This window comes from Anoplolepis gracilipes, chromosome 7 (genome assembly GCF_047496725.1).
Source record: "Anoplolepis gracilipes chromosome 7, ASM4749672v1, whole genome shotgun sequence".
Lineage (NCBI taxonomy): Eukaryota > Metazoa > Arthropoda > Insecta > Hymenoptera > Formicidae > Anoplolepis > Anoplolepis gracilipes.
Genome location: NC_132976.1, coordinates 3,503,369 through 3,574,483, shown reverse-complemented (window position 1 = coordinate 3,574,483; position 71,115 = coordinate 3,503,369). Strand labels below are relative to the sequence as shown.

General features: G+C 33.1%; 2 protein-coding genes across 3 annotated transcripts; one reads left to right on the top strand and one right to left on the bottom strand.

Annotated features, from left to right (window-relative positions):
- Window positions 1–2,628: 2,628 nt before the first annotated feature.
- On the top strand, window positions 2,629–6,577 carry LOC140667753 (uncharacterized). Its single transcript, XM_072895967.1, has 8 exons — window positions 2,629–2,965; window positions 3,763–4,077; window positions 4,213–4,690; window positions 4,799–4,938; window positions 5,045–5,150; window positions 5,340–5,432; window positions 5,861–6,191; window positions 6,282–6,577. Exons 1-8 carry the CDS (start codon window positions 2,802–2,804, stop codon window positions 6,437–6,439), a joined length of 1,785 nt encoding a protein of 594 aa, XP_072752068.1. The 5' UTR covers window positions 2,629–2,801; the 3' UTR covers window positions 6,440–6,577.
- A 3,905-nt stretch (window positions 6,578–10,482) lies between these two features.
- On the bottom strand, window positions 10,483–49,393 carry Tup (LIM1_Isl and LIM2_Isl domain-containing protein tup). 2 transcript variants are annotated; one of them, XM_072895854.1, is made up of 6 exons: window positions 47,818–49,393; window positions 25,933–26,119; window positions 19,527–19,831; window positions 12,900–13,201; window positions 12,445–12,666; window positions 10,483–11,836 (listed from the first exon to the last, which is right to left on the bottom strand). In XM_072895854.1, the coding sequence occupies exons 1-6, from the start codon at window positions 47,930–47,932 to the stop codon at window positions 11,606–11,608; spliced, it is 1,362 nt and encodes a 453-aa protein (XP_072751955.1). In that variant the 5' UTR covers window positions 47,933–49,393; the 3' UTR covers window positions 10,483–11,605. The 2 variants fall into 2 exon arrangements, with proteins under 2 accessions (XP_072751955.1, XP_072751956.1); XM_072895855.1 differs by having other exon boundaries at window positions 12,445–12,651; window positions 47,818–49,386.
- Between the last annotated feature and the right edge of the window lie 21,722 nt (window positions 49,394–71,115).

Below are 71,115 nucleotides of genomic sequence, written 5' to 3'. Positions count from 1 at the left end.
TATATATTATTATAATATATATATATATATATATATATATATATATATATATATATATATATTATATATATATATTAATATATATATATATATATATATATTTAATTTATATTTAATGTTTACTCATTAAGCGATGATAACAGCAAACTCGAATCAACGCAGTAGCCAACATATGCATGAAAGAAGTCCAAGATATCTGGCAGCGGTTGTTCGCGTATCATCATTCTTAAAAATCGCGAAAATTGACGAGAACTCGCGCGATGGAATTTAATCAAGATTGTCTGGCCCTGAGAGCGACAAATATCGGCCTGAGGCCCACGTACTAAGCAACCGTGCAAACAGTCTAAATACTTCAACACTCTAATCACACAATTAATAAGGAGATTGTGTGCGGTCGGTTTGCCTTTTTCATCGTGTCCTGTTGATTTAATCTCATTGGCGAATCCTGTTTCTTTCCCGTTTCCGATTTATTATCGATTCCTGTACCCGATCCTAATATAAAAATTATAATGTTTAACAGTGAATGCTTTGCATGGGTCTTTAATTTTACTTTTGTTATAAAATAATAATTAAACAATTTAATTTTTCTTGTCTTAAAGAATGCGAAATAACATATTATTTAAAAAATGCAAAATACACAGAGCAGTTCTTACCATATAATATAATATACTTTATGTTTTAAATAATATAATTATTTGAATAGTTTGATTTTATTGCCTGCGTTACTGCCGGCTTTCTCCCGAAGACAATGCTTCATCACTCCCATGTCTATTAAAAGCTCCATTAAATTCAACATAATTTCGCAGACCCGTGGCGTACAAGAGGCATTATCTCGCAAGGCAACAGAGTGTATTGCCTAAACAATAAAATGTGTTACCAAAACGATACAAAATTAAGAAAATTTATTATAATTCATTATAATATACATATAAAACATTAATTACATATTAATATTAATTAATAAACTTGTTGTCTTTTGGCAAAGATATTAATTAATGAAACAAGCTTTGAAGGTAAAAAGAATTATACAATTTCTTATTTTCTTGTTCATAATTAGGGCTGTGTTTAGATGTTAAATATTTTTTACAGCTATGCTTAATATTTTATGGACTGATATGGAATTGTAAACATACTCAAAACCTTTCACTGTTATACACTAATGAAATTAACACTTTTAAAAAGGTATGTTAATATTATATGTGTCGCATATTATGTATTATATAATAATATGTTATTATATAATAATAGCAGAAACAAATTTCTCTGAGATTTTTTTCTGATAAGACATACGATTATCTGTAGTTTAATTTGGTAAAGAAGTATGTTCAAGGAATCACTTAACAAGAATTATTATATAAAGTCTGATCTTTCTTTCCAGCACAAATTTTATGTTAATAAAACATTGCAGTCAAGGCCACAAAATGTAAAATTTGCAGTCGGTATGATTGTAACATTTGGTAATAAACCTAAAGATAATTTTATGGGCGTAATAATTGGATGGCATCGATATGTAGACCGTAATAATGTTAAGTTGTCCGAAACAATTGAAGATACGCACTCAATTTTACCCTTGAAATTATGTAGTAAACCTTTATGTCGTTTTAAATTCGAGACATTCAAGCGAAATACCTTGTCTGATTGTATAAAACAACAAACACATTATATAATTCTTTCGGAAAATAATGAAATGTGTTACGTGGAAGAAGGTAGAAATTTTTTATTCTTTTTATTTATTATTTAGTTTATCTTATAATTAATTATAAATAATTAATTTTTGTTTGCATTTTTTATTTTAGACGCTATATCCTTAGCAACACCCAAATGCATCGATAATTCTGAAATAGGACGCTATTTTTGTAAATTCGAAGGCACGCATTATGTACCAAACGAAATGCTGGCAGGACTTTACCCGCACGACGCCGCTGTAACAGCCAGAATAATGTCTAAGAATTAATAATCTAAATTACATTATTACAATATTTCAAATATACAAAATTTATATTAAATATTATATTATAAATAATATTTACTAAGTATTGTAAAATTAAATATTATTTTATAAATTAAATGGAATGTATTATATGCAATTATTAATTTGCAAAATAAAAATTATGACTGAAAATATTATTACAATAATATATATACAATTTTACATAAATGTATAGATGGAAAATGCGTGAAACGCGCGCGCGGTTATTTCACAGACAAAGGTATCATTATATGTATTTATCATATTAAAAATTTTGGAACAAAATTTTCACAAAACAATTACGATAAATAACTACGATAAAATGATTAAATATGTAATATAAGAATTTTAGAAAATCCATGTTTTAGACTCTTTTAAATATGAATTTTCTGAATATCTATGTATCCTTTTACATCATAAACATATGTAATAAACAAAAGGTAAGTATGCATGCGATTTTTTTCAAAGAATTTTTACCTGTTCGGAAAGAATAAAACTTTTATACATAAAAACACAAAGAATTTCTCGCATAAATACGCATCAACCGAAACATTCTGTCTTTCAAAGAAATTTTTTTTTGTACGCATTGTCACGTGACAAATGTATAGTGGGAGAAACTTTACTAGGTTTACAGAATATCCGAAAGGCTAGACTGAATGTGAGAAATATATAGTGTACATAAGACACGTGCTCTCTACAAGAGACAGACGAGAATAAATTTGCAGTTGAAATTTTGTGTGTTTAATAATACGCCAGATTAATAATATCCAAATAGTATATTCTGATCTTCTCAAATTACAATATTTTTGTGTTTTACTTAATTATTTTTATTATGGCTACGATAATGTGCTTACCTCAAGAGGTTATAGACAAAATTCTTGGCTACAATGATATTAGCATTGAAGATATCATTAACTTCAGATTCGTGTGCAAGCAATTCCGATGGGCAGCCAAAAACAAAAAATATTGCTTTTTTAAAAAAAAGTTTTTCCAAAGGTAATTTTTCATTCGTAAAATTTTTGTAATTCTAATTCCATTGACCTATCTTACAATGTGTTACTTTTGCAAAAATATATTTTTTTAAATGAAATACAAAATATAATGAAACAAACACAGATGAAAAGATTCAATTGAATAATATAAAAACGGGTAAGAAAACGTATTAATAAAAGCAAAAAAGAGAACACAAGAAATTATTTTCAAAAATTTAAAAAATTTTTTTGAAATATTAAAACTTTATTCATTTTATTATACATTTAATTAATTTAATTATTTTATTTTCTTTCAAAATTAAAGACGTTTCTTAAGAGTATGCTGGAGTACTGATCGAGATTTAATCTAACATAACAATATATTTGCTTAATATAAAAAGTTGCAATTTATACACATAAAGTAAAACTCACAGAAATGTAAAAATAATGGTAAGCTTTCGAAAATAAAGCGTTTAAGCTTTAAAACTCTTTTTTTTAATTTTGTTCATTTTTAAGGAAGTAACAGCTGGTTAAATTTTGTCTATTTTTTAAGAAAATTCAAATATTCCTCTAATTGTTGTGAGGAATTTATATTATTGTTACAGTGTGTAAAATTTAATTATAATTTACAATTTTAAGAATTATTACTTACGCATTCTTTTTTGCGTTAACAAAAAGATTAATATTCTGAATATTATGAATTTTAAAAAATTTATTCCTTTAAAAATTTATTATTGATGTAATAACAATTTTTATTATAATTAATTTTTTATTTAATATTTTTAATAAATGTTTATAAAAATATTTTTGTTTCAATTTCAGATGGCCTAATGCGAAAAGACATTATGACAGGCAGTTCAAAGACAAGGTGCAATCTGAAAAGAACAAACAAAATAATAAAAGAGATATAACATTTATTAAAACAGGCATAAATTGTGCAAGACAATCACGGAATTACGTGTTTCAAATGATTAAAAGAATTTATTTTAATAATAAATCAATTGATAATTTAATAAGTGAATTTCATTATAATATATTTTTTTCCGATTTATTTCATTTAAAAAATAAATTTAAAGATGACCTAAAAATTAGTTTTCTCGTGGATGAAATTGAAAATTTGCTCGCTCAATCTCCACGGTAAGATTTATTTAATTTAGTAAAATTATTTAATATTAGATTGTAAGACAATTGGTATAAATTTGTAGTTATATAAAGTTCAACTAATCTCTAAAATAATGTAGTTATTGTACATTCAATATGTAAATTTTTCAGAAGAGGTTGCGATCTAACGGAAAGATATTGCAATACACAACTTTGTATATTTCTTCACCTTAAGCGGGTATACACAAGATTGCACAGATTTTATTTTAAACAATCTGACAGAGAGCAGCTTTTGGAACTACTTGCTACCATTTTCGCAAGAAAATTTCAACTCCAGGAATCATCTTATTCATGCGTAAAAATGTCATTAGATAACATTGCACAAGAGATACTAAATTGCCTCAGACAAAAATATCCCGACCATTCGATATTCTCGATGTTCGCTGAAAATTTTTCCTATTGGAAAAACAACAATATCTACGAGAGTTATTGGAACAAAGCGGAAGGAACAAAAATTCTGGATACACTCGAGGAATATCTATTTGGCAAATTAAACTTTCGAGCATGCAGCTTGGAACAATTGAGATGTACTGTAGCCGATGACCCAACCAATTTGAAAGAATTCAAACGTTATATGTGTATAGATTATGTAAGTTATTATGAATTTTAATACACTAATATTATGTTGTAAACCATATGTTCGTTATATCTTAAAAATATGTATTCATTAACTTCTCTATTATAATTTCTGGTATAGGTCTTAGAAAATAAATATGGCCATGAATTAATAGTATTAATAATATATAACAGTGTGGCCAGAAGACTTGGTCTACATTGCGATATAATAGAGCCAAAATCGCTTTGTTTTGGTATGTGCGTATATTGGAAACCAAATTAGTAAGTATAGTATTACATTTGATATTCTCTGAATCTTTCAGTATTTTTAAGTTACTCTCATCATACATGTACATATATATTTATCTATAATATTTTACTATTATAGCTCTACGGATAATTCAAGAAATGTAAGATGTTTTACCATAAAGTCTGGCACAAATGATTTAATACAACAGTCTTCTGACAATTTTCATGTATTAAATACTGAAATGGTTAGCGTTGCAATTATTATATGTATAATTATATGTATAATTACTATTAATTTTAATACTAATTAATAAACTTGCTTCTAACAAATATATTAATTATAAAAGCTCTATATATGCAAAATGGATTATACAATTTCTGATTTTCTCATTTGTACTTGAAACGCTGTTTAAATGTTATTTTTTTTTCTACAGATAGAACAGAAATTTACAAGACTATTTTGCTATTATAACGAATTCTATAATGCTGCGCTGATTTGCATGAACGGATCAAACACGTTCAAACAGGTATGTTAATACAATATTTGTCGCACATTTATAATACTAACAAAAAGAAATATCTCTGAAGTTTCTTTCTGATAACACTATTACATAATATATAATAATTATAATTATTGTTGGGTCTCTGGGATAATCAAGATGTTACAACATACACTCAGCACTTGCAAGTATCTTTAAACTCGTCTATTCATTCATTGTCAATGAAATCAGTCGCACAAAGGTATAACAATCAGAGAGCAGTTCTCTCGACGTAATAATCGTCGTGGCTACGCGCTACGCGACCCGTGCGCCAGCGCACGCCTGCGCGCGAGTGAGGTGCATTCAACATGTCCCAACAATTGCCTATAATTTAGTTGTAATTTAATTTGCTAAACAAGTCTATTTAGGAATCATTTGACAAGAAATATTATTTAAAGTCTGATATTTCTTTTTAGCTCAAACTTTACGTTGATAAAACGTCGCAGTCAAGACCACAAGATGTAGAATTTGCAGTTGGAATGATTGTAACATTTGGTATTGAATCTGCACATCGTTTTGTCGGCGTGATAATTGGATGGCATCGATATGTAGACCGTAATAATGTTAAGTTGTCCGAAATACCTTGCGAAGATACGCGCTTAATTTTACCCTTGAAAATATGTAGTGAACCTTTATGTCGTTTTAAATTCGAGACATTCAAGCAAAATACCTTGTCTGATTGTATAAAACAACAAACACATTATATAATTCTTTCGGAAAATAATGAAATGTGTTACGTGGAAGAAGGTAGAAATTTTTTATTCTTTTTATTTATTATTTAGTTTATCTTATAATTAATTATAAATAATTAATTTTTGTTTGCGTTTTTTATTTTAGACGCTATATCCTTAGCAACGCCCAAATGCATCGATAATACTGTAATAGGACGCTATTTCTGTAGATTCGAAGGCACGCATTATCTACCAAACGAAATGCTGGCAGGACTTTACCCGCACGACGCCGCTGTAACAGCCAGAATAATGTCTAAGAATTAATAATCTAAATTACATTATTACAATATTTCAAATATACAAAATTTATATTAAATATTACATTATAAATAATATTTACTAAGTATTGTAAAATTAAATATTATTTTATAAATTAAATGGAATGTATTATATGCAATTAATAATTTGCAAAATAAAAATTATAACTGTAAAATATTATTACAATAATATATATACAATTTTACATAAATGTATAGATGAAAAATGCGTGAAACGCGCGCGCGGTTATTTCACAGACAAAAGTATCATTATATGTATTTATCATATTAAAAATTTTATCACAAAATTTTCACAAAATAATTACGATAAATAACTACAATAAAATGATTAAATATGTAATATAAGAATTTTAGAAAATCCATGTTTTAGACTCTTTTAAATATGAATTTTCTGAATATCTATGTATCCTTTTACATCATAAACATATGTAATAAACAAAAGGCAAGTATGCATTCATTTTCTTTTCAAAGAATTTTTACCTGTTCGGAAAGAATAAAACTTTTTATACATAAAAACACGAAGATTTTCTCGCATAAATACGCATCACCCGAACCATACTGTCTTTCAAAAAATTTTCTTTTGTGCGCATTGTCACGTGATAAATGTGTAGTGGAAGAAACTTTAGGTTTACAAAATATTCGAAAGGCTAGACTGAATGTGAGAAATATATAGTGTACATAAGACACGTTCTCTCTGCAAGAGACAGACGAGAATAATTTTGCAGTTGAAATTTTGTGTGCTTAATATTACGCGAGATTAATAATACCTAAATAGTTTGTTTTGATCTTCTCAAATTATATTATTTTTGTGTTTTACTTAATTATTTTTATTATGGCTACGATAATGTGCTTACCTCAAGAGTTATAGAAGATATCATTAACTTCAGATGCGTGTGCAAGCAATTCCGATAGGCAGCTAAAACCGAAAAATATTGCTTTTTTAAAAAGAAGTTTTTCCACATTTATTTATATTATTTTTTTATATTATTAATATAAATATAATTAAAATTATTTAATTTATATAAAGGACATTAGTGCATATATAGTGCAAAAATAATATCATATTTCATGAAAATATATTTCGTGTGCAATATAATTTTGATGTGCAATATTATTGTTTCACAAAAGTGAATAATTTTTATAATGTTATTATTTGTGAAATTAATATAATATTTAAATTTAAGGTTATTAGATTAAAATCCCTAGTACTTGATTAAAAGCCAACAGTATAATTAAAACCACCAAACTAGCTAAAAATTCTTTATTTAATAACATGACGTTTCGACCATCTGATTGTGGTCCTTTTCAAGTGTCAAAAAAACAATAGTTACAAATGAATACAAAATTAATAATAAATTAAATGCAGACAATAAAATGTAATAAAATCGATTAAATACAAAATTAATTAGTACGTACATTCAAATAAAATAAATTTTGTTAGTGACACTTGAAAAGGACCACAATCAGATGGTCGAAACGTCGTGTTATCGAATAAAAAATTTTTAGCTAGTTTGGTCGTTTTAATTATACTGTTGGCTTTTAATATAATATTGTTACGTTCACGGGAACGATATTAATCGAACGCGACGCGACGCGACGCAACTATGTAACACTCGCGGACCGCACTCATAAATAAGAATACACTTTTAAATTAATAGCAATAAACTTTAATGGTAAACACAAACTCTAGAAACACAAATATCAGTTATCACTAATATCGATAAAAGACCGTTCAGCTTGTCACTGCGTATTCTTCGGCCTTTCTCTACTCAAAGATGCGTTGCGGCTCGCATTGTTTTTCGTGCAACTGTTGCTGCTGACGGCCCAGCAACTTCCAAATTTTCCATTCCTTCTCCGGATGTCATCATTCATAAAATTACGTTCTCCGTCCGCAAGATTTGATCCAGACTGTTCCGAACGAGCCCCCAAAATTTTTATCGTAAAAATTTCATTAATGCATTAAAATTACTTTCAAACCAATAAATTGCGCAATAAAAAATTTTATTTTCTATAGCAAAATGATATAAGTATTATCGACAATTTCAGTTCCTCTTAGATGAGGGCACTAACTCGTCGGAGTTCGGCCGTCAGTCCAGCAGTCCAGCATCCCCTCATCATATGAAACTTATTGTTAGTGTCGTTATAATAAAATTTATTATGAATTCTCGTCAAATTTTAAATGCAAGCAATTATATTATTTTATCCAAATACATTAATATTAAAGTAACATCAAAGAATTAGATCAACGTTTTACAAGATAAATTATTATTACAAATTATTTTTAATTTTTTTATTATTATTGGGATAAATGGGAAAATGTCTTCGAAAATTCTTAAATGTCATTTAAAACATATGACAAATAAACCTTATTAAAATGATTATTTGCTCATTAAACTTTTTGTTTGACAATTTATTACATACATTGTGCCAGTATAGAAATATCATACAAATCCGAAGATGCTTGAACGAATTACGAAATGTTAGATCTACGTATATTTTTTTTTTAATCATGTATACAAGAGAGCGGTGTGTAGGTTTTACACAAACACCCAAAAAGGCTAAATCGTGCGTACGTCTGTAGGCGGTTTTTATATCGTTGATTTTCTTTCTTTTTTCATGAAGTGAATAGCTGAAAAGTATTATATACGATTCGATAGACTCGCCAACACTCGTTAAATTTTGCACATTTTTTTAATTAAAAATACGCGACACATTTCTGAAAATTTTGTATAACGATTTTGAAATGCAACACAAACAAAAATTGCAAACATAATCGCAATATGCATTAACCAACGTTTAAATTTTTATTAACTTTTAAAACATTTAATTCTGGAAGATGATCATTTTATTCGAAATTGGAAATATACATGTAATAAAAGATACAATATTTTTGAAAAATTTAATAAGTTTAAAAAAGTACACACAAAGAGTCTAAAATATTTTTCGACACAATATTTGATTGAAATATACTTTGTGATAAAAGTTTTAAATTAAATTTTTTAAAGTTGAATTAGCGCCATCGACTTTTTAAAAAACAAAATTTTTCAGCGAAGAAAATATTCACTAAACGAAATAGTTGAGACATATAGCATAAGTATATTATGGTAATATAATATTTAATGTTTAAACGACTTTAAGACAAACACGGAATAAAGGTAAATTTAAAATTGAATACAATAATTCACTTCGTATATTTTTTCATAAATTCCATTGTAAGCCCTTAAAATCAGCCATTGATACTTTGCAATATTTGCTTTTATTTCTCTATTAAAATTTAATTATATTTCTTCTCTCCAATGTATTAGAGAATTGCTAATTTTATAACATAATGATCGGATGTGAGATAAAAATATATATTTTTTTAATAGAAATTAATTCGAAATTTAATTTCTGATAATATAATTTTTTATTCCTCCGATTGCAGCTCATAAAATACATTTGATTAAAATAAGTAGATAGAAATCGGGAGGAAAAAAAGAGAAATTAACAATTATAAAGCTGAATAAATCTTGCCTAAATGATTAAAGAAATTCATAATTTTACATTATATAATTAATTAAATTTTTTATCATTTAATTAGCCTGCTTCTCACAAGGCGACTTCAATTGCACGGTTCGTCAAAATGTAGCTTGCTGAATGTTATATCAAAGGAGCACCGCTCCCTTGTGCTTTTTCGGTAATTAAGCGTAATCATCCATCTTTTAAACCGAGACGTGTGTATCATATAAATACAGAGAATCGCCTTTCGTTTAAGCGTACAAACTTGAAAGATAATACACAATAATATATCGACGACGCGGCAACTTTCTCATCGAGGATGGATAAATAAATCGCGTCGCATGACAATACTTTCGCAAGCATATCTTTGCCATTGTGAAACTTAACATAACTGGAATAATGCGCAATCGTTAATATAAATTTACATATAACATATGTGCCTATATATATATATATATATATATATATATATTTATACATACATATATATATATACACATATATATATATATATATATATATATATATATATATATATATTGTATATATTCCACTATTCATATTCTACGCTACAACTTGCGCCTGAGTACATCATGGTTTAACATTGCTTAGATTTACAGCAATTAGCAACTATGTACAATGAATTATTCCAGTATTGGATGTCAGGATCACTTCTCTTTTCCTTATATACACGCAGTTAACGACATGTGTTAAAAACCGTTTTTCGGCAAAAGTTATTCGGCAAAATTAATGTTGTAATTTTAGTAATACCTATCGCGGCGAACTTTTTTTTATCGTGCTACTTAATCGGTATAAACGATAGATGTAATATATTATGTAGTAAAACAATGACAGGAATCGAAATAACTTAACAATTAGTCTGACGTGATAATTATCAATTTTATGCCAATCAAGCTGGACCATAGGATGTTTCTTTTACATTTAAACTTATATTAATTATATAAAATCATACATGGCCATGTATGATTTTATGTTAATTTTGTCTTGGGTAGTGATATATTAATTTCCTTCACACATTAAAATTGTTACAACTGAGAAGAAAATATTAGATATAATATTATGTGCGTAGATGTCAATTCGCGCGGTGGAATAACGTCTCAGATAACGATCACTATAAAAAAATGACTGTATGAACTGTCAGAAAGAATTGCCTAAGAATTTAAACACATTTTTGTTTAAATTTTCATATCTGGATGTCTGAAAATAATTTCAGACAATCTGTCATCAGAGTGGTTTTTCTAAAAATTCAGACAGTGTGTCTGAAGTTTCAGTCAATCATTTTTTACAGTGATATCATTATCTTTTTACGCTCATTTCCATATGTTTGAATCATGTCGTTTGCGAAGCATCTTTCTCTAAATCCCGACATGTCCCCTCCCGTCTCCGAGCCTGTTTGATTATCGTCGAAGAGTCGACGAGAGACACGAGGGAGTCCTTTGGTATCTGAAATTTGTCGCTGCAAGTATGATGTGCGTAAGTCGAGCGCGTTTCCGGTTCTATATCAGATCCGCCGCCGTTGCAAGCATCTCGCTGTTACGACGAGCATCACGACGAGGGTCGCTACGAAGGCGAAGGACGGCGAAGGGGTTGTTGTTGTTGTTGTTACTGCTTTGCATCCGTGACGCGCACGACACTATGGACTTCCCGTATCGTGGTGAAACGAGTCACTGTCACTCTCCACGTAAGTCACGAAGCTGTCGGTGCTATCGGGATGCTGGCCCATATCCGGTCCACCGCCGCCACCGGGATGATGAGGCCCTGGCGGCGGTAACGATCCACCCCCACCGTCACTCATCGGTCCCCCGAGCATTCCTGGGGGCGGTAATTGCGGCGGCGGGCCCCCGTGCAAGTCGTAGCCGTGCATCTACAATTATTACGTAACAATATTAGTTTCTCCGTTTTTCCTTTTTTTTTTTTTTTTTTCAAGTAAATTAAAAATATTTATGTACACTGTAAGAACATGAAATGAAATTTCAGACAAAGTATTTCAAGTTTTCTTATAGACACACTGACAGAATTTGCAGAAGAGTGTTTAAATTTTCAGAAGATTGTCTAAATTTATTTGACAGAATTTTCAGATCTGGGTGTCTGAAAAATAACTTTAAACAATCTGTTTGAATCATCAGAGTTATTTTTCTAAAAGTTCGAAAAAGTATCTGAATTTTCTGAATCTTCTAAAAAACTTAGATACTCTTTTTTTCTTTCAGAACTTTAAAAACAAAATAACTCTGATTAAAAAATAGATTGTCTGAAATTGCTTTCATACAATACCCAGATCTAAAAATTCAGAAAGAAATGTGTCTGAATTCTTAGTCAATTTCTTACAGTATTTTTTCTGAATCTAAATGTGAAAGTCTCTCGTATTTATTTTTAGGACATTTTTCTTTATCACTTTATCCGAACAGCGTTATCTTATGGTATTTCACTGGTTTCGATATTTTCACATATTTCGGCGATATATATGTATTTTACCTGGGACACCAAATGGTGGAAAGACGGCGCGTTGGGATCCAGTCGCTCCAAGTCCGTATGAAGGGCAAATTCCGAGAGCGCCTTCCACGGTGGCTGATAAGCCTGAACTTCCAACGGTGTTACGCCGATAGGACTTTCGTGTCTGACGGGGCTGCTGGCAACCATAGGAATGCCATGCATGCCAACGAAACCCAACTTACGTCCGTCCTGAAATAAAAAGTGCTTGGATCCATTAGATCATTTCGTCTCGTCATGTGCACTCGCTTATCCTATTTCATAACTTTTAAATGTGCCTCTCTCTCTTTTCATCTTCATAAAAATAAATTTCCAAATAATCTCATATTCTGCTGCAAAAAATAGTATATATTTAATTCGTCGAGCATCTAAGCTCCGGGATTTTATTCGCACCGACGTAATCCCTTTTCTGTCGCTATCGATATCATATAAATCTTTACCTTCTCTTGCATTTGCTGCTTCATAGCGATTGTCTTCTTCTTGTCTTTGCACCTCTTGTTCTGGAACCATACCCTGATAACGCGCGGACTCAGCCCGGTCATCTCGACAAGCTGCTCCTTCATGAGGGCGTCCGGACGCGGATTCGCGGCGTAGCAGGTCCTCAGGGTGTGCAGCTGCTTCTCGTTAAGGACGGTGCGTACCCGGGTCGGCTTGCCGTCGGACCCGCCACCGCTCTTGTGGCCACTCGAACCGCGAACGCCACCGACACCTGCCTTGTGCGATCCGCTCTCCGATCCGGAATCTGCAAACGCCAAGAGTTTATCATTTAATCCACTTTGATTTTAAACTTGAGCAAAATAACTCTTATATTTTTTATAAAATGTGTTTTTGGTATATGTGTCGAGATGTGTCATTTTCTATCTAAATTTTATCTCCTGCTATTTATACACTCGCGCACATTTCCACCAGCATCTTTCATTTAAAATATCCTCTCTTTCGAGTATTAATATAACAATTCATATTTGAAATACATAGCGTTTTGCTATGAGATTTCATTCTTTCATGATGTATTGCTAAATTTAAAACATTTTGAGATCTTGCACAAAATAATATTCTCGAAGAACTACAACACTTACAAAATATATTAAATATATTATAAAAAAAACAAGCTGTATTTAAGATACCGAGCCACCTACAGAAATATTCCCGCCAAACTAATTAGTTAATCTAATGGGTAGACTCGATGAAGAGATGCTGTCATTTTTATGATGGTGATAAACTGACGCGCAAATTACTCTGACTGCGAAATCATCAACTTAGAAATGATCGACAGAACTTTTTCACAAGTATTTCCACATCCTACACGGCAGGAGTAAATCGGGCATGCTTTTCCAAATGCTTCGTTAACGCTTTTTTCCGTCTATTCGGCAAAAGGCCCGAGCCTCCCATTTCGTCGACATTTATTCGTAAAAAAAAAAAAAAAAAAAAAAAATAAAGTCCGCGAAGTAGAAATATTTCGGACACGAGGATACGAAAGAAGGATATACGATTCCAGCTCATCCGCGGGACCACCTTCCCAACCGGTCTTGCAAAACGGCCGAGAGCATATGCGGCTAATGGGAGATCCGGATACTGGTCCAGCATGGCGGACGAGGAACGTGCAAAAGGTACCGACACTCGAATAACACACAACAGTCGAAAAGACAATATTTTCCACGAGCAAACGCGGATCCGTCGTGATTTCTCGATCGTCAAGCGACCTTGCGGGATCGCGGGAACGTCGCGAAACGTGAAATCGCGGCGATTGATTCGCAGTCGACGTAACGTTTTATTTATAAAACGTGGAAGCGGGTTTCGCGTATTTCCCCCCCCCCCCCCCCCGAAAAATATCGCGTTGTTTAATTTGTCCGTCTGGCTCACACTTTCTTTCAAATATATAATATGTAAAGATCTGTATAAAAAAAAAAAAAAAAAACACAGATGTTTCATCTTTGCTAATATAAAATATACACAAAAGGAAAATATTTTTATATAATTAATTAATTAATATTCTAAACTAGAAAAACATATTATTTTCTCTGTTTTCTCAATTTTTGATTATTATATTATCTCAAAATCATATACATTTTTACGAAATCTTTCTTAAATATCTTCATAAATAGTTTAAACTTTTTACCGTTGTATTTAATAACTTAACGATACGAGATATATCAAAGGCGAAATTTAAGACGGAAATAAAATAATTTCGCACGATTCAGTAAAATATATAGTTGCTTATCCTACACTACTTTTTAACCGAATCGACTCTATTGGGGTATCTTATTGTTGGACTACACCGGGATATTTAGACATCACGTGGTTCGAAATCTAGTAGGTCCGCTAGCAGGAAGACGCGGAAAGTCAAGAGCACACTACAGGAGAGAACAAACGAAATCCCAGTATTTCTGCGTCCTAACCAAATAGCGGTCGCAGTTGGCACAAGAAGGAACGAAACCCGCCGTTGACACAGCGGCATGGACGATAAGAAGAGCGAGAGTAAAAATGACTCTCTGGATTTTCGAAAAAAAACGATCGCATAGATCATATGACTATCGTATCGCGTGGATTTTTTCTCTCCATATGTGAAATGTGAGAGACGTGAAAGAGTGCCTTCACTCTAAGAAATTACTTAAAAATTCCGACATATTTTTCATACTAGATCTGTCAGTTTTAGAACTATGAAAAAATAATTTCAGACAATCTTAATCATCATGATTTTTCTGCATTCTTTCGAAGATGCTGTCTGAAAATCCGGACAGACACTCTGTGTCTGTAAGAAAACTTCAGATACTTCGTCTGCAGTTAATTTATTTATAATACAAAAATTTAGACATATTTTTGTCTGATTTTCAGATCTGGGTGTCTGAAAATATAAGTTCAGATAATCTATCTTAATCGTCAGTCATGTTTCTGAAAATTCGTATAGTCTGTAAGAAAACTTTGTTTTTGCAGTTATTTTATTATAAAATTAATCATGAGAGCAATTTTGAAAAAAAAAAAAAAAAAAAAAACTCGAAGTTGAGTTTCGTGCAGATTTTTAACTATCGCGCGAATTTTTTCTTATTCTTGAAAATGCGAAGATTGACTTTTGAGCTTATTAAAAAACATTTTAATGCAATATTAAAATACAATCGTGTTAAACTGCTTTTCTTATAATACAATCCGTATTTTAATAATCTTTTTTTAACGTTTCATATATAAATCGTGAAACATAATTTAAACAAAAATATCCATTGAAAGGCATAATAAATTTATATCGCTAGTAATTTTAATAGACAAAGTTCTAAAAAAAAATGCTATAAATAAATTATAAATCCTTTTTTCTATTCCGACGCTATAAAATAAAAATCTCACGATATCAGGAGGATTGCTAATTTTCACCGGTTGGAAGCAAATAGTTTATTAGGGTTTATTAATTATTCGAGGTTATACACACACGCAATATCTACCGAGTTATTAATAATTCGGTGACACACACACACACATATATACGATCGTCCCGCGGGATATCCGGCGCGCTAATAAAGAAGATAAGAATAAGAGGGAACAGATCGTGCGTAGTTATACGCGACAGTAGTTGGCAGGGTGGTGTTACATTTGACACCTCGGCAGCGTTCTAAAGACATATCGTCGGTCCACACTACCGTCGGCACGAGATGGTCCAATCTTTTTCGTGCGTATAAGGAACGAGATGTTTGCGCGCGCGCGCGAGACAATCTCATGACGAATCACAATGACAAATAGGACGCGCGCTGCTGCCCGCACACGAGTTATTTGTAGAAGGAATTAGTATATCGGGTAATTATATGCCGACACGTTTGTCGTTTGCATTTTGAAAGGCAGAGAGGTGAAGGGAAAGAGGGGGACATGAGAAAAAACGGTAGCCGATCATCACATGTACAATATGTACATGCCATGGTTTCTCTTTCCGTCTCTTGATTATTACATCATGTTAAAAAGCTTGCTTATCTTTTTTGCCTACACGATTATTTACAATTACAATTACAATTTACAATTAATAAAAAGGTTAAGCGAAAATTTGTCGATTCCGAATTAAAGATAATTAAAAAATTTGTGGAGAATTTCGATAATTTTATAATTTATCATTTTTAATTATTTATTTTTATATTTTATATTGTTTATGTAATTTAACCAAGCTGAAATTACAAAAACGAAGAAGATTGAAGATTAAGACTATTGTTCTTAGACACTTTTATTACAATGGAATAAAGTTGTTAAAACATTGTGAAAAGGATCAAAAGTTTTAATAAAAAAAAGTGTATGAGTCTAATAAAAGAATTTGCACAATAATTCTGTTTATATTTATTCACATATTAGTACTTTTATTTCTAGGCATAATTCTAGGTATATATGTATTTTTGACAAATTATTGCTATTTCAGTCCTGTTTTATATCAAAATATTCAAATTTTCAGATTTCTCTTACAATTAATGTAATAACAAAATTTATTATCATGAACAATGTACTGTCTTACCAAATGCGAACTTATTTTTAAATACTTATATATTTATACGATTTTCACTTCCTTTTGTATATAAAATAAAAATTAAAATATTTATTCCAATTTTTGAAGCATTAACACTAATCACATAAAAGAATTTATATAGAAATTGTAGAGAAATTATATTATCTTTATTTCTTGAAACCTATTGTCCTTAAATTATAACTCTCGCTTTTTTAAGTAATTATCATTATCTGTCAAGATTGCGTTTTTAACACCACAATACACAATTATGCTTTACAATGTAAAGTATTATATAATTTAAAATATCTCAGAACTCGAATAAATATCAACAGGTATGAATTATTAAATACCTGTTGACGTTCACTCGAATTCTAAGATATCGAAAGAGAAAGAATATCAATTTCGATCATTCACCGATTTTATTCACCGAGTCAAAACATATCTTGCGTTTTTTTTCGCGTTGTTTAGATTTAGTATTTGAATTTCCAACTCCTTGTGTGTTCGGTCGAGTTAATTCGCGCGACGGCAATTCAACCGGTCGGTCGGACATACGGATATTACACATGCCAGAGTTACAGGACATTAAGCCCGCGTAATCCTGATATAGCGTAGCGCGAGGGTAGTGGTCAAGCCCTTACCGGTCTTAAGGGCTTCAATTATCAACACCTAATTATACTTCTCCTGATCCTAACACAACATCACTGTTAGGAGAGTCCTTTGAGCTTATACCCTCGAGCGTGCACCCTTTTGCAAATTTGGTCTTTGTACACGGATATAGTGCTATGCCTCTCTGATAATCCACAGATATATCCCGACATGTTCATCAAAGTCGGAGACTGAATACAATTCTCGATAATATCATACCATTATCAAATCTTAATGGCAATCTTCAATTAAAGATAACACAATTCAAAAATAAGAAAGGGAATATTTGGAAGAGTGAATAACGCAATATATAATAAAGAAACGAGATGAAAGCAGAATATCTTCTTGAAATCTCACAAATTCTAAATTCAGAGCGTCTCTGCAGTACTTTTCGTCACTTTTCGTCACTTTTCGTCAAATTCAAATTCTCGAACTCTTCGAGAAAATTTACGAATATATATTTTTTTTCCAACTACACGATACTTTCATCGAGAGGCCCGTCCTAGAAAAAAGAGAATCTACAGGGTGTCCTGTAAGAAGTTGCTGAAACTAATCTAAGTCAGCTGTCATTTTTTAAACGAATATAGGGAGCAAGAAAAGTAAAATATCTTCTAATGGAGGATATTTAGCAGTTTTACATATGGACTAAAGAAAATCGGAGATATTTTTATCATTTAATAAATTTGTAATTTAATGAAATTTAATAAAATCGTTTATAAAAATGCCAAAACGACAATCTTATATATATATATTTTAAATGCGTACCATCAAAATTGAAGAAATCAAGTTTCTTTCGGAAAATATTTACGTAACAACTCTTTTGAGATTCATCACTCAAAAAAATGATCTTGCAACTTCAACAAAAATTTTCTAGGTGTAAAAAAGTCACTGAAACGGATAAATTATTAGCAAATACTGTGATACTGTATATATTTTGCACTTAATCAATTTAAATGACAGAGACAGAATTTATATCTGTATACTATTAGTGTAGTTTAGACAGAAAATTTTTCTGCGATGCCTATCTTTAAGGCCTATTGTCAAGGACAATTATATTTGTCATTAATATTTGGCAATGGGATCTAAATTTTCTAGAGGTATTGCTAGACTATTGCTGCCATAAATTCTAGACGTGACAAACAATATTCTAACAGATAGAAAAAGTAGCGATAAATTTTAATCGAAACATCTAGAAATCCATCTATATTAGGAAAATATTTTTTGAGTGATTGCTTTTCTCACAGCTCTGGTTAATTTTCTTATTATTTTGGATTGTCCAAAAATATAAATCATTAAAATTGCTGATATTTAGCATCTTTTATAAATGTTTATTAAACGATAAGAGCCCTAATACATGAACAAAAGTAGTATTTTTATTTGCATAATTATTATAAACAAATAAATAGTCAAAATTTGTGCAATTTTATGAAAACAATTCATTTTCTACTAAACTATTATTAATCTCGAAACGGCATTCAGATTCTTAGTCAGGACTTAAAATTTTTTAGAATTTTTTTGTTACATTATTTTTTTATAATCATTGAAATATATTAATATTGCCTAATGTGAATCCAACTAAATAGTTTGAATGTCTTTTATAATATATTATGATCTAGGATTGTTTGGAGTCACTAAATTTAAATCTAAGATCAAAATTTTTAAATTTCAAAATGATTAAGTTAGACTAAATGGCCATGGACTAAAATTTCAAAAACTTTTCTTCTGGATCTTAAAAATCTGATTTCACAGTCATTCGTCATCGACGATCTATAAAATCTTTAGGTATAAGGTTCGAAAAAAATTTCTAACACCAAAATTCTCAACTCTCAAAGAGTTAAAAGATATTTTATTTCTCCTGTTTCCTATATGTGGCATTTAAAAATGACAGCTGATTAATTTCGACAACTTCCCACGAGACACCTGAGATATCTTTTCCGAGAGAAAATGGCATCCTCACCTGACATTGAGCCGTCATTCGGGTGCAGATGATGATTGTTGTTCGTGAGGGAGGCGTTGTTGTTGTTCTCGCTTCCGGGTATACCGGCGGCCCCGGTGCAATGTTTCCCGCCTTCGAGGACGTCGTGATCGTGTCGACAGAAGAGACCGTCCTGTCTCAAAGCGAACTCGTCACCGGTCTCGAGCCGCCTCAAGCAAGCGCAGCATCGAAAACAGTCCACGTGAAAGATCTTGGTCTTCGCTCTCATCACGTAATCATTTTTGGTAAAACACTGGCTGCACTTGTCGCATTTCGTGCCGAATAACCTGCAATCAAAAATCAAATAGGGAGTTTAGCTTGCTATCGCGACACGAGTCCATGCGAGAGAGAAGAAGAGAGATTGCGAATTGTTTTTCAACCTCTCTTGAGAAATTTCATTAAAGAATCTAATACACTATTTTATTGAAGAATCTTAATACAACGATTGAGAATATTCACAGCGATATCAATCTATTACATAAACTCCGACATTAATTCTTCCATTATTTATTTCATTTTAGTATTTTTATGCTCTCTCTTTCTATTCATCTTCTGTCTCGCAAGGCTATAAATATATTCGGTTAGCAAAATAAAAAACCTTGTTCTAAATTCGATAGATACAAAATGGGCAAACATAAATCGGGACCGAAGTGACTTTTATTGTCGCGTCGTGTATTTATTTCTGCGTACAATAACATTGTGCGCGCGCGCATTTTTTTTTTTTAATAAATAAAAATGGAATAAATAAACTTACATATATACAGTATATGTGTACGAACGCGCGTTTGTATGCGCGACGCGAGGTACGTATAATGAAATGTCCGATATACATACATCGCTGGAATTGGAAAAGTACAGCGCTACTGTTCGCGGCTACCGTAATGCGAGCGAAATTGATGGCGTTGTAACGCGCTGGGATTAATGGTCCGCCGGTGCGCGGAATTAATTGACGACGATCCGCGCGGTGATGTAATAGACATTTCTATTGTTATCGTTGTCGCGCCGCTTATTTTTCAAAGTCGATAATCGAAACTTTCTCTCCACGTGCGTACTGTCTATTCTTACGAGTCTAACGTAATGGAAACGAAACTTTTGTCGTCGGAACGGAAGATAATTAAATTGACTGTTTACACAATAGATCGATATATGTAATAGATATAATTGATATGGGCGTTTCGGACGTGAACAACTCGTAAAAAAAACTACATCTTCAAAGTGTCTATTCCCTGGAAAAATATGGAAAACTTCTCAGAAATTTTTTGTACTTATTGTTAGAAAAATCAGGGAACTCTCGTGGAATTTTATTCGGGTTCAAAGAATTTTTTTAATTCTCTTTTTGACAAGTTTGCTCTTATGTTGTGAACAGCAAGCCAAGCAAATATGCGTTTAAAATGCATTATAAATACATGTAAATTTAATTCATTTTAACAAAATATTGAATATGCAATACATATTCTTTGTAATTTTTATGAGAAAAAAATAAAAGTTATTCAGAGCTTTTTCAGTATATTTACAAATCTAGCACTTGAAACTATATTTTTCCTTCGTATTAATGAAAAATATAAAAAACGCACGCAATAAAATTTTAAAAAGTTTTAGAAAGTTATATCAAAAATCTTTAAAATATTCTCTTTACCAGGAAATTTTTAAAGAATTTTTTCAAGATTAAGTTTAGACGAGATTTAAGTAGACATTCTGAATCTCACAAAAGATTCAAAATCTGTTCGACATAAACTTTGATAACAGTTCAACAAAAAGTAACACAAAAAAAATAAAATATATTGAAATAACTATTTTTGTCAGATTTTTCAAAATACTGAAATAAATTGGAATAATTTAGAAGAAGTCATATTCAGCATAAAAATAGAAAGTGATTGTTATCTTTCTTGTGTGTGTGTGTTTTTTTTAATTGTGTAAGGATTTAGTGTTGAAGTTTGCAAAAAACAAAAGTATTCAGTAGCCCTCATTAAATAATGTAATTTTAATTGACTATTGATTAATTCGTTAATTGAATCTCTTCTCTCTAATAAAATATATAAAATAAATTAAAAAATAACTGAAATTGATCAATTTTTCAATAAAGTCAACGTTAATTAAATCGACGATTAATTCGAAAACGTTAAACGTACACAGGCAATTGAAGCAATATATCACAAGTAACATTCAGTCTTTGAATAGTAATTATAATGCTGGAAATTATTTATTAAAAAGGTTTATAATATTAAAAAAAAAAAAAACAAAACTCTAGGTGATTAATCTAGAATAAATATATTGTTTGTTTAAAAATAAGTAAAGTTTTTATATGAGTTTTTCAGAAGGACGTTTAATTTAAATCGTTGAATTACTCGCGAGTAATTATGCTTTCAAATTCGTAATTCTACTGTAAAGATTTAGTTTTCGCTCGACTTTACATCGTCGTGTCTAGATGTCTTTCACACCGGCATCGTCGGAAATGAACGCATTCGCGAAGAAAAAGAGCTCATTAATCAAATATTAAGATCCCTGATATGTTCTGCGAACACATTTTAATTTAGAAACATATCGCACTGTAATAAAAAAACAATCTTAATATTTGACTACGCGTACATGCGTAATTGCTAATATATTTGTAAAAAACGGACACGCTATTCTCGCGCGCGCGAGTCGGAGATGGTTGATGGGAACACCCAGCGGGACGCATGCGAGGAGGAAGTTACTTTGGTAATTTGGACTTTTAAACGAAAGCGCGACAGCGAAATAACAAACGGCCGTCATCGAGCTGTCGCTCGAATCCGCGGGCCGGATGTGTCAGTCTTTCTCTTCGAGTACGGTGACGTCCTGACGTTCGACGGATCGGCGCAAATAAACCGGCTGCCCCGGCGGAGAAAAATATTTGGTCCAGATCTCTCGGATTCGTGCCGATGGGTTATTCGGCGGCATTAACATCGTAAACGAAAAAAGAAAGATCTCCACGCGCGCGCGAGAAATATTGCGTCTTTTCATTTTTCCAGTGCTCCACCCCGTCGTACAAAAGTAACGTAATAGCCAGATGGGTGCATTAGCTTTAATGAACTTAACAGCATCGATACTCTGTACAACGTATATAAACTTCATTTAATTAACGATCTTAAATATAGATATTAAATGCAGGCAATTGTGAGGGAATATATCATAAGTAACATTCAACCTCTGAATTGTAATCACAATGCTGGAAATTATTTATTGAGAAAGCTTATAATATTTAAAAAACGAAATTCTAGATAATTTGAAATAAATATATTGTTTCTTCTGTTTAAAAATAAGTAAAATTATTATACAATATTTTCTGACAAAATGATTTACAGATTAAATATATATTATCTATACGATATCTTTTCTTCGGAAATATATAGATATTTTTAAAGAATATATCATATAGATAATATATATTTAATCACTGAACCTTTTTGTCAAAATATTTTATAAAAACTTTATTTATTTTTAAATAAAAGAAATATATTTATTTCAGATTAATAATCTAGAATTTTATGTTTTTTAATTATAATATTATCTTTCTCAATAAATAATTTCCAGCATTGTGATTGCAATTAAGTAGGTACGTTTAATATTTCCTAAATTGTCAATTTAATCAATGTTTACTTTATTGGAAATGGATTAATTTCAGTCATTTTTAAATGTTATTTATTTTATATATATCTTGCTTAAAAATTCAATCAGCGATTGAAGTTGATTAATAGTCTCATATTAACTTATACTTTCATATTAATTTAATTTAATATTAATTTAATAATATATAACATCTACATCTATACTTTAAACAATTTATATTTTTCTTTCCATCATAACTCAAAATTATATTAATAACGGCTTTTATAATCCCTCATTCCACAAATATAGAATAAAAGATAGCGTTGCCAGTAATATAAGAGTTGTAGAATCGATTTCGATAATTGATTCAATCGTAAGCTCGTTATATCAAGGTATTTTTGTCGTATCAATCGGAAAGAATAGAAAGTCAATAATTGAATAGATTATTGCCATTATCAAACAAATCGTTAATTTGATCTCTAGAAAACAAGTCTGGAGAATTTCGCGATACAAACGTAAGCATTATTTTGAAAATAAAGAAAAGATAGAGCAAATGACAGTTTAACAAATAGAAAATTCCGTTATTTATTTATAGTCGCAGGAAAATTCTGTCTAATCTTCTCTCGACATACAATATACATAACTCCGTATTAAAGCGACGACATCATTTATATTCTTTAAATTTTATCCGCGCTATCTTCGCGATGGATTTTAAAAGAACATGGAGTTTTGGAGTTTTCTCTTTAGGTCGATGCAATTATCGCGAACGGTTCAACCGTTTTGATCGCGGAACGTCAATAAATAACGTCAGCGGCCGAGTCGCGGAGGTCGGAGAGACGTCGATCAATGCTTGTCACGAATCGCTTGCGGCCTCGTCGCGTTACTCTCGCGAGCTTAAATCGAGTTTTTCGCTTGTGCGAATTGCGTGCGCGCGCCTTTTTTTTCTTTTATTTTTTTTATTTTTTTTTTTTTGCACGCGCCAGCGCACGCAACGCAATGTGACAGTGACGGTTGCGTACAGTAGTGCGTGTATTGTATATCGCACATATCTCTCTCTCTCTCTCTCTCTCTCCGTCTCTCTTCTACGTCGTACACCTCGGATAAAAATACTTCTTTCCCGACCTCGCGTCGCCGCCCAATCTGCCACTCGGCCCTTTTTTTTTCTCCTCCCTTTTCTTTTCACTCGCCTCGTGATCCCGTGCGTTCGCAAATGCGTATCGGAAAGAGCGTATCGCGTGTCGCCCGGGAATGTAGCGGCCGCGCTGACAAGAGGCACGGTTTTGCATTAATTACCATATTGCACCGCGATCGCGCCGAGACCTTCCTTCTCTCTCTCTTTCGAGTACCTCTTGTTTCGTACCTCGTCGAGGAATTCGTTCGTTAAGGAGCGACACTTAACCCTTGGACGGTACTCGTTTGACGTTTCTACGTCTCAGGAGCGGGTTTCGGCCTCGTACACAGAAAACAAAAATTAATATCAAGTTGAAACTTATATACTTCAATTAACGCGATATGTAAGCAACAATGTATAAGCTTTTTCTACAAAGATTTGATTAATTTAATTTTAAATTTCGACAACATTATAATTTTATTTTAATATTATAGTAGTATGTTACACGGTAAAAAAGATTTTGTATTTTTGTTGAAATTTTCTTGTGTAGAAATTTTTGTGTCAAATTTTTAACATACTCTTATGTTAATATAACATACTGTCGTTATATTATTTTAACTTTTCTGTATTGAGTTAATATTCACCGTTTCTAAGAGTTAAAACAACGCAATTAACGAGTAAATCTTACACTAATTCACATTTTTGTGTTAATTTTTTACATATTATTTGTGTTATTTGTTTACATATTTGCCTTCTGTTAAATTAACATTGAAATTAGAGTGGATAAATTGGGACACGAGAAATGTGTTAAATTTAACACAAAATTTTTTACTGTGTACACAAGAATATAATATTATCTTAATTTTATTATAATAATTTTGTGGTTTAAAAATATTGTCCATCCAACATTTTTTTTTTCTTTATTCATGAAAATTATTCTTAAATAATAAGAATATATTTTTTCGATAGAGAACTGAGGTATATTAAATACACGGTAAAAAACGTTTTGTATTTTTGTTGAAATTTTCTTGTGTAGAAATTTTTGTGTTAAATTCTTAACATACTCTTATGTTAATATAATATACTGTCGTTATGTTATTTTAACTTTTCTTGAGTTAATATTCACTGTTTCTAAGAGTTAAAACAACGCAATTAACGAGTAAATCTTACACACTAATTCACATTTTTGTGTTAATTTTTTTACATATTATTTGTGTTATTTGTTTACATATTTGCCTTCTGTTAAATTAACATTGAAATTAGAGTGAATAAATTGGGACACGAGAAATGTATTAAATTTAACAGAAAATTTTTTACCACGTATCTTCAACCAAGCGCGATTTATATTTATTTAACGCTATATAATTATATGTCAAAAATAAAGCTATGCTTAAAACAAGAATTAATTTGTTCTTCTGTGTACGAGAAACAAATCGCGCAGCGATCGAATTATAAAAAAATAATCAAAATTATTCTACAAAAACAGCATTTTCGCCGGTTTTTCAACCAAGACGATAAATCGCGTCGAAATTCGATCAAATCACGACTTTTCTCCACCGTCGAAGGTGAGAAATATCCTATTTCTTTTTCTTCGGCAACACAAACGCAGTTGAACAACGTGTTTAAAGGAGATCGCAGGTCCTTTTCCTTGTCCGAACTTCTCTGTGCTAGAAGCTCTTTCGAAGAAAGAACGTCGTCGACGTGACTCACCTAACGTAATCGCGCTTGCAGTAGGTCTTGCCGTCTCGCACGAAACAGGTGCACTTTTCATCCAGAAACTGTTGACACTCAGCACACTTCAAACATGCTGCGTGCCATTCCAGATTAGGTGCCACCCTCAAGATCCACTGATCGTGGATTCGGCCGCCGCAGCCGACGCAGAGCGAACTTCTACCTTCTGAAACACAAACAGTGTGTTTTAAGAGAGAGAGAGAGAGAAAGCGAGAGAAATAGATTATTTACATTATTACATTACTTTTTAAAGTCTTATTATTTTTACGCATCCAGATTGTATTGCTTTGTAGAAAATGCATGCAGAATATAGGAGCAAAAATTTGAAGGATCTGATATATGTATATCTGATGCTTTAATTAATCTCATGATAACATGATAAAATAATAACTTCGTTTGCGGCGAAAATACAAAAATAGGTTCACGTCTCGCCATATTTGATATGCGCATAATGACAAAATTAAAACATGACCGAAGCTGCGTGCACGATCGATCGATCTTATCAATCGTAAAGACCGCTTGTTGGTTACATATTAGCCACGAAAATAGCGATTAATATTTGTGTCGACGGAGCCGCCGACAAACGAAAATAATCGATACGTCGATCTCTATTACGGTGTGGCAAAAATGACGAAACGGTATGTCGATTGTCGATTACGCGGATCAAGCTTACGTAATGTACCAAAGATGTATACGGAAAATTTTTTTTTAATTTATATATTATATGTTGAATTTTGGTTGTGTTCTTTTTATATCTCTTGCGTTTTTTTATCTCTTAAATTTCTTAAACATATATCTATCTTATGCATAACTTAAATTTTTCTTAAAGATATACATATCTATCTTATCCTTAACTTAAATTTTTCTTAAAGATATACATATATATCTTATGCATAACTTAAAATATATATATATCTTATACGTAACTATAACGATAAAAGATAAAAAAAAATACCTAACAATACAATGAGTGAAAGGACGTGATAAGAAAAAATTATTATGAAAAATCAATGTAATTTTTTTTTTTTTTGTGCTTAAAATAAATAGAATTTTTTTTTCTCTCGCTACGCCTTTGAATCGTATGACGATGCCGCGCCTTTCAAAGAGTCATACGAGTGGGTTATCGAAAAAAGATAATCGTCAAGCACTACCCGAGGAATTTTGTTGTAAATTTATCGAATCTACAAAGCGGATTAGTATTTCAATTAGCGCAACATATAGTCTTTTAATGTGAGATGCGTTTTAATCGGACTCTACTATTAAATAGTCACACAAATTATATTCATATAAATCATGAAAGAATATTCTTGGGCATTTAAAAGGGTGTGCATATGATTTTGAGATATTACATTATTTTGAAGTTAATGTAACATTTTCTTCGTTTTTATCTCTTCAGTGTTTCAATACAAATAAAAATTTCGGAGTTTAATTATTTTCAACGGGTTAATTAAAAACGACCTGACTAGCCAAAATTATTCAATTTATTTACACGACGTTTCGACCATATGGTTGTGGTCCTTTTCAAGTGTAAACGTAAATTAAGAAAGAGAAGAAAGAATCCAATGGGACATGTTTAAAGGTAGAACTTAATGATGGAATAATTAAATATGTCACTTAGTTAAAAACAATGGTTATTAATTTTGAGATGAACACAAACAAGGAGACACGTCATGTCAGCATGAGTTTTTAAACGAAACTGAGTTCATCTCAAAATTAATAACCATTGTTTTTAACTAAGTGACATATTTAATTATTCCATCATTAAGTTCTACCTTTAAACATGTCCCATTGGATTCTTTCTTCTCTTTCTTAATTTACGTTTACACTTGAAAAAAAAAAAAAAAAAAAAAAGGACCACAACCATATGGTCGAAACGTCGTGTAAATAAATTGAATAATTTTGGCTAGTCAGGTCGTTTTTAATTAACCCGTTGTTTATAATTAAATACTAGCGACTTTAATAACTTATAATTTTTTAATTATTTTGTTTCCTACTCTATTATATCGGAAACTTAAATGGATGAGTTTTTTAACATCTTGAACAATCGCGCATATTATTTAACCGTAATTTTAGGAGAAACCTGCTTCATGATGCATCGAAAATCATTCTGGAAAAGCTTCTCATAATATTGCGTACATTTTAGCAAAATGTAATTAAACGGAAAAACATAATTAAAATAAATAGTGTCAATATGTGTTTTCCACATTAAAATTTCCTATAAATATCTAATACGGATAGGAAGAGAGAGACAGCAATTTAATATGTCGTTCGAACTTTATCCATGATGATATACGCGTGGGAAGTCTAATAAACAAGGGCCATCGAAACGATATGAGTTTGCGATTAATTAATCCATTTAATGGCATATAATTCGCCGAGAAGCGTTGAGTAAACGTTGCGGCTCGAACGAAAGATGTACCGGACGGAAAGCTGTAAAACGTCACCGAGATCCGAGCTCGAAAATTAGTCGGACGCGAGCCTCCTTCCGCGAGGGACTCGTCGTCGACGCGCGAACGAAAAGGAGATGCCAAGGAAAGACGCGACGCCAAACCGGAGGGAACATCAGCAGGGGCGTTACACGTCTGGGCGGCGCGCGTTTACATCTCGCCGCCGGAACTCCGCCCAGAGTTCCGACGGACGGCGAGGAGCGTCCGGATTCTGCGCCCTGATGACGTCGACGCGCCGGCGTCGGACGGCGCGCGTTCGCGAACGGCATTTCGCCGAGAGTCTCGGTCCCACTGTTCGCTCCACGGACGCGTCTTTTTTTGCCCCCCCCCCCCCCCATCTTTTTTTTTCCCCGCGACGTTCGGTGACGCGCGGTCAGCGGGATGTCGAAACGATGATACCCTGTCCATAAAATTTGTAAAATTTCGACAAATGTTTTCTCATAAGATATATTGAGTAATTATGAGTCGTTAAATTGACTTTTCTGGATTTGAACAGAGGATTTTTTTTCTCATTTCCCTATTTCATCTTTTCACGCGCTGATGCGGTGCAGGGATCTTAGAACGTCTTTGCTTTCATCTCATATACTGCATATTGATAATAATTTTCTAATTAGATACTTGTAAGTACTGGTTATATATTTTTTTAAATTTTATTTTTTTACGTATATATTGTATATAATATTTATATTTGTATTTGTTATTTTATATATGTATGTATACACGTATAGTGCATACATATATATTGAGCAGGAAAAGTAGAAATCTTTCAATAGAGAATATTTGGTTTTATTTATATATAGACTAAAGACAATCAAAAGTTTTTATCATTTTATCGAATTTTTTTCCACATCTCTAATTCGAAACACTCGATAACACTCGAATTATTTTCTATTCCCTTAAGATTCGAGTTGACGACGTTCGATTTTATACAGGGTGTAACTAAAAAAACATATATGACATATAATGACAGATTCTCTGATCAATTTGGAGATGATTTTTCCTCAGCAAAAATGTCGAAAAAGGTCATTATTTTTTGTATTTATACCTTGTATATCATTCAAGATTGTTGCTTTGGCATTTTCATAAACATTTATTAAATCATAAAAATATCTCCGATTGTTTTTAGTCCATGTATAAATGAAACTACAAATGTCCTCTGTTAGATGTTCTATTTTTCCTGCTCCTTAATGCGTTTAAAAATGACAGCTGATTAGTTTCAGCAACTTCTCATGGGACATCCTGTATATAATATATACACAGAAAAAAAGTAAATGTCAAATCAAAACTTATATACTGATTTGAACGCGGTTATTGTTTCATATATACGCAACAATTTATAATCTTGTTAAAAGAATTTACAAATCTTAAATTTCAACAATATTATAATCTTATTTCAATACTACAATTGTCATTTCAAGATTAAAATAATTATTTTAACTCTAAAAAAATTGTAATCTTCGATTTGAACATGTGTTTCAAGAAAATTATTCTTAAATAACAAGAATATATTTTTCTTGGTTCAACTATATAAAATGTCTTCATCCAAGCAAATTTTCTTTGTTTAACTCAATATAATCTCATTTCAAGATTTACATTTTGAAACTAAAGATATTGTCAAAATAAGAATATTCTTTTTTTCTGTGTATACATATATGATGTAGATTTTATAATTTTATTTTCTTCTCAATGTGCAATATGAAGACTAACAATAAAATGAAGTAATTACATTAATATTACATAATAATAACTATTTAACCGTGAGAAAATGTGTAATGAGAATAAAATTATAAGTCGACGGTTAATTTATGAGATAGCGCCTCTTACATTCGGTGTCACGTGAATGCCTTCATCTCTAAAAATAGACATATCCATGTCATCAACGCATCATATGTATGTATATATTATAGATATATTAATGCATCATATGATATTTTATTGATTAAAAAATATATAAAACTAATATTATTTTGGTAAATAAATGTTCCTAGTAAGTCGTCGGACTCTGATAAATGTGCGATATAGTAGTAAGTAGATATGTGGAAAAAAACACACAGTAAATTTCTCAAGGTTTGTGAAAAAAATTTAATAATTGTCGTTAGCATTTAAAGAGTCACACATTGTTTGATACAAACTTGTATTATTACTGTTGCTTATTAAATGACTTACAAATAAATTACCAATAAATCTTTTTTGAATTAATCGAAGCGAGTGTCATTAAATAACTATCCTTGATAGAAATAAAACTAAGGAAATTTATATATATTATACGTTATATACAATATATTATATGTTAAAAAAGTGTTAGATAAATAAAACCAGAGCGATCAACGATATCATACAGCTTTTGATTATTCACTTATTAATACGTTCATGCAACGTGATAATCTTGCACCATTGTTTTATGTGTCATACAACTATTATACACATGAATTTTCTCACCTTCGTCTTCATTGCACATCGAAAACTAGCTACGCAGTATAATTATATTTATCAGCTGATAAGCGTAATAATGCGTTAATTATCCGTATAGAAAAACATTATCATGGGAAGTATAGAGTCACTTTCGTAAAGTGACACGATCATATAAATATTATAAAAAACTTGTAAGAGAATATTCGTAATTCGAAAATTCAAAAAAATAAATAAATAAATAAAACGTTGAAATATATGGAAAGACTGTCTTGATAAATAATAAAAGAGTTGCTTTTTTACAATTCGAATTTATTCTAATAATTTTGACCCCTAAACGCTGGAGACTCTTTTATTTTATTTTATTATTTGCAAAAGGAACATGTAAATATATATTAGAGTAAATATATTTAAAAATAAAATTATTTCTTTTAAAGAGCGTTTGTAACGTTTTTAATATTACAACTATCAATTATTTAAATAATTAATTGTATTTAATTCATAACATGTCTGTAAATACACTCTGATTTTTATGTTAGAAAAACTATTTTTTTTTTCTATAATAATTAAATAAAAGACGAGCTCAATAATATAATTCGAATAAAAGAAAAATTACGAGTTCATTGCAAGTTGAAGTGTGTGTGCATGTATTAAATAGAAATAATTGCACAATTTTTCTATAATACTTTTGTATTTTTTTTTTCGTTTATAATTAATAAAAAAAATAGTTTTCGAATATTGATTAAACTTTTTTTCTTTTTCTTATAATAGAGTGGCAAATTAAAATAATACATTACTCATATGTGTAAAGTAGCTACATACATGAGTGTAACACACATACAATATCAAGCAAAATTACTTCTGAAAAAAATCTGCTTAAACAGTCTATAATTTACGAGAGAGTTCGAAATAGATTTTCATTTATAGTTTCATGTATTATGTAAAAAATGTTTGAGAAAGAACTATCACATCAGGATATAGTACATATAATTAGATAGAAATCTATCTTGAATTTTCTTGCTGATTATAGATCGTTTAAACCTGGCTTAATTAGACTTTTCTATTGGTAATCATGCAAGTTTATTAGTGAAAATGCCTTTTGTGTGAGTGTCTTTGTTAAATTGATATGAAATAATCTACCGATTTAAACTATATTGTAATAGAAATCTGAAGAGAGAAAGTTAATAATATAATGATTAAATAAAAACAAATATAGAATCTGTACTTTATTTCCAAATTACTAACTTGTAAGAGTCATTTATTATATTAATAGCGGATTCAGCAAATAAAAACTTTAATAAACGAATACATCAATTATTTTAAACGATCGAACACGTGTCGCTTTTCTTACGAATTAGTTTCAGATATTTTTTTAATTAGCTATAAGCGGATAAGTTTCAGAAGCATGAAATTCAAAGATAACAAAATCTATTCTTCATCTAATTCTTCAAGCAGGTTTTACTTTTTATATTTTAATTTAATTTTTAATTTTCAATTTGAAAACTAATTAAATTCTCAAAAGTTCTGATTCATCTGATTTATAATAGTATAGAGAAATATATGAATATATGATAGAAAAAAAAGATTATGCTGTATGTGTGTCTAATATTATTCCAAAAATAGTATAATTATAATTCAAAATCTTGTAGAATAAATTTTATACGAAACTTTTTCTTCGAGAATATCGGAAAAGTAGTATAGGTACAGTTTAATGTTTAAGAACGAAATTGTCTTTCACTATCATTATTACATCACAGATTCGCGCATCTGTAACCTAGCCTTATATCGCACACACGTGTCCAAAAAAAAAAAAAAAGACGGAGAAAAAATCTCCAAGTTTACGCACAGAACGAGCTCATGTGAAACGCGTATACACGCGCGTGGACGGGGGAGAGGGAGGGGGGGGGGAACGGAATCTCGCGACCACTATGAAAATCCTCGACCCGGTGGATAAGGTCAGGGTGGGATGCGCCAGGAGAAAGGAAAAGAAAAAGAAAGGGAACGAGAGAAAACCGGGAAGAGATATAAGGAGGACGCGCGCGGCAGTCACGCCGGAGGCGAGGGCAAGGTCGGCCAGGATCAAAGGGACTCGGACGTGAGGAGGGTGTCGGCGGCATCCCATTAGCTCCCAGAGAACGACAACCACCTCGTATCTCGGAGACCTCTCTGGGATCTGGTTAAGCGCATCCAGCGCACCAGCGCCAGCCCCTGTACTCGAGATCTCCCCCCCCCCTCCCCCATCCCCCCCGAAATCATCGTAAAGATACCATCGCGTATTTGTCGCTATTTCGTTACACGTTTTTCGCTCACGTGGGCGAGACTGATTTAACACCGCCGTGACTCGCGGAGTGGATATTTCAGGTCCAGAGTCTCTCTGAGAAAAAGAGATCTACAACTTTTGGGGAGTATAATTTTTACAATTCAGGAATTATGTGTGTATATTTTTCGCGTTGTTTCGTTCGCGAGAATTTATAACAATTTTCTCGTCGCAGAGAGACGTAAAGTAATAAACTAATAATTGAGAATATTATTTTATTTTTTTTTTTCTAATATACATATAAAGAACGCACAAAGTCTTTATTCAAACTAATTAGTAAAAAAAGAATTTTTAATTTATCTTTGTTATTTCTAATTAACGTAATTGTCGTGATGTCTTCTCTTCTCGCAATTAATAAGCTGTTGACTGTCAGTTATTGCTCATTTCATTCCAGCAGATTACATTGGTATGGATTTGCGTTGCGATGACATTAATGAGTAATAATGAACCAAGCGACAGAGTACAATTGCAATTTTCAATTCGAAGTCGCACTTAAAATGCTTTCGCGTGATATGACAGGAACCGTGATTACCACCTAATTATGGACGATGGAAATCTTTCGATACATTGAAGTTTAATCCCGGTTGATATTGTAATCACGCATATGACACATCGATTGATATTGGTATTGGCAGTCCACTGTATATGTCTCATGTATATGAATTTTAATTTAATTTATTTCTATATGTACATGTATATGTATATGTATATGTATATGAGAGATACGTATTTTATATTACATGTATAGGGTGAATCAAAGAAATCTGACGGTCTTTAAAATAAAATATATAAAGTAAGATATAACTGAAATATTTTTATTTCTTGTCAGATAACAATAGAATATAAAATGTCATTTGATTTCATTCATTTTTTTAAATTAAAAATATTTTTTTCACATTTATCAAATGTCCTCCGCATTTATTTTATATTGCCCTAGTCTATCACGCAAATTTACATCGTTTTTTGCATCATATTGACCTTGAATTCGTACAGGAAAAAATTGCAGTTAATATACCAGATAATATAATAGTACGATGCGATGGTAAATCTGTGTGATAGACTAGGGACATGTAGAATAAATATGGAGGATATTTGATGAATGTAAAAATTGTTTTTTAATTTAAAAAAATTCCGTATTGTTATCTGACAAGAAATAAATATTTATATTTTATTTTTTATTTTTCATTTTGAAAATCATCAAGATCCTTTCACTCATCCTATATTATACATATATACATTTATTTCATCGCTTGTTGTTATCTCGAATGTTATTTAATTTAAAAATGCGTTAAATATCACACTGTAAGAAATGGCCTAAGAATTCAGACATTTTATCTTTTCAGATCTGGGTATCTGAAAGAAATTTTAAACAATTTTAATCAGAGTCATCATTCTCCAGAAAATCCAGAAAAATATTTGAAAATTCAGACACTCTTCTGAAAATTCGGGCAGTATGTCTGTAAGAAAACTTTAGACACTTTGTCTACAGTTATTTTTTATAATGTAGTGAAACAGTCACGTTCATTTACATGTTCATTTACACGTACGAATCGCATTCGCTGTATCATGTAAAACTTTGAAGCGCATGATTCAAAAGAAACGCGCTGTATCCGTATGTGTTGATTTTTCTGCAACCGTCCAGAAGAAAAGACCTTAAAGGGTAAGAACGGTATGTTTCGCGCTAGCCGACTCGTGATATAATTTATTCAGGGACAAAGTGCATAGTAGAGTTGTCGATAAAGATGGAGAGGATGTGCTGCCCGCGGCCCTCGTCACGATTGATCGGTGGCAAAACTCGATCTTTGGAACATACTTTGGAAGGAGGATAGTCGCTGATGCGTCACCCTTTTTCTCCTCTTCCTCCCATCTCTTTTCTTCCAGTGGATTAAAAAAACCACGAGTGCAACGATTTTTGGAGTGATCGCCCGCTACCGACCTCCGAATGTGGGTGGCGGCTCGTTCCCCGTCGTTGTAGGTCATATATTTCACAGATAGGTCTTCACCAACACCGTAATATTTCTTGTTTTTCTTTCACGAAGGAGATAATATATATCAGAGTAGTATTCAGAGTAGGAGTTTGCTGAACGCGATTAACTTTAAATATACATCTCTTTTTTTCCTATTACCTGGATTTCTTCTTGTTTTCAAATATTCCAGTTCGATCAAATTGCTTATGATTTAATATCGCGATTGTCTTTTGTCTGAATTTTTAGATCTGGATGTTTGAAAATAATAATCTTAAACAATCTCAATTATCAGAGTCATTATTTTGAAAATTTAAACACTCTTCTAAAAATTCCGTTTAAAGTTCAATACAACGCAGTTTCGTTAATTTAATTAAAAAATAATTGAACGCATTATTTGAATTTTTTTCACGGACAGGGATTTTCTTACGTCAACGAAATTTTTGTTTCCGATTCATCTGGTTGCCAAAAGTCGCGACTTGCGACGGGGCATTTAAGCTCGTTATTTTTTTTTTTTTCGAGCAGAAAGAGGAAAACATTTTAAAAAGAAACGTGGAGAGATTACTCTCTGCAGGACAAGAAAAGGGAAAAATAAGAAAAAGGAGAGAAGGATGCGGCGAAGAAATGTAAGAAGTTGAAGATGAAGAAGAGGAAGAGAGGAAAAAAGTGGACGGCATCGACGGTGGTGGCAGAAGGGAAGGAGAAAGAGAGAGGGAAGAGAAACAAGGAGATATCTCTTAGGAGTAGCTTGCTACTACGAGGGAGGAGGAGGGAAGCGGCGCCGGAGCTTGTGTCGGGGATGTCTGGTTCGCAGTTCAGAGGCGCCGACCCGGTGTCCCACGGCGTTCGTTTGGTATTTCATTAACACCTCCGCTAATTATTTCCCTTTTTTTTTCTACCGGACGCGCGGCCAGGTCTCGCGTAGCAAAAGGAATCGGGAATGCATCCTTATACAAGCCCGCCGGTACCGCCGATCTTCTCTCTCTCTCTCTCTCTCTTTTTCGAGCATTCATCTCGGGTCACCAAGATAACGCGCGCGCGAATGTGTGTACGCGTATATGGTATATCCTCGCACGCATCCTCTACGCGTAAAAGCGGGTACACTCGACCAAGGCTTTAGCGGCGGGGAAAAAGGCGCCTGTCGAGCCGAAGTGGCGTGCAAATTTGCGGGCAGCATCGTCGGTGAAGGCAGAAATCGCTTCGCGATGTAGAGTTTGCACGCACGAACCGGCTACACTGTCTCTTCGGAGATAGATCGCAGTGAATGACCAGGGGACATTTTTTTTCCATATTTTTTTTCCATATAAAAATACAGCCTTCATGAGACTAAGTTTCCTTTCGACGATTTATAATTCATCATGAAATTCAAGACAGAAGTGTACTTATAATTTTATAAGTGTCGCATGTCATGTATAATGTGTGTGTGTATATATTATTTTTTAACACCCTAAAATTATAAATAAAATCCTATTCTATAATTTTTTTTATTGCGAATTTTATAGATCATCGTACAAGTATTTAAGAACACTTACGTCTATCGACAAATTGGACTGAATAAATTTTCACATATTGAATAATTTTTTTTTTCTTACTTTAGATCACACTTGTTAATCTAATGTCTACTTTAAGGAGTCATCCTTTTTGAAACTATTTATTTATAATTTTGATAGATTTTCTTTTAATAATAAGACTTTAATTTAAAAGATAGAAAATTTTGAAATACGAAATATAGGAATTTAATTTATATATTGTAAAAAATTGCCTAAGAATTCAGACACATTTTTATCTGAATTTTTAGATCTGGGTGTTTGAAAGTAAATTTAGATTTATAAATAGTATTTGATAATTTGTCTTAATTATTAGAGCAATTTTTAAAAGTTCAGAAAAAGGTCTGAAAATTCTGTTTGAAAAATCGGATGAGTCTGTAAGAAAACTTACTTTGTCTGCAGTTATTTTTTACATATAGGTAAATATATTGTCCGAATTTTCAAATGGAATTTTTAGAAGATTATCTGAATTTTTAGATATCAGAAAAATGACTTTTAATTAAACTCTGATTAAAACAGGACGTTGATGATTAAGACACTGGTTATTGAAATTACTTTTAGACACCAGATTTGAAAATTTAGATAAAAATGTGTCTGACTTCTTAGGCAATTTTTTACTGTGCCCTTTTATATATACATTATCGCTGTAAAAAATGCAATTATATACTTATCATACACTATCCGAATATTCAGACAAAATTTTCAGAAGAGTGTCTGATTTTTCTGAAATTACTTTCAAACAAATTCAGATCTAAACATTTAAACAAAAATGTGTCTAAAATTCTTAGGCAATTCTCAGTAATGTAAACCAAAATCTTCTAAAGAAAATGCTTATAAACGTGAGGAAATTGAGGTTTAAAATAAGAATAAAATTCATCTGGAGAAGAAATAAATTTTCCATTAAATATACGAGAGAAAGTACAATATATGTAATGCGATCAGGAAGAGATTACATACAATACATCGTGCGTAATATACGCAACAAAGTCTCGCTTTAACGGTACGTCGACTAATTCTAGAGACTACTATCGTCTACAGAATTCTAGAAGATTCGCCTTCGCGCAGAAACTGCTACACCGACATCGGTGTCCATCTGACGAGATGACGGCGTCCTCTTCCTCGCCGATACCGCGGCGTTCCCGAACGCGGCCGACACTAAATTTAGGATGTACGTTTAAATGAACGAAAGGCAGGCACACAGTCCTTAGATATCCCTCCCCTCCCCCCCCCCTTTCCCCCGCCGCCCACAGTTGAAATTTATGTAGGTGTTGGCCGTGGCTTTTATCAGTCCGGCCGGCATTCCTGCGGGTCCACCCGGCGCCCCAACGTCGCCTGGTCGTGAGCAGGTTCTAATTCGTGCGACTCTGACTCGGTCTTTATCTTCCCGTCTCGCTCCCGCCGCCCTGGATCTATCTAACGTAAACCCCCGTCAATCCGTGGCGTGGAAAGTTTTCACGAAACACCCCACGAATCGAAATCTCCCTTCCATTTTCAATCTGAATTTTTCCACGTTTATGGATTCCAAAGAATCTCGATAGGTTTATTTCAGCTGATGCTTCAATTTGCACTTTGTACTTGAGATAGACAATGAACGAATAAGTTATATGCCAATTAATAATAAAATTTTTTCTTCCTACGAGAATCCAATTCTCGAGCGAAATTATGAGAAAAGTATCGATAAAATATTCGAACGATTCTGTCGGAAATATTTTAATGTTGAAAAGGTCATGTCTCTCTCTCTCTATCTCTCTCTCTCTCTCTCTCTCTCTCTCTCTCTCTGTTTTTGACATTTCGAATATCAAACAAAAATTAGAGCCAGGCCGATCTCGACATGAACGCTCAATTGATCATATGATTTGTTATCTGAGCACAGGTTACCAGTTTCATTGCGTCATCGCCATACGCGTTGTTTAATACCTTGCTCGATTTTTTTCCACTTATCGGATCCAGTTTTATACAAACGATCAATGTAATTTCTCTCAGGGAAGCTGATGCTAATTTTCCAATTAATATATCGATGATATGATATTCAACCTTCAAAGCCTTCTCTTATCGAGTGTCTTATTAAATAGTTTAATCAAAATATTTGTTTTTTCTCTTATCAGTGGAATTATTGCGAGGAGAAACAAAATACAAGGAAAGAATCGAATAGTCTCGTTTGTAAAAAATGTACGTACTCTAATGAGTTAATTAACAAGTAAAACAACTTGTTCCAACTCGTTTCCGCCAAGTAAAATCCAATTAATCAAATTATTTTATATTCAGATTATGATAAAAAAAACTTTACGACACGGTTTTAAGTTTCAGCTATCTCTAACTCGTAAACTCGCGTTAGTTGCGCGAGTCCTTACGATTCATGATAATAAATCGTTTCTTATTATTAGCAATCTTGGTCTAACGCGATAATTATTATTCTGATCGTTATATTTCTCCAAAGTTGTATTTCTGCAAAAATTAAAAAAAAAAAATAATATAAAGATCTTTTACATATAATATAAAGGAGACGGAAAAGCTGTGAAAAATTCTCCGAAAAATCTCTCTTCCAACATCTCCGATGATTTATGACTGTTTTACTAGACAAATTCCGTCAATTTTTCACAGCGCCTTGAAAGCTTAAACAAACAGAGATGGATGAGCCTGTCTTGCTCGCGGGACATACATTCTTCGCGTGACAAGTGCACGACCAAGACATGACCTTAGGATGCGGACATTTTTGCGATCTCTCTTTCTTTATTTCTCTCTCTCTCTCTCTTTTTTTTCCTCGGCAAGGAAAATCTCTCGTCCGAACGAGATCGGCGACGACGATAAAACCAAATGTACCCGTCGAACAGCGATTACGCTTCTTTATAAGCGGCCCGTGCGATAAGACCGGCAGCGGTCCCTCTCGTTAGAGGGACCTAATGACAGAGAGCACAGGTCCCCGGGCGCGCGCGCGCGCCACCCGATCCTCCAGAGTGTTGTAAAACCGGAGACTCTCCCCCGAGGGTCTGGCGCCGGGCGCCGGCGACCACCAGACCCGGACACGGCATGGCACGGTCCGGTTCAGGCCTTCTGGACTTTCTCGTGTGACTAGAACAATGACCAAATGGCCCGAGTGGATGCTGATGACCGTAGCGAGCGCGTACGTGTATGTACATACTTCGTGAGTGACAATCTTCGCTTCCTGTAAACGTACACGTGACGCCGATTCATCTCGCATCAATGGAATCCCGTCTATTTCTCTCTCCCGCTTCCGATCTGAAATTTTGATCTAAAAAAATCACTGCAGACAAAGGGTCTGAAATTTACTTACATGTTGTCAGATTTTTTAAGACTGCCTGAATTTTTAAACAACCTTCTTAACTACACAAATTGTTTGAAGTTACTTTCGGACATTCAGATCTGAAAATTCAAACAGAAATGTGTCTCAATTCTTGGGAAATTTCTTACAGTGTAACTTCATTTTTAATCTATTTTCATAATTAAAGCACAGTCGAATCTTTTGAATCTATGTAAGCTGTAGTTTTGCTTGTCTTTTAAAACTCCTTTAAGTGAGAAACTTCTTACTTGTTATCTATTTGAAATATGAAATAGAGGAATATTTAATAGAAGAACAATTAATTTTTTATATTTTTCTTCCTCTATAAAGTATACCTATCGAATCCATAAATGTCAAAAAATTGATTATGAAAATAAAAGTTAAATATTGACTCGGAATGACATACGTCCTTGTGTTATGACGTAACGTACAATGAGGTAGTTTTATCTCTCAGAATCAATATTTTTTTTCTTCATCAACTTTTCTTCGATTCAGACATCTTTAATGATAACTTTTCAATTAGAGAGTAGCATTATTTATATTTATATTTAAAATATGTCTCTCTCACGTGGGCTGGAACATCAAAAGCCTGGTTGTGAGTTTAGTTCAAAATTACACTGGTTTCGGCATCATCATTTTCCAGCAAGTGTCACGTACGACGATACACATTAAGATTTTATCGCCATTATCGATTAATCAATCTTGACCGCGCAATAGATAAGCACGTCTTATCGAGCGTCTTGTTTAGTCGCGCTCGCTTCTTTCCTTCAAAGGCGGCGAGCCTTTGATCCATAACGGAACGCACTGATTTTTCGTTGTATTCCGCCACAATCTCTCCGATCGCAGATAACTCTGTGTACCGAACGATTGCGTCCCTCTACCGTCAACTACTCTTCGCTTATATCGATATACTACAAATACAATATTTGCCATTGTCAATTTTTCGATTCACCGCTTTTTCATCGATAATAAACGAGAATCTTTTCCGATTTTTTGTCTCCTTAAAAACTACCGATACTCTCCAATGTATATATTTCTATTTTAGTAATCCTATCTCTTTAACAATAATTATTATTTGACATTTTTATATTTAAGAAAGATTAAAAATTGACAGAAAAATAAATGAGCGGATAGATTTATAATTTAGAATTATAATAATTTTTTTTAGGAACACAGAAATTGCTGAAAAATAATATTTGATGAAACTTAACGCGCTTGATAACAAAAAAAAAAAAAAAAAATATAATGTTACATTATAAGTGAAATAAAAGAATAATATAATTGAGGAAGCACAAATAAATAAAATAAGATAAATAAAATAATAATAAATAAATAAATATATGTTTTACATGTATATACATATACAGCCATGTTCAAAATATTAGGCATTCTATATTTTTTAAACATATTTCTAAAAAATACAACGAATTCATTTTTTATTTCGATGATTTTTTGAAACTAGTTAAGACTAGTTAAGAATGTGTACATTTTCTCGAAATTTATTGTGTAATTGTGTTTATAAAATATATTATTATTTTTAAATTATTGATTATTGATAGTTTGTTTTAAATTTAGCAATGTATGTTTATTGTTTCTTGCTTTAAAAAAAATTATGTATCTTTTATTCGGTCTTGTGTTATGTTTATTGTTCTAGTTTCGTTTGTTCTTAACATTCTAAAATGTTAAAATGATCTAAACTTAGTGAAGATAAACAAAAGTCTAAAACTGTTGCATTTGCAAGGATTATCTCAAATTAAAAATGTCAAATGTCAGATGAAATGTCAATTCAATTCATCGGTTAAGTAACTACATAAGTAGCTAATTATCAATAGTGTGTTTATTTTTTAACATACATGTTAATTGTAAGAAATAAGAAAAATTTAAGGATACCTCATAATTTGGGGACAATTGTATTTATTATAAATATATATCTTATAGATTACATAAATCTTTGCAATAATTATATAATCGCCAACGAGACGATTCTTCGTTCATTAAATGTGAAACAGTGACCGTGTAAAAGAATGGCAATATCAGGTGCACGGACGATCTCGTCAGGTATAATTATAATCTTTTATCGGCTACTTCTGTACGCGAAACGAAGATATAACGATCTTGATGTCAAAGAGAGAGAAAGAATTAACGTCGGGACACTGATATATGTCTACGCGCTTCGATAGGAAAGGCCCCGCATCTAATTCAATTGCAGGCCGCCGTTCCGCAAACACTCATGATAATTCAATCAAGCCTACCCTATGACGTTATATCCACTTTCCGCCGCCCCTGCTGGCCTAAACCCCCGGTGCGTATGATGGCATCGCGCGCGGTGCGAGGGTAGAATCGGCTCGTAATCTTCGTACGAGAACATCTGCACTCTAATCGGCTGATGATTTCCATCCAAGCCCGGTCGTTCCCCGCTTCTTACGCGCACACGCGTCTCTCTCTCTTTCTCTCTCTCTCTCTCTCCTCTCACGCGGATGAAATAAATCGTTTGTTGGTACGAACGTCGAAGCGAACAATCGGGATTAGCGAAAACTTGGCGCGGATTCTTATTTTACAGTTATATGATAACAACACGTGCTAGCTCACCGATGTTTGACAGATATCAAGTCTTCGAGAGATCAATGTGTCAGTATTATGTGGTTTTTAAATCTCTCTCGAAAAATTAGATTAAATTTTATTAAAAAGTAATTTGTACACTATAGTCTCTCTTTCGACTTTTACGAGGTTTATTATATTTTAGTATATTATACATATTATGATATAGTAGAAATTATACATTATATATAATTTTTTTATTCATGGTATAATTATAACTTCGATTAATTATAACCTCGACTTACACGACTTCTCTCTCAAGAAATATTAAAAATATATTTTTTGAAAACAATACGATCTTTCAGATTTTAAAAATCTACTTTTTGAAAATGTCTATTTGCTAAATGTTCCTTAATTGTCTTTATATCATAAATAAAAATATCTTTTCAATTTACACATTTTTCAAAACATTATCAAGTATATCAATTTTCGATAACACAAATCATTGATGGATTATTAACATCATACTTTGCCAAAGTTGCATTTAGGTTGCACTGAGAAGCTTTATTATATCACAATAGCTTACGTCAAAGAAAAGCTGCCAAGTAAACAAACATGTCGCTAATTATAACGCGTGCACTTGCTCTAATTATCGCGCTTGCATAGGTGGACGCGCGCACAGGTTCACGCTCGAGGAGAATATCAGGAGAAAAAAAAAGCGAGCATTTAAATGTTTAATGTCGACGTCTCGTCGAGACAGAGTTATATGCGTCGGAATCACGAGGAATCCCGGCGTTAATGTCGCGGTTGTTTTCGACGCACGGAATGCTGATACCTCGCGTATAACTCTACGTTTCAGGCTCTAATCATGCAAATGCATGAGCCATTAATTAAAAACCGACGCAAATCGCATTTGGCTGGGATAGATCGAGCGAATCGAGAAGAGAGAGAGAGAGAGAGAGATCGACGATCTTTGCATCATATTATCATCCTGTAAAATAATGCGGATTTTTGTCGCTCCAAAGTACGACGTTTCTTCTTTTCTTCCCCCTCTCCTTGAAATTGCATACATACATATACCGATACGGCGATCGTAAACACCGAACAAAAATTGCAACGTGATTCTCGACGAAAGCGCACGCTAATTGGGAAAGTTGAAAAAGTATAGTCGACGCGATCATACATTACGCATTTTTATATCGTGAAAAGCCTGCAATTATGCAATCATGCGGATTGTTAATATTTTTCTACACGCTTTGACGAATTGTTGGAAAAATTTAAAGAAGGATATGGTATTTCTTAATACTTTCCTAATAAGATTTCAATCCTGATGTAACCTATACAGTTATATAAAAATAAATGTTTAATATTAAATATAAAGAATAATATAAAAAATATTAATTTAAATAAAATTAATCAATTATGTATTATAGATATGTAAAGATATAAAATAATAATAAGTAAATATATAAGTATTTTTTATATTATTCTTTATTCTTATTTATATATTAAATATTTATTTTTATATAAGTTACATCAGGATTGAAATCTTATTAGAGAAAAGTTAAGAAATACCATATCCTTCTTTAAATTTTGCGAATGCGATTTGCATCGATATTTTTAATGGCTTATGCATATATATCTTTTTTAATTAAATATCAATATTAATTAAAATTTTCTTCCTCCCCTCAAAGAAAATTATATTAGGAACGTTTGATGATGTAGGTATAGATAATTACTCATATAAATTTAGCAAAAAATAATTTTCATTCTTTAAAAAAGATTTATTTTCTTTCATGAAATGATCATGTTGTGATCATTGGAAGCAATTGCTATTAAAACGAAAATATATGTATGTACAGATTAAATTGGCCGAATTTATTCTCGATCAACGCATTGGATTACAAAGAGCATTCTGTCATCAACGATAGAAATAACTTAATTCGCAGAATTGCGTGTATAAGTGATCGCCTTTCAAAATACTTTGGATGGTTGTTAGAATTTTGGATATTCCCGTTCGATCGTTAATCGCAATTAAACTCATCCAGTCCATCCACATAAGATATCAACTATATCTTTAGACGATTAAAAAATTTGAAATGATGCAAAATTATCGTTACATTAATATCCAATGAAACGAGTTCTAGATTAAAATATGGCTAAAAATTTTATTATTTAATTGCGACTTTATCAAACATTTAAGATACTTGGATAATTTATAATTTATGTCGAAAGGATATTTTTTTCATTAACAAGATGTAGAATCTTTTTATATCTGTAGCACTTTTCCTCTCTTCTCCCCTTCTTCCGTCAAAAAAATCAAACTAGCATCAAGATTAAATCGCGGACTCACATTATCGCGATCTCACAATTCCATTAATTTAATTATTCTTTGTTCTCATGCACGGCGATCGCCACAACTTAATTCACTTTTTATTCATTCATCTCATCGAACATTATCAAATTAATCGCTAGTGTAAATTAAATTCCGCGATCTCATCGTGATGCACGCGTGTTGGACGGTGCGAACGCACACGCATTCGCCATTCTTACTGGCGAATAATATAGCGTCGCAATAATTATGAGCGATAAATACGGTAGATATTAATGTCGCCCCATGATAATTGCGACCCCGTTGGCTCGCGCGCGGGCGCGCGCGAAAAACACGTGTTAAACGCAATACTGTAACATTTAATTACAGAAAATCATCGGCGAATCGTTTCGCATCGTTGAATATTCCATGTATCCGATTATGAAAATGCGATAACTCGAGTTAATAATAAACGAGCTCGCGAGCGCCGACCGTGGAGAAAGGCTCGCCGACTCTTGCATCGAGCGCATCGTCGACTGCAGTGTAGCCAGAACAGACGTCCAAAGATTGTAACATGATACAATACACACACACACGCGCACACACACACACATATATATATATATATATATATATATATATATATATATATATATATATGACACAAGAGAAAATCGTCAATCGACAATATAATGTATTGATAAAATAAGAATTGTGATGTCATTTTTATATGAATTTATAGGAAATATATGTCATTGCATTTTTTCGGGTGATTTTTAAAATAAGTAAGTTAGAATTAGACGTGATCAATATTCCGAAATTAAAAAATTTGTGATATTAAAAGTAAATGATAAAAAGTAAAATTAATTAAAAATATATAAATAATTAAAATTAATAAATTAGAAAGAGTGATCGATTTGGCTTTCGAGAGGTTGGCAGCTGGATGTAAATGTTCGTTATTACGTGTAAAATGCAGCTTTCACTAAATACAAGAGCTTAGCAAACGGTAATCGTAGATTATTTGAACTGAAAAATTCCTCACATAATTTTATGTTACTCTTGAGTCAAGAAATGTAAAACTAAAGTACTGTAGCTCCGCATCTCTATTATAGAAATGGCAATATTTGAAATAATGATAAAAAGTCTCGTACTTTTGCTATTACACAAAATGCCATGGCAATTTACATCTTTTACATTACATTAATGTTATCATTCGCCGCGTACGCAATATTAACGTGATATTAATAACGCTTACGGTACGTTGATTAAGGTTTCATCGAATCGACCATACGATTCATATTGATTAATACTAGAAATTATCTAGGTTTCCTGTGTTTCGATATTTTTCTATAATCATTTTCTTCAATAGAACGAAAGTATTGTAATTTAGGTGTTGATTTATAAGCGGGTTACAAGTTTCGGTTTTGTTTTGTTCTGCTTTCAGTTTGATTTTACAGTCAATACTAGATACGTGTTTTTCCGCAATAAATATTATTTTAAAGTTTATAAATTTACTTAATTAATTATCTAAATTATTCGAAAAATATCCGCGATTCAAGATCAAATTCGTAATCGTTGCAATGATTTTAAATACACACGATAAAAAGATTTTAATATTTACTTCCGACGATTACATATCAGGCATACAATATCTCTCAAATCATTATACAAAGTGAATAACAAATTCTGTAATTTATGTACGAACGCACTTGATTTATAATCTTTCTTCAGATATAAAATTTTCATTACACGTGGATTTTACGAAAAGTTTTTGCTCCGACGATTCTTTTATTCCGCTCTGCGATTTCAAATCTAAGATCTGCAATTATTATATATATATATATATATATAAACATTAATTTAAAGATGTTAAGAAAGTAATCTGAAAAAATACATAAAAACACTGAAGTACGCTGAATTTATTATTGTGAAGTAAATTGTAAAATCAAAATTAATTTCTATTTTTCTCGGTTCATGTAAACACAATTTAAAGTTGATCGAGATTGATTCGTTCTCACCGTGATTATTAATTCCATGATTATTTCAGTGTATAAACCAGAATAGAATATTATAGAGTTTACGCAGGAAAATAATTTGAAGTGAACCCATCGGTTTTCATTCACAGCGATGTGTTCGTCGATATAGACGCATCATATATTACACGTATGTATCTGTCCTTTGATTTAATGACTCCGCGGCAAAGAGTAGCGAATACGAGAAGATAATTATTTAAACAATCTAATTACGCGACGCGCGATGAAGTGCCAATGGAATTAATTATCGGGCGGACAGATTTTTAAGCACTGATTTAATCAACGACGATGTAATGAAATGCAGATCACCACGTTAATTGATGGAAAACCATAGTTCGTCCTTAAATAAAAAAATCGGCTTTAATGGAACAAAATTAGCCGTAATATGTAGAATCAATCAAAATTACGGCGAAAGAATAAAAATGTGTGATAGTGTGAAAGAAAAATCTCTTTTTATCTCTACTCTTATTTAATAGACACAGTCTTTGTTTCAAGAAGCGTGATGACTCAATACAATCTTTTGTTAGTTGATTCTGTTCACGTAAATTTATTTTCCGAGCGAAGAGAAAATAAAGATGAAATTTTTATTGCGCGCATATATTATGTATGAAGATTTCGCGAATAAAAAGCTCTGTGAAAAATTAAATATATTTCGCAGTCGGATTCTAATTTTTATTCTCAAGAGAGTCTGATTGGAAACTACGTTTTCGAACGCGAGTCTTGACAACAGATTTAATATATTACGTTCTTCTTTTTATTAAAGTTACGTTATAAATAAAAAAAAAAAAAAAAAAATCAGTCTGTTACTATATTTATATAGAAACATTCGCACATGCGTATATAAATAAGATTATGGAAAGTTAAAACATCTGCCGCGGAAAAGTGATTCCCTCCTCAATTGTTTAATCACATTGCGAGGTTTCCTTCACCGATCGCGTGTCCTAAAAAGAGAGAAAGGGACAGATATCCGTAAAAAAAAAAAAAACACCGAGTTACTTACTTTGCGTAGGATCGGCAGGTTCGTCCTGTATGTTGACCGGTGAGATTTTCAGCGATCTCGGAGGGCCCTGAAAGCCGATGGGCCCGGGCCCCCCGGCTGCGCCCACCCGCTGCATTACTCCGGCACCCCCTATTTCCGCAGCTCTGCCACTCCTGCGCACGTCGCGCGACGGTTTTCGAGCAATCTTGAGGCCTTTCGTACCGGCCGTACCCTTTAAATTCGCGAAACTTCGACGGCGTTCACCTCCCCCCCCCTCCCCGCACCCTTCTACCCGCCTCGCACCGCTTTTTGAAGAACAGTACAGAAGAATTCACCAAGGATCACTAAATCGCTTCAAATGTGTGAGATAAATATGAATATATGTGTAAGCAGAGTTTATTTTTGTTGACTTGTCACCAACTGAATAGTTGTAGGGCTATATTGATATATATCTCGCGGGATTCACATCATCTCGTTGAAAATGAAGAGTATACGCGCGACAGGAGGAGAGTTCGAAGAAATCTCGGGCACGAGAAATAAAACGCTGCAATAGCCTAAACGGGTGCGGTTAATGCTCCGGTAACATCGATGTTTGCGGCGGATCCAAAAATCTAGCACTTTTGTCGAAAATCGTTCATTCTCGATTCACCCTCCAGCACTTTCGTGATGATCTTCCTTTCCTGGTTATTGGTCAGAAGTGATTTTTCCACGTTCTGTTTTTTTTTTTTCTTTTTTTTTTTTTTTTCGAATTATCCACGCGGTTTCCCTCTCTTTGTCTCTCTCTCTCTTTCTCTCTCTCTCTCTCTCTCTCTCTCTCTTTCTTTTTCTTTCTTTCTCTCTTTCGCGATACCACACCCGTTCAGCTTATCTCACAAATTTAGTGAACGATTGCCAGACAAGAACGTTGATCAATACGATACACGATCAACGTGCGACGCAGAACTTTGACAATATTCCTGATGATGTTTGGCGGTTGATTCCTTTCGTTTTCACGGGAACAAAGTTGGCTAGGTCCGAAATCATCAACCGGTCCATTAGCGCGAGTCCGAAATCGCGACACTGAACGCACGATTGCGTTCCTAATCCACTCACTGGAGGCGCGAGCAAAAAGAATTCACTGTCGAGATCGTTCACCACGAGACGTTTCGCGTGACAACAGACAACAGCAAGGGCCCAAGCAAAAGAAACAACTATTCCGGTATAAAACGGTGAAGAAAGGGTAGAAAGATCGCGGAAGAGAGGAAAGCAGGCCCGAGGAAGGAAGAGAGGTTGGTTACTGGAAAGAGAGAAAGAAAGGGGAGCCAACCGGGAGAGAGGGAAAAAGTGAGAGAAAGAGAAAGAGAGAGAGAGGGAGAGAGAGAGAGAGAGAGAGAGAGAGAGAAAGAAAGAGAGAGAAAGATATAGAAAGATGGACAGGGAGAGAGAAAGAGAGAGGAGGAGGAGAGACTGACGAAGAGGTTGCACAAAACTACCCCGACGAGACTGACGACGCAGGGCCCCGGGAGCCACTGACTGCCAGTTAGGTGTCTCGCTATAGTCTGCTGGAGATGCCAGACCCAACCTAACCGGAGAGACTGTCTGACTCTCCCCTCCAAAACACCACCAGGTTCCAGGTTCTCGCTCACTCTCGTGGTAGCCGCCGTCTACGCCGTTGCCGCCACTTCCTCCCTACCCTTCTCCACCACGACGATCATCCCCTCTCTCGCTCACTTCGACTCCCAATTCTAATCTTCCCCACCATCTTCGGGCGTCCACGGGTTCGCGCGCGCGTCCTATCGAACGCGAGAGAGCGACGCGCGAGTACGATCGGATTCGTCGTCGTGATCGGAGTCGACGCCGTCCAGCATCCACGCCTCCGCAACCCCCGGTGAACCGGCAACAAAATGGCCGACCGCGCGCGCACCTAATCGATTCGCGTGTGCCTACTCTCCTTCTCTGTCCATCGTCTCTCTAACTCTTTTCCTCCACAACTCTACGTATCCTTCACCACTTCCACTTCTACCACCTACCGGTGCTCTGCTCTCCTCCCTCAATGCGTTCTCTTTCTCTTCCTCTCTTTCTCTGTGCTTTTCTTCTTTCTGCTATCACTCTTCTCCTTCCTTTGTCTCGTATCTCTCTCTCTCTCTCTCTTTTGCTACCGATACGTCGTCTTCACCAGCATATTCCATTGTCTCTTTCTCTCTCTCTCTCTCTCTATTTTACTCTCCAGCGCTTTATCGGTCCTCAGGTTTCTATGGTCCTCGCCTCTCTTTCTTTCTTTGTCTCTCTCTCTCTTTCTCTCTTTGTTAATCCACCTCGCTGCCGTGATGCTACCCGTGATGTCGGCTGAGTGGTAACCAAACGGCCGGTATCTATGTCGTTCCTGCAGCAAGCTACGTCCTGTGTCCGTTCGACTTTAGCTTCTCTAATATTTCTTCTCTCGCATTTCCCTCTCGTTTGCTTTTCGCGACTACTTCTCGCGGTTGCCGTCGCGCCGATATAACTGATGATGACACGATCCACAAATCTCGCGAATTTCTAATATTCAGTAAGCAAGCCGGGGAACAGCGTATCCTGATGCTTTTCAATGCTTTTCAATGCGGCATTTTATGCTATGTAAGATTATATTTTATTGTACATATATTCCAATGATTTTACGCTCTTCCACGAACGTCGCGATAAATTAGGGAGAGAGGTATTTATGCAAAACCTTCGGACAAGTTCGTTAAATAATTTCAGAGACAGAACGCAATGTCACGAAATAATACAGAGCGAATAAGGTACAAGGTTAAGTAATTAGCCGCGAAACGTTTTATACATTAACACGGACAAGTCGTCAAAGATTCAACATCAATTTTTGAACGGTTAGAGAGATACGTTGCGGGTAATTTAATTGTAATAGCAGCCCGGTATTCGCGCGACGTGCAATTTTGCAAATTTGACAGACATCCGAGTTGAAATTTTTCGTTTATTTTTAGCCCCAATTTTCTCACGTTTATGGATTGTACGGATTTCGAGTTTAATTTATATAGAAAATGAAGTACTTTGTACTTTGTACTCCTTAACATTAATTAAATCCCCATTGGGGCGAATTCACATTAAAATTTTTCAACGTAATCTTTTTCAATGTAGACTTTTTTTAATAAAATATTATATTTTTGTCTGTATAATAATATCGCCAATCGATCCCTCGGAAAATTCTTATCCCTGAAAACACATATTATCTCTCTGTATTTCAAATATTCTGTATTTTAATCGAAGTTTGAACGCTGTTTTGAAAATGTAAAATCCCAATTCGCAGTATGGAATTTAAGAGTTAAATATCCAAGCAATAAACGTACAATTTATCATTTATTAAAGGTTTAAAAGAGGAGCTTTCGGGTTTTGCAAAATTATCATTCAAACAGTTTAAAAATTAAGTAATTTAACAAAGTATAGATGTTAGATGGAAAATTGAGATCGAAAGTGAGAGAAAAATGTCGACTCGGACATGTCGATATTTATTTCTACCTTATATCGCATTTGAAAATTATTCTAACGTTCACTCGGCCATTTCCCTTCATTTCCCATCATTGTCCTGAATATTTGAAGAAATATTCGCGAAAACACTTTGAACGCGCGTGTCTCCCATGGAGCGGCGGGTTCTCTTCCTGCCGCTGCTCGAGGTATCGATTAGGTCGATTTCTGCGCAATGTCCGACAGAGATTAGAAACATCGCGCATCGAAAAGTTCGATTCGGAGATTCCGTCGAGTAAAATGAAGGAAGGTATAACGTGGCCTTTTAATTTAGATGTGCTCTTAGTAGATAGAACTTGGAATTGTGAGCAGGAAATGTGAAAGGGTTCGACATATGCGAGTGGAGCGAACCTAGAAGCTCCAAAAGAGTCCATTGCTCCATTAATCTCGGAAGTCTTTCGATTTCGATAAAAGGCAGAGGAGTAATTTATACGTAATTTATAAGTAATTTTTTTTTTTTTTTTTTTTTTTTTTTTTTGCGAAATTAAAAGAAAGAGAGAATAATGACGGATGAGAACAAGATAAGTAGAATATTGTAAAAACACATAATTATTTTTAAATGAAGAATAAAATGTAGTATTTTAATCACAATGTCCTTTGTTGAAAATTGACATACAAAATGACATACTCGTATATACGATATATGTATATTATTAAAAACAATGTATTACAAATAATGATAACGCTCGCAGCTAAAATAACGTTTATTAACAACAAGATATTTATAAAATAAAATGTTATTTCTCAATGCTTTAATGCTTCAAATTAAAAATTTAATTAAATTCAACGCATGTACAATAAAGTCGAATTGTTTTTTGGTAGCTTACAATCAACATTTTTTTTATTGATTATATATATATATATATATATATATATATATTTATAATAAAAATTTTTGGTACATGTATATTTCTTGGAAAATTCTGCAATTGCGAAAAATGTCTGAGAAAATAGATGCTCGGCCGTTTGAAGAGTCTCAAGGGATAATCTGATGATATGTAAACAAACATTTAAAAATTGAGTCAACTCAGTATGCGTACTTGAATTGTGTGAGTAAATTAAGTTTGTAATGTAGATTTTCGCGTATTCACGGCCGACTCGTCTAATTCATTATCTCTTAAATTTATCATCATAATCATCGTCCAATTAGCGATTTTGGATGTCTCTCCTAGAATACCGCCTTTGTATGACGACGAGATATGTAGATCAGATTAAATTCGACTTTTCGCTTTACTCGGCCTCTTTTTTTCCATGGCACGGCGAAGCGGGCGCGTTTTTCTCGCGGAAGTAAATATTTCCTTCGCGCTCGTCGGGTCTGTAATTCATTTTCGTCACATTATCCGACATTACGATTCGACGAGTGAGCTTTTTGCGCAAAAGTCTCGTTAAATCGTCTGGTCTCCATAAGACACGTCGCGCGCACACACGTCGCCGCTATCAATCTTTGAAAAGATCACGTCTGCGGAATGGCGGATTGGATATCTCCCGATATTTATTTTCGTGTTCCAAACACGATTTTTATTACAGATTGGCCTGCTAACTCTCCCCTTTGTTTTTGGGCTAAATACATTACATACTCGAAAAAATAAGGCACTGATAATAATGTCATTAAAAAAAGAGATGATTTTTTTCGCATAGAAATATTCATCAACAATACAATATATTCGACAATGTTAAACTATTGCCAAAAATCTGAGATTTACGATAATTATCGATTTACCTATTTGTATAAATGCATTAAAGTAAAAAAAAAAAAAAAAAAAAAAAAAAATCGATATTCCAGGTTTGGCATTATTAAAGAAAAGTCGACCCAAGGCATGAAAAAGAAAGTGAAAGCTAATGCCATTAGACCTCGGCACTATAATTCTAAAGCTAAAGATAAGATATCGTCATTTGCTAAATGCGATTATTTCATGCCATGTAAAATATTCAGCGTTATGGTAATTTGTAACAAAAAAACCTGTTCACTATATATATTCACCGACATATATTAGACGTACGACAAATAATCTGGTCGATAACTTTCAATAAATTAGCAAAATAGTAAAGGTAAATATATTGCAGAAACGCGCGCGCGAGGAAAAAACGTAATAAATTATCCTTGTAATAAGCAATTTTCGCTTTTGACAACTATTGCAATTAATGCAATATTGCTTCGCTTTAAGCTACTTTTAAACGTTCAAGATTATTAATTATTTTATAATCGTCAATAAAAGTCATTTAATATTAATGAGTATTTCATCTTGCGATGATCTAAACATCGGACGCACCAGGAGATCTAAATTTTTTAATTCACAACTTTTATAAAAATTTTAGAAAAAAACTTATATCGCAGAATGTAATAATATTGATCTCTTCACAGCCGCGTGACGAGAAGGAACCGTTGAATGACGTAAAAATTTAAACGCGATGGGATACTTACCTACCTAGGTGTGGCCTTCTCTCTCTCTCTCTTTCTCTTTCTCGCGTGTCGCGCAACAACGGTGCGATTCAAGCGAAAGTCCCTTTCTGCTGAGCCGAGGCGAGGGAGCTTGCGAGAGAGAGAGAGAGAGAGAGAGAGAGAGAGAGAGAGAGAGAAAAAGCAGCGATTCTCGCATGGCAAAAAACGAGGAGAGAGCTTTCGCGGTTCGCTTGCGGCACATTAGCTAATCCGCACGTCGACGATGAGTCGATCGGCGTGAGAGAATTCGGAAAAATATCAGCTACTGGTCACACATATCGGCGGCTTGTTCGACAATAGTCGGCAAAGAAACTTCTTTTAAAAATGAATACGTGTATAGATGAGTAAATAAACAAATTCTACATGCGCGGGATAAAATAATTAAAGATTAAAAAAAGTTGTGAAACTGAAAATTCGAATCTCCTGGTGCGTTCGATATTTGGATCGTCGGAAGAAACACACGCTCTTGTTAATGTTTAATGGCTCTTATCGATAATTATATAAGAATGCTAAAATAATTCAGAGTATAATTAAAAAATTATAAAATAATAAATATTCTTGAACAATTGTAAATGGTATAAATAAGATAATAAATAATTAATTATTAATACACAATCTTAATAATCTTAATAATTACAAAATAATAAATAACCGTGATATTCCATTTTTATAAAATAATTCAGATTTGTATTCAATAAACTGAGAGAAAATTCTTTAATATATTATAGAGAAGTCGTATAGATATGATAAAATACATTGATGATTGTGAAATAATTGTAAAATAATTAATAATCTTAATTATAAAATAATAAACAATGATTATAAAATAATTCATAGTAATATTTGTATTAAATAAATTGAGAAAAAGGACTCTTCAACATATTATACATATATCACAGTTATGGTAAAATATATTACAATGCTTTGGACAATCTATAATTGATAATAAAATTTTATTTATGATTTTATGTATTTTTTAATATAAAAAATATGTAGAAATTATATGTATCATTTCTCTTAACAACTCTTAATGTATACATATATACAACTTTGTTAAATGTATTATTTCGTTAATAATTATATCAATATACACATGGTACCTACATAAAATAGCAAATTCAAGAATTCTATCTTGAATCGTGACATATTATAGACTGTTCAAAACGAATTTAACTTGATAAAGATTAAACAAGGTGGATATATAAATAGTACAAAAATAGTACGATGCTAGAGAGAGAGAGAGAGAGAGCTGTCGCGTGAAAAATTGCAAATGTCATTTCCTCTCGTTACAAATAAAAAATTGAAAGAAATGTTTCTGTACGAGATCAAGTGCCGGAGGATCATTCGTCTCTTGGCGACCGGTAAAGTACAGCGCGCGTTTCGGAATTACGAGATTTTACAACACGGGGGGGACGACTGCTTTGTGAAGTGGAAGCGCGTGGAGAGGAGAAGGCTTCTTAAGCGGCTTAGAGCGCGTAGGAGCGTGTAGATGCGGCAAGCCGACAAAGCTATCAGCACCGAATGGATTCCGGGCAGATGCTCTGTGCGTCTCCCTCTCCCTCTCTCTCTCTCTCTCATCTCATATTTTCTCGCTCGGACCTCTCGAAGGCATGCCCGGCGGTCCGCAATAATTCACGCGAACTTCAAAACGCCAAGACACCGTGCAGCTTTCTTCCCATTGTCAGCATGCTATTTTAACGTTCTTTACGCACGACTTTGCTGGAAACTAGATAGTAATTTGATGCGACAAACTCGACGCTTACATGAGAAACTCTCACTTTCGAGATCTTTCAACAGTTCCTTCATTTATTTCCAATATTACGGAAATTATTGGAAATAAAAGAATAATTTTTTTACCTAAGCTTTATGGTTTTATAAGAGCAAAAAAGTATGGCTTGGCCTTTAAACAATTTACAAATTTTTAGAAAGAGAGGGAGAGAGAGAGAGAGAGAGAGAGAGAGAGAGTTGAAATCTTGTCTTTTACTTTCTCAATCAGCTGTCGATTTTATTTTGCTCGAGATCAGCTGATTGTCAAGCGAAGGGTTTAATAACAAAATTTTTCGCAATGTTTTAAATCTCTACCAGGAATAGAGGGCACGATTAAGAGTGACAGTGGGAAGAACGGTAGTTGCGGAGAGGGTGCAAAACCTACGACGGATTAAGGCTTTCTTCCGCACCGAGAGAGACGCCTCCGGGTACCGATTGACCTCCATATTCAGGACCACCCGTCGTATCGGGAGCCGCTCTGAGCCGCTTAAGTAGGTAGGATTTAGTTTCGTGAAGAGACAACGACAGCCACGGCAACAGAGCCTGTTATGTGCGTCGAGGCGCCACTCGATGCTCTTTTCCCGCTACCTTTTGTAAAACCATGTCGAAAATTCCGATGAGTCTACGGAATTGTATGTATGCAGAAGCGCGTTCCAATACGTTAAACAGAAAATACTTTTCTGAGAAATGTCGATCTGACACAGTAATTTGTCTTGAAACACGAAATAAAACTAATGTTTATGAATAGCAAAAATTTATATAAAAATATATTTAGTAAAAATTATAACATATTTTTGAAATTAAATATATATGTATTTTTGAAAAAATATATATATATATAATAAAATAGATAATAAATTAAAAAGTTTGCGATAATAAATCTTCTTACAATGAACGTATAGATAACAATCGATATCTCACAGTTTATCGTAAAATAAATCATATGGTCACGGGTTTCAGGAGAATAAAGGGAAATGAGTACCCTTTGTTTTCCAGAATACTTTTCTTTAAAAAAAAGTCTTGCTATGGAAAAAAAACCCATGGTTTCGACGATTTCGGTGCTGATAGGTAAAAATTTTAAAAACTGGAATTCGCATAAGCGCCTGTTATAGTCTGTCGTAAAAAAACATCAATGAATCCGTGCTAATGAGGGTAGATCCTAGAAGAAGTAGGATCCTATCCAGGTAACGTCATAAATTTTGAGACACTTCAATGATAACCTCCGTAATGTTTTAATATAAAAAATTCAGTCGTGCTCAAATGAAGCTGTAATGTAAATCAATACACTAACAATAATAAGTAAAAGTGAACAGTGATTGAAATTGTCATTTTTTTCATAAAACTTAAGGATTATACGTTTGGTTTAAACAATTAAATATTTTAATTTAATATAATTTAATTTTTTTCGCATTATTTTTTAACTCCAACAGTTCATTAAATTTCAATACATTAACTGTATATAATTCAATTTGAATATACAATACTTTTTCTCTTATTCGACGCACAAAGTCTATGTAATTGAAAATCCAAGGTTTAAAACCCACATTAGTTATGTCTAGTTTTACTGATGCCACACGAGGATTTACCTGATCGAAATTCTTTGTGAGATATTCAGTGAGACTTGCATTCAGCAAAATTACAGGAATTACACGAACAGCAACAAACTGCAAAAAGGTATTCGCTATGAATGCCGTACAACCGTACAACGTAAACAGTAAACGTTAAGTGCGTCTCGTATCATCGTTGCTGGCGCCAGACTTTACGACGCGGGTCTCGTACAGCATTGACGACCAGGTAGCTCGGGGATCCTTCCGTTACCTTCGCAGAAATAGCATACCGGTGGTGCGTATTTCGCGTTATGAGTAACATCGAGTCGTAGTTGCTACCGAGAAGATATGCATGAAATTTGACGTAAAATTGCTTTTCATCGTCGTCGCACATCTGCAAATGGACGAACGATAACGTTGCGAGTGACGCAAAGAGCTCACTCGTTAAACAATACGATCGATCTGTATATATGTCGGTGATGAAGGGTGAGTTTCCCCGAGCGTGATTGCCTCCTTACTTTAAGACGCAATCTTGATTTATACGAGCGCCAGTTACAGTCTATGCGCACTAAATTATCCGTGCTTGATTCTTATTTAATAAGCGAGAGCTCTACTTCTCGTTCGTCGGGAAGAATGTTTCATCTTACAGATATATAACTTACGTGTACGTCGCGTTAAATGTATCGAAATGTCGCTTCTATTTTCAATCTTAATCCTCCCATTCTATTTATGGATTGTAGAAAGATTTCGATAGAATATAACTGAAGCAAAATTCTTTACTAAAACAATTCTTATCAAAATTATAATTTTTTGGGGAATTTAAAAAATCTATCAAATAAGCTATTATGTAATATTTATTAAAATAAGTGTGACGAAAAAATGAGAAATATTATTAGTGTTTTAGAACTGAAATATGAAATTTTCTTTGATTATTTTGAGCTTTGTAAGGAGAAAAGTTTGCTTTCTTTTTATACAAAGAAAAGCGTTTTGTTTGTTTTTATTTGCGCTCTTATACCCTTGGCTCTTTAAGCCTTATTTTTTTCTCATTTTAAAAAAAGTTTGATTGACAAGGGTTATTATTGCAAGAAAAAGGACGCAACGTAAGAAAAATATTTATTGAAAACTTAACTGACAATTATAAAACTCTATATTAAAGTAATTAACTATTCTCACTGCTATTTTCAGAATCCAAGTCAATATCCTATATCATTGACATGGGATATTTTTAGGGCAGAAACACCCTTGACATATGAACTATTTTTATGGACTCAATCAATCTTACATCTTGCTGTATTTTGTACAAAGATTGTTTTTCTAAAATATTGTACCATGTCCGAATATACGACCAATGACAATGATACGAAAATTCTTCGTAGAATTTCAAGATTTTTTGAATTTTTGACAAGGACTGTTTTTGTAAAAAACACTTCAATTATATATTAATATAAATAAATAAATAATTTTATTTACAGTATAATAATTAATTCCTATATATACTTTGTATTTTAAATAAACAATAAACAAACGGCTCACGCTTGGAGATTTAAAAAGAAAGGTTTCGGCAAAACTATAAATTAAATAGTTTCAAAGAAAGATCTTATATATTATGTGTATTTAAAATATCGATATAGATGTTAGAAAACTGAGATCAAAAGTAGATTAAAAATTTCGACTCGGGGGACTTTTCCAAATTAAATTATCCAACACAGATTTAATTGTTTGTTTCAGCGAAAGAAATCCAGCTTGTCAATTTAAATATATATTTTTTAAATAATATATTAAATATAACATACATATATTATATGTTAAATATATTAAAAATACATCTTACAAAAAAAAATATATATACATATAAATTTTCCGCAATCCGTCGAAATTCAAAGTCCTATCGTGATTATTTAACTGCTCGACCATTTCCGGGAGAAACATAGACGCGTTATATGGAGAAATCGACTGCTCTCTTTAGCCAGCCTCGCCGAAGATACTGCGCTGGATAGGCGAATGCACGAGAGCGCATAGCGTGAGAGATACACGGTTTTAGTATAGCATCTTCACTATACTACTTACTGTGGCGCGCACTCTGCACTCTTCGACGCGCCGTTATCTCGGCACCATCTAGCCCGGCTAAAAGCTTCTCCCCATCAACCTCCCTCCTTCTGTTCCCTTGCTACGAGCCTGGAACCTTCGCCTGGTCGACGGCTCGGTGTTGCGGCGGTTCTCCCGCGTGTCCCAATTTTTCTACGAGCCGACTACCGGCCCCCGTCGCACGAACCGCTCTCGACACATCGGGGATAAATCGTGTCCTCCCACCATTTTCTCTAATAGCGGCAAAAACGTTTCTCTTGCTAAATCAATCGCGAAATTGTTCTCCAAATGTCTGCATATTTTTACTAGTAATATTGCCTAAACGAGAGAGACACGCGATTTTAAAAGAAAACGTCCGAGATGCCTTTTTTGTCTTCCGAGGTCATTTTAGATCATCTCTAATTCGCCAGAAATTTATTTGTGATTTTATTTTATTATTCTCTTATTTTCACAATATCTCTAGTTTCAAAATGTAAATCTTAAAATGAGATTATATTGAGTTAAACAAAGAAAAATATATTCTTGTTATTTAAGAATAATTTTCTTGAATGGAGAGGAAAAAATGTTGGATAGAAAATAACACGTGTTCAAATCGAAGATTATAATTTTCTCAGAGTTAAAATAATTATTTTATTCTGACAATTGTAATATTAAAATAAGATTATAATATTGTTGAAATTTAAGATTTTTTAATTCTTCTAAGAAGATTATAAATTGTTGCGTATATATGGAACAATGAACGCGTTCATATGAGTGTATAAGTTTTAATTTGACATTTACTTTTTTTCTGTGTAGGTATATATATTGTTATATATAATTACGTATGTAATTTTGTTTCGTGAATTTTGTCGCAAATTTATATACATATACATACGTATATGTAAAGTAGGCTTTACATTATTCATAAAACTGTGCGATATTACAGGATACTTTAGACTTTGCTTTTTATTCGACAAGTAATAATGTTTTACAGTTGGAAATTGCACAACTAAATTAAATTAAATTATTCTCGATCGATGATTGGATTTTCTATTTGTAATCATGCGAAATGTACACAGGTATCGGAAACGTGCATTGATAAGACTTGAAAAAGTCAGTAGTTTCCGCATCTAAAAACTTCAAAATTTATAGCGTGACATTCAAGAAGCAAAGAAAAAGTTTGAGGAGACAAAGATCTTTGAAAATCCAATTTAACAATCCTAACATACCGAAAATTTGAAGGTGAAGAAACTCGCGAAATCTCCGAAAGTAATGTGATAAAGTCTCAAGACTTTAAGAGGAAAATCATATTTTACTTGAAAACACGCATACTTACTTGTTCGCTTCACTCGAAAACAAGAGAGAGAATCGTGTTAATTATTTCATTTCTAAACTGTAGTGTGATGTAGTTTAGAATGTTGGAGATAAATTTCTCCTTAATAAATGGAGCTCGCAGTAATTTGTGAAACCAAGAATTACGTTGTTTACATTTGCGCATAAAGTAGCGAAATCATAAAGCAAAGAGAGATATACAAGCAAATCCTATACAAGTATGCACGTAGAAATAAATAAAATAATAAAGTGAATTTGTTATAATTTTCGATTATCGATTGTGTGTTGAAAACACTTTCCAAGTACGTGGTTGGAGCTTATTATCACGAGATGAACCGAGTTACCCTCGCGGGACAAGCAGACTTCTACTTTCTCATGTACAGAGTGTCCCAATATTTTCTTACAATTATGTCGACCGAAATTTAAGCTCTCGTACTGTTTTATAAAAAATTCGATTTGCCACCTTTATATCATAGTTTTTTTTTTTTTATTTTTATCTTAACAATTCTCTTTAGATTCAGATTTATATAATTAATTAAAGAAACAAAATTTCTTTTTTTTTCACTAAACATTTATATTTTTGAAATTTAATTCGAAATTAATATCCTTTGCTTTTTTAATTATTAAAAAATACATTCTCAGTAGCATCGACAATACGATAATACGAACGCTATTTTCTAGATCTGTTAATAGTTATCTATGTTTGAAAAGATACGGTGGATTGAAATATTGTCAGTCGGAGTAGCTTTCCTTTGTAATGTCAGTATTAAATTTCCAACAATCATAAAAGTTTTAGCGTCAATTATCTTCGTAATTAAAGGAGATAAGAATAAAATTATATTAAAACAAAATCTTTTGTAATAAGATTCCATTATATTTCTTCGGAAAACGAAAGAAACCTTTATTTCTGGAGTCTCATTTTGCCCTCTCATATAAGCTTTTTTTCACTTCTCTGTTAAGAAACTTTTGCCTTCCGTAATTTGTCATTCACAGACTCTATCAGCTTTCCCGTTAGAAAAAAAAATTCCTCAGTATCTCGGTAAAACACATTTTCGAAAAAGAAAAGACATATTGTTATCTTCAACTTGTGTGACTGTCAGAGACTTATCGGCCCTCCACTCTTTTCCGTCGACCAAGAGTCAGGAGTGAAATACATTTTCGAGTAAGAAAAGAGACCTCTATCTCGGTTACTTATGACTATCCAAGACTATCATTTTCTCTGACTCTCCATTGAAAGAATCATCGCGTATCTGCGGTTAGGAAAGAATCCCTAGAAAGTGAGGGCCAAAGGAAAGTCCGGGACATCCTGTATATACGCAGGTGGACGCTTCTGTATGCGCGCGTGCGTGTCTCCATCCTCCACGCTCAGAGGTGGATGGGTAAAGAGGGTAGGTAGGAGGGGCGGGAAGGGGAGGGAAGGGAAGGGACGACCGCGGTGGCCGCGTACGTGCGTCTACGCGCATTTACGCGGACGGTAAAAGCGACGGGACCGACCCGCGGACCGACTTGCGCGGGCGCGCCATATCGATCTGCCGTTTCCAGGGCCGCTTAAACTCGCGACTCACGCCCGAGTATAATAATTCATGGATTCAATGGCGAGCCTCGAAACGGAATTCCGATGGGAGCCGCGCGATGGGTTCGCGTCTTCCGGCTGTTAGACCGCCTACGTAACGATATTAATCATCGAGATAACAGCGGGACTCTCTCTTTCTCTCTCGCGCGCGCGCGTCAAGCTAATAAAATCGTGTAGGATTATTCGCGATAAGAGACGCGATCCAATTCTTCTGTTATGAATTGAAACAATATTTTTATTCTAACAATAAGATATATAATTATGGAATTTTAGTTTGAAAATTAACCCTCCTTGTTATATTAGTTTTGACACCCTCAAATTGTATAGATATAGGCTCGACGTGTTTGTCAATAGGTGTAAAGTGTTTAAGAAATGAAAAAAAAATTCATATACCTTTTTTAATCTTTCTAAATAAAGATTAGAATGATAAATTTGAAAAATAATTTGCTTATGTACATATATTGCAAAGACATATAAGAAATAGAACACTTAAAGGAATTGATACTACTAGAAATTGTACGAAGAAAAATAACTCATTAGTACGGAGTAAAGATTAATAATAAGTCGTCTACTCGCTGGAAAAACATGGAAAACTTGAAATTCTCAGCAACTTCTTTTGTACTTTTGGAAAAATCAGGGAATTCTCATAAAATTTTATTGGGATTTATTTGTTTTAATTCTCTCTTTGTTAATTTTGCTCTCATATTATAAACAGCAAATCAAGCCAGTTATATGTTTAAAATATATTTTATATACATATATATTTTGTTTTGTTTATATTCAATGTCATAATAAAATATTAAAAATGCAATTCAATAATATATGTATATTCAATATTTTAAATATACGTTTATAAATCTAGCACGTGAAATTGTGTTTTCTTCTTACGAGTGAAAAACATTAGAAAACGAGTGCAATAAAAAAATATATTTTAGAAAATTGTCTCCAAATATTTTTTAAACATTTTCTTTACTTTCTGGAATTTTGGACTGCAAAAATACTTGGAAGATCAAGGAATTTTCAGAGAATTCTTTTATAAAATTTGTGAGTAGATACTCTGGATTAAGAACACGCGTTATTGATATACATAGTCGAGACGTGTATTAACATCGTTTATACGACGCGACAATTGTAAGCGGAATAAGTAAAAACGTGAATCCGTCATCTCATGTTATTCGTAAACTGTCACGTGTCATGTATCAGCTGGAAACGTTCTCCACCGTCCGTCGCGTAACTGTTCTAAGCTTTGTATGTTTATTAGTACATGTCTCATTTTTCCAAGACACCCTGTATAATGTTACACTCTGGTATCTGTGCACCAGGCGATGACGGGACGATGCGGCGTCGATCTTTGATCTACGATAGAACGTCACTTTTCTCTTGTAGATCCCCGATCCTCCGTCTAGCGAGAGGGAGCAACACCTGCATTCTGCAGAAATAAAGACATCACGCTCGGGGCCTGATCAATTGACGGGGGTTTCTATCATTCACAATAAACAGGATCGCGCGCACCTTTGATTTATCTACGAGGGATCTATACGCGAACGATACTTTATCTGCAGCGATTTCAATCGGCTCTTCACACACGGTATATAAATGGATGTTGCAAAAAAGATTTAGTTATGTTTTTTTAGAATTTAACAAACCGAATGAGAAATAAATGATGATAATAACAAACAGATAAATTAAAACTTATGGAAACATTTTAGTCGTATATCGATAATCAAAGGAAAGAACATAGTTGATATACTTCTCTTCCTCTTTTCGAGAATATTTCTGCGACGGAAAATATCGAGCGCTCTCTTGTATATAAATTTCTTTGAATATTTAATTATTTTTTCCACTTTGTGACATATTCTAACAATTCCCTCATTGAATAAATTATCTTATTTTTTTTTTTTTTTTTTTTAAGAGATAATTTCACTAGATTAGACTTCAGAGACTGCGTTTGATGCAATATTGACGAGTGTGCATTTTTAAGCTTAATAAATACAGGCAGCAAAAATATTGCAAATGTCAATCCAACATGAAGCTCTTGCAGAGCGTCTCTCGTTGGGAATTGAATTACAAATACGTAATAATACTGCTGACACGCATCGATGTTTCAATTAGCAAGCCGAGCCATCATTACGAGAAGATGGAAAGAGGGCCAGGAGAGAAAGAGAGAAAGAGATTCGGCGTACATCAGTGTGCGTGAATCGTGATACAGCTATTCAGCGCGTCCATTTCTTCAAACTAAAATCGAACAAAACGACAAGACGAAAGGCGATTGCTTACCGACCTTGTCAGCTTTTTTTATCCGCGAATGTCTTCGTGTTGCGAGAGCGTGCAGAGCTTATCCTCCTGAGACCCATAGCTACATTTTTTATGAAACTCGTGTATAATTTAGGAGCAGAATCAAAGATAAATAAAACTAGTATTCGAAATAAAAAATTAAAAATAACGCAATTATATTTACATAAACGCAAATTGCTTCTTTCTCATTTTAAATGTAATAATTCATTGATAATTATAATCTTACTGATTTGTTGAAATATTTCATTGATTTTATAAGTTAAAAATAATTTTTATATATGTTTTTCTCGTTAGAAATTCCGAGTGATCAATTAAGATAATTACTTGTTTCATTGCTTGAACAATAACATTTAAATTTACAGAAATTTCTTTCTGATTATTTCTCCCTTATGTCCGTTAAATGCGTTTTTGTTCATGTTTTATTAAATTATGTTTATTACTTTTGCAAAGTTGGAAAGCACACCTATTTTGTGTTATTTTTTTAATTATCCTCTTTATTATATACTTTGAAATAATACAAAAGAAAAATAATATTTAACATAATATCGATGAAATAATTCTAAAATTTCAACTATTATTTCAAGTAACAATTCCTGATATCTCTTTTAAAACTTTTATTTAAATTAATAATTATAATTATATTACGTTTGTCATAAATATTTTCTATGCATTTATACTTGTGTAATTTTTACGGAAAGAAATGAATTTTTCAATAATATTTTATTTAAACCAAGCATTATACAGAGTGTCCAGTAATTGGTGAAAAATCTGCTAATGGCAGACTCTTGAGATCATTTGTGGACGATTTTTCCTCAGCGAAAATGTCGAGGCATCAATAATTTCCGAGTTATAAGGCGCTTTTCGTAAACTAAACTTTTTCAAGTTACAAAATTACGAAAACTACATTCTTCAGTTAATTTTAGATAGAGTTTACTTTAATAAAATTTTAATTTAAGGCTTAATTACAAAGATATATAATGATAAAAATTGGAAACTTGCAAAAAATGATGACGTCTCTCGATATTTTCGCTGAGGAAAAATTGACTTCAAATGATCTTAAGAATCTGTCATTAACAGGTTTTACACCAATTATCGGATACCCTGTTTATGTATATTTGAATGATTATTTTCAATTGTCTGCATTTCTGACATTCATCCACCATTTATTAGGATCTAAAAGCATTTAGATGAAAAAGATCTTTGTAATAATCACTAATAGATTATCGGAAAAGACTCTTTTCATCTCGTAGGTTATTTTTTATTTATCGATGCGTAAGAAAGAATGATTAGCCTCTGGGCGTTAGATGTATCCATTACATGCAGCGACGCGGACCGAAATATTAATCCCTTCTTGGCTGTAAAACGCCCGGAGGGTAGTTACGTATAGTATAAACCCCTTTCGCGCACCTCGAGTTGCATGGCATTAATGTATGGAGACTAGAAGTTTCCTCTAACATCGTCATCCTCTTTAACTGTGTTATGAAATTTCTACAGTTTTACATTATCTTATACAGACATACGCGCTTGTAGATAAATATATTATTTCGTATATGTATCGGAAAAAAACGCCAAAATTGATTGCGAGTTGGAAAAAATTTCATATATGAAAAAAAAAAAAAAAAAAAAAAAAAAAAAACGAAAAACACGCACACTAGATTTATAAATACGCTCTCTGACAAATCGATTTTAATTGGAAACGAAAAATATCAACAATTTTCCATAATATTATTAACCTGGGTAAATTAATTTGAAAAAATTCGTGAAACGAAACGAAGCACGCATGATGAATTAATAAGTACTTACCTACAGGATCAATTTTAATGGGAAAGAGAGGAAAAAAAACGTCAATGTTTCAAATATGCTTTCTTGAAAGGAAATATCATCGGGAGGAATGCGTGCTTGGATGGCATGGGTGTATGTGCATATACATATATATATATGCATTGTATAGTTCGAGATATAATCGATCATTTTTGCGCTCGATATACTCTATCCCCGAGAATGCGCAGAGAAGGGGAGAGGAAGGGGAGAGGAAAGGGATGAACACGGTCACCCCCCCCCCCCCTCCTCGTACAAAACGCCGCGGGGGTTAATACGGTGTTTGGTCGCGCGCGCGCGCGCGCGCGATCCCGTATGTAATGGATCCGTAATGCGAGCCGGCGATTATTTTCCGCCGCGCGCGCCATTATCGGTCCGGTGGTGTTGCCACCGGTGACAAATTTACCAGAGCGATTCGAAAGCTTTTAGTGGTGAAGGTTTGGCGCCCGATCGCGCTTATATCATTACACCTGCATTATGCATTCGGGCGATTTTTGGGCGCGGCGGAATCACAACGATAACCGAGATATCAGTAACGTAACATCTCGACGTAAAAAAATTCTCAAGGGTGCACACTCTGTGGAAAAGCGCATGGAAAGCCTCGGGTTTTTAGGGAATTTTTTGTACCTGAAGAAATCGGGGAACTCTCCCTGGAAGAATTTTACTGGACTCGGAGAATTGAAAAAGAATACTCTGATTATTTTTTGCTCTTATATTGTAAATTATAAATAAATAAATAAATAAATAAATATACATATATATCGGTTTATATATATATTCAATGTCTTAATGAAATATTGAATAGGCAGTACATATTTTTTATTTTAATTTATATAATGATAAAAAATTTAAAAAAAGTGTTATGAAAGTTAAATATTTTTATCTTAATAAATAATATTCAGTTTTTTTCTGTACATTTTTAAATCTAGCATTTGAAACTTTGTGTTTCTTTCTTCTTATACGTGCAAAAGCATTAAGAAAGTGCGTGCAATAAAAAAATTTATTTTAGAAAATTGCACCTAAAAGTTACAAAATATTCTCTTTACCTGGAATTTTAAACAAACAAATCGGGAAGGTCAGAAAATTTTCAGGGAATCTTTTTCCAAGATTTGAGTAGACATCCTGCTGTTCTGCCGCCTAAATAATAAAGCTATTTTTTTTTTTTTTTTTTTTCAGGAGCTTGCCTCTGACGCTGATTGCTACCTTGAAAATCGCCATGTTTGTCGCTTTAAACTTCGAAAGTAGCTTGTAAGATGTTGTAAATTACGATGCCAAGCATGGTGTGCGATTAGCACAGTTAACTATGAGAGTTAACGATGATCGCACAAACGAGAGAGGAGCGAAGAGAGACTTTCGTTTCCCAGGAAACAAAGAAAAAGTACGCAAAGTTTCGTAAACGCGGCTTCCATCTTGAACAAAACAGACCGAAGACCGACGGGGACCCTTCTCACAATATTGACTCTTGACCGTAAGTATTTATTCTCCTTTTTTTTATAGTTACATATTTATCCGTGGCTGCCCTTTTGTCGGGCCGGTCGGAGAAAGGTAGTCCCTTGGAGCAGGACTTGAACGATATATAGACATAACTACTTTACTTATATAAAGATGCGCGTTTTCTCTCTCTCTCTCTCTCTCTCTCTCTCGCTCTTTCCCTCTCTTTGCCAGCTGCATCCTGCATCCATGAGAGGCGAACCAGAGCAACTGGTTTCCGCCATGTCTGGCGAAACAATAAAATCTTCTCTCCGTTTCAATACTGACTTTCGCATGATATTATCGACTGCATTTTAGCGTAACTAATCGTATATTATCGTTTCTATTTTTTTATAGCTATAATTCTAGGAGAAAATTGTTAAAATATATATACCTTCTATTTATATCTTTTATTAAAACATATATTATGTAATATATTCTAGCCTTATTAAAATTTATTCAAGCAATGTTCTAGGAAATATTCTAGATTCTAAAAAGGAAAGCTATTAATAAATATATAATGATTCACAAAACTGGTTATACATATGTATATACACAAGTGAAATTTCTAAAACTATAGTTTTTAAACTTTTTACTTTAGAAATAAATGGTTTTTTTTTTTTGTCTTTCTGGTAATACAGGTCAAGGAAAAAGAATTTTTCTTCTATTTTTCTGTCGAATCGTGTAACATATATGTTATAAAATATCTATCTTTTTCTATTTTCTAATTTTTTAATTTTCTAATATTTAAATTAATATATAATATGAATTTTTTTTAAACAAACTCGGGATATCAATAAAATTAATAATTAAAGAGAACTATAGAGACATGAGTGATTTCTTTATTAACCAATATATTCAAATATTTCATCTTTTCATTATTAATGTTCTTCAAATTTTAAAAATTCAACTAACTTTTTTAGTTTCACGTTCTTTTATCTTGCTTTTGGACGGTGATCTCGCTCACGTTATCGACGTGTAGCTCGTCCTTCCGTAAATGCATGTCTCCGTTATGTATCGCGTAGGAGTCAATAATATACGTGCGTGTTTCGCCTGAGGTAGACCCCGACTGACTTACCGTCATGAAACGGCAGAGGAGGTCGGACGAGGACGACGCATCGGTTAAAGGGAGCGTGTCGGGACAGCGTGCAGGGATGAGCAACGTTAACACGCATCGCGTACACATAGGTACGCATAACACGCGATCGCGTAATCGTTGCTCGCATTGTGCCCTCGAATCCACATGTATATGTATGTAGGTTCATGGTGATTTTCCGTTAATTACGGACGGCACGTGTCGCGGCAAATAAAAACGATAATCACTCGCCACGATGAGCGATTATGGCAGTGATGTGCGCAAATATTTTTTTTTTTTTTTTTTTTTTTTTTTTTTTGCGACGAGAATTTACGTGGAAATAGTCCGCTTATTCGGAAGAGTCACAGCCATTCTGCTTCCATTAGATATAGACGATAAGCGGCGCAATTTTTTTCGATATCGGCTTTTCAAACTCGATTTGTTTTTTTTGGATCGATATAAGAAATTTTACTTTTTTCTGGTTACACTATTTATATTTAATTTCTTTAAATTATTCACTTATATTAAAGCATTTTTTTAATTTACTTAAAAAATTTAATTTATTTTTAAATTTATTTAAAGACCAAATAATGAGTGATTTTTCATTGTCATTGTACAATATTCAAGCATTGTCACGTGATGAGGGATAGGGTTAATCGTGAAGAAAGAGACTGAAATTCTTCGACAAAAGAACTGTCAAATAATGTATTGCAGATGAAATTTATAGAACATAGATCGAGTCACCTGTTTGCGAAGCCTCGCTACCGTAGCGGGATCGGATTTGTTTGCTAACATAAAAGGGACCAAAGGATTATCTCTGCAAACAGAGTTACCCGTTACATTTTATCGCTCTCTCGCGCGAGTCTTTTATTTTTATTAACTTCCGGCGCACGCGACCGCGCGCGCGTTATCTCTATTTTATCGCGGCTCCGTACAACTGTTAATATTTCCCTTAAACAGAGAATACCTACCACTTTGAGCTGCGAGACTTTCCTACGCGAAGAGCCGCTGAACAAAACTTAAAATATATCATCATATTTAGAGGTTCGTATTTTAAGAAAGGTATTTTGAGCGGAAGAAGATATTTTATGTAAACTCTGTCAAATGTGTATATTTTAGTTTGAGATTTAAATTATTTAATTAATTTATATATAGTATATTTTTTACTTATACTATCAAATTTAATAAATTATTTAAATTTGAATTATTTAATTAAAAAATTTCCAACCATCTCCCTCTCTTTCTCGTAAAGAAACGAAGGGTTTGAATTAAGCGGTTCACAATTTATGTTTAATTGAAATTTAGAAATAATCCATCGATAAAGATTGCCGATTCCTGCACGATTCTTAGTGATCCCTTAAACGCGTCCTTTCTCGCATGATCGCTGTATAAATAATTGTGCCATCTGCAAATCACAAGTAGAGACAGTAAGCATGAGCTGGCTTTAGTAGAGATGATGAGCACGCGATCCGATCAACAGCTGCCCTTTTTCTGGCCATATGGCATGCACCAACCGTACTGTACTCCGCCTACCCTCGACACGAGTCCACCCCCGCGCGAGCGTGTGTATCCGATAAGAGATCATACTGAGTGATAAGAGCAAAACAAGCCATATCGTCTCTCCCCATCGTAAAGAACGATGGTCGATAAATCTTTTTTTTCCACCCATTTTTTTTCTGTCTAATTTTTAAAGTTAGACTCGAATGGACAGTTGGAGGAGTCTGAGACGCTCGTAAAAAAAAAAAAAAAAAAAAAAAAAAAAAAGAAAGAGAAAGATAACTTTGATATTATTTTGATGGGACGCACAAATTTTCACAGTAAGGAGTGACACCCAAGCCTCATTGAAAGTTCATCCCTTTTTTCTTAAAATAAATATTTTATTGTCTTTATACTGATGTGAGTTGCAAAGTGGTCCCTCCAACGTTCCAGAAATATTATTGTACACTATAATAATATTTATATTATTATAATATTATTAAATATTATAATACTATACCTAAATATTATATATATATAATTTATATAATAATAATAATAATATGAATATTATATTTAGAATCTATAATATATATCAATTAAAATTCAGAGAAGAAATGAGGATGGATTCCGAATAAAAATGTACATTTTTATAATTTTTAATGTTTTTTAATTTAATTTAATAAAATTTGTCATAAAGTAAAAATTGTGTCATGTCTGTAGATTTGACATTTTCTTTTATCTTTATTATTATTCTGGAAGGAGGTCCACTTTCATATTTGGTACATAATAGTCAGAGAACATGACTTTTTGGCATAAAAAAAAAACCTAAATTTCTCGTTCACAAAGAAGAGGTGAAAATGGGCACTCTTTTCAAAGTTTCTCGATTATGTCGGTCAAGTAATGGCGTTCTCGTGTGTTTCGCCGCGCAAAATCGATACTCCATATCACAAAGTAGCCGCGCGTA

Bases quoted from the DNA above. Each gene is read 5' to 3' on its own strand.
- LOC140667753 (XM_072895967.1), top strand. From the start codon at position 2,802: ATGGCTACGATAATGTGCTTACCTCAAGAGGTTATAGACAAAATTCTT. The intron at 2,966-3,762 runs GTAATTTTTCAT...TTTCAATTTCAG, and splicing joins AAAAAAAAGTTTTTCCAAAG to ATGGCCTAATGCGAAAAGAC. The intron at 4,078-4,212 runs GTAAGATTTATT...TAAATTTTTCAG, and splicing joins TTGCTCGCTCAATCTCCACG to AAGAGGTTGCGATCTAACGG.
- Tup (XM_072895854.1), bottom strand. From the start codon at position 47,932: ATGCAGCGGGTGGGCGCAGCCGGGGGGCCCGGGCCCATCGGCTTTCAG. The intron at 26,120-47,817 runs GTAAGTAACTCG...TTTGTGTTTCAG, and splicing joins ACCTGCCGATCCTACGCAAA to AAGGTAGAAGTTCGCTCTGC. The intron at 11,837-12,444 runs GTAAAATACATA...TAATAATTGTAG, and splicing joins TCCACCATTTGGTGTCCCAG to ATGCACGGCTACGACTTGCA.